The following is a 72,089-nucleotide window of genomic DNA, read 5'->3' on the forward strand; positions in this document are numbered from 1 at the left end:
CACCTTTGTGACCTTCGTTGACCTTCAAAGACCTTACCGTTACACATCATTGGATTCATCTTGATAGCCGCTATCAGGAGATAAGTACCAAACTGTAGCATCCCATTGAAAAAAACAAAGCTGACCTTCATATCTCTGTAGCGACCCCACCTAGCAACAAAAAGCCAATGTTGTATTATGCCCCCCATTGTCCCATGCAACTTTTGTCCCACAAACTTTTCAGCTCCAATCATATTTTCAGAGTTATTCTTGGTGGCTATAGTTAGTGACTCGCTCTGCATAATCGGTCACCCAGTGATGTTAAGAATCCAACAGATAATAATATTGGCCATAACAGTACATGAATTTGTGTCTGCTTGACATATCTTCCACTCCATAGAAAAATTTTGCAATGTGCAGTAGTTTTGTATAATGTGTGATGAATAGGGGAAAGGGGGGGGGGTGGATATAAGAGAGACAGAGAGAGAGAGAGAGAGATAGTGGGGGGGGGGGAGGAGGGAGAGATATTGAATGCAGTTAAATGTAACCATGATGTAAAGAAAAGGTAGCCTAAGACAACCATTTGTTACCATATTTTTCACCGAAAAGTGAAATTATACTGTAATTGTGAAACTGACACTTTCTATATCATAGCAAGAGATCACAATTATGACCAATGGAACATCATGCAGAGAGTTGAATGGACTCTTTTAGAAAACTCTCAGTATTAGCTAGGTAGTTATTGCAATATCAACAGCTTCACTATTGTCATCTCTCCTATTTTGCAAACTAATTTTGAGCAATGATGTTGATGTCCTGGACACATTACTGCACCTCTGCTCTCAGGTGAAATGATGATTGTAGTTTTACCTCAACAGATTTTTACATTGGACCAACACATCAGTGCCATGGTCACTACTATTTGTACAATATATGGAAATGACCTACCCAGTAATGTGCGTTGTAATTTTGTACTTTATAAAAATGACACAACTTTCACAAACTGTGGAAAATATGTGAATAAACTGAAGCTACAAAATACAGAGTCCCTTAAGTTATTGAATTCTTGGTTTGAAATCAACATTTATCTGTTAGTTACGAAAAGATTGTGAACAGTATTTTCAGTTTATCCACTGTTGAAATCCAGCGTAATCTCTTAATAGTGTAAATATGGTGTGGAAACTTCTGAATGTAAATAATTTAGGAAAGGTAACACCTTACCTAATAGTGGAAGTGATGAATAGTTGACTGGTACACAAAAAAGAATGAGAACTGTGTTAACTTTTGTATGAATACATTTTTGAGCTAGAGTATTCATGCACATTGTATATTCAGTTCACACAGTATAACAGTACAAGTGTGCATGTGTGTATGTGTATCTATGTGTGCATGTGTGCTGTAGCTTGAAGGAAGATTGATTTGAAACCTAATGAAGCTTTGATTCTTTTTTGTGTGCCTGTGTACAACTCAGTGGTTCTGTTAGTTTGTGGGTTGTTTTTTCAGGCCTAAATTATTTAGGTAGTAATGTCTAGTATCTATGTTTTTAAATATCTCAAGTCTACTAGGTGAAATCTATTTTAAATTGAATTATGACAATGTTGATTCTATGCAAGTACTTGAATGTGGATGAATAAATGAATAAATAAACCTAATTATTGGAGGTCCAAAAGAAACAGAAACAGTTAAAAATCAAATATTATCTGTAACATGTTTGAGCTTCCGTGTAAATGCAGTGGAAGATGTGGGGCTTTGCAGTCAAAGAATTTGCATGAGATGAGGGGCACAAAACATGTTTCTGCACATGGGGAAGGTATAAGAGGTGATGAAAAAGGTTCCATTTGAAGGCTACATAATCCAGAATCAGTATGGCAATAAGGCAAAATCACTGTTAGCAATGAGGCAATCATCCCATTTATGCATCAGGTTGAAGATACTGTGTCATGCTGTGTGAAGAAGTTTGTAAGTGCATGCTGCACATCCTTGTCCGACAGGAATCATTGACCCTTCAAGGCCTTTTTTAAGGGACTGAAAACATGATAATCACATGGGGGGAGATCAAGACTATAGGTTGGATGCTTGAGTTCCTCTCACTTGAGTTGGCATAACTTCTGCTTTATGACATTTGCAATATGGAGACATGCCTTATCATGGAGCAGCAGCACCCCTTGTCTCAGTTTTCACTCCACAGTGGTGGTTTTCAGCAGACATTTTGCCCCATTCACATTAGTCATTCTCTGGTGACAGCCAAAAAAATAACAACAGCATGTTGATCATGTTTGGATGAATTTTGTAATGTAGTAGCCATAGGTGACATTTTTGTGTTTACCGCACACACGTCGTAAAGACACAAATATTACACTAATTTCTTGTCTGCATGTTGGTGCTTATATACCCACATTGGAGTCCTGCAATTGGCATGTATGTTGTAGCAACACTCTCAAACAGAAACCTTTTCATCGCCTCTTAATAGTACATATGAAAATCCAACATGAAATGACGTTTCCTTGGGGACTGTGTGACACTCACATAAGATTATTCTTAAGAGCTATCAGTATGTATGGGGACTGAATACAACCATTTCAATGTGAGATCAAGAATTTACAATTTTTTAAATAATGGAAAATGTTACAACATTTACTAAAATTTATTTTGCATGCAATATCAATTACATGAACACATCGCTGCTACATGCAAATGACAGAAAATCAACAGTTATTGGTTCTTACTTCTTTGAGGAAGTCCACAGCTGTGAGATTTCTGTGAGAGACAACATTATCCACTGTTTTCAAAAGAGTTGCATGCTTCATAGTACATCATTCATGCAATGTAGAGAAACTTAGCATATTTTCAGTCTTGTTGCAACTGTGAATAAAATGTGGTGTTAACAGCAATCTCAAATGTTCTTTTTCTCATGGGTGATCTCTAAATTCTCCAGGTATTACACTTGCAGTCTTTTTGTTGCAGGGATACAAAATTCACAGGTGCATAGAAAACTTCTGGCATGGCTTATGTTCCAAAAGCATTTCACAATCATGTCTCATAAATAACAATCAGAATCCTCTTTGGTATTCTGTTACACGCTAAACCCCATCCGATGAACATGACCATTATTGATGGCTGTCATATAGAATAGTTATAATCATTGTAAACTTTATCACAGTGTTGCACAAACTACTGGTTCCATTGGAACAAAAAATAATAATGAACAATGCTTGGAATAATTTTTTTATTCATTTTTAAACAGAGGAACAAAGAACAAAATATTTCTTTCTGTGAATTTCTGTTACACTGCATTTTTCTACTGAGAATACTTTTCAAATGATGAATTTTCACTTGTTCTGTTACTTCTTTAAGAAATGTAACTCTCTGGTTTTGATATTATGATTACACATCTGAATGGATTAATTGTAAATTAAGATGTACTTAAACACACCAGTGAGTTTCAGTGACTGTATTTTCATTTGGGTTGTGACGTTACTGGTGTACCTTGCATACCAACTGTATGACCTTCTCGAGTACTATTATGATAAAAAGTAACTCGATGTATTTATACATTTTTAGGTTACTCCTGGTGAAGTGACACGAATAATTACTGGACAGCAGCTCTTGCCAATGGATGAGTCATACACTAGAAGACTTCAAGAACTTGAAAATGTAGTTCGTGGTATCAAAGATTCAGAAGAGTTGGCAAGTGTAGGTCCAAAACCATCTGGAAGTCTGACACCTGATGATATTGAAAATATGAAAAAATTGCAAGAAATTGCCACAAATGAAATGCAACTAAAAAGGAGGATACAGTCAATGGAACGGAAGGAACTTATGTATTTAGCTGCACTTCAAAAAGCGGATGAGCTACGGATGAGAGCTGAAGGTATTACTAGTGGACAGGAATTTACTTCACCAACCATAGTAGAAGCTGGAAGTTCAGCTGAGGGTTTGCAGAGGCGTGTTGTGGAGCTTGAAGCGGAAGTTAATCGTCTGAAGAAGAAAGCTGAAGTGCTAGAGGCTGAGAATGAGAAACTTCTTCACATGATTTCTGATGGAACTCAGGTAAGATAAATTTTAAATGCAGAAACACCCCATAATTTTTAATGACTCTTAGACTATATTGCATCTTTTACTGATTTCCCATAGACACAAATCATTACAAGTTACTGAACAAAACTACTGTGTGATATTCACATACATAATCTACAACTAATATGCTTCAGTTGTATGTATTTTGAAGCATTTTCAGTTAAATGACCTTTGTACAACAAGTGAACTACAATTTATCCAAGAATGTTATGTGATTTTCTGAAAATGGGCTGTCATTGGACTTCAATAAAACAAAATACATAAATTCAGTACTGCAAAAAGCCTGACCACAGTGCTACAAATAATACATGAAACATACAGTCAAAACTCTAGGATTTTTATACTGATAAGAAGCTGAACTGGGAGCTACATGTTATAGATCTTTAAATGTTAATGCTTTTATCATTTAACTGTCATAAGTGTGGCATTAGCATAACACTCCCTGTATGGTCAAACAATATTCTTGACATGTACTGCAACACACACTAGAACTGATCTCAAAAAGACATTAATAAATCACTAGATAATGGCAAAAAAGTCAAAACTGCAATAGTGTATCCAGGAGGAAATAAATAACAGTCAGTGACAGGAGCATTATCATTTAAACAATTCTACGTTAATGTCACTTGGAATAAAAGAAAATCATGGCATATTACAGATCATAAACCTCTGAGTTCTGTAACTTTTACAATATCAATAATAGTACCTACCATCATGAAGGAATCACCTACAAACAAATCTGTTGTGCAACAATTGGCACCTGCATGGCACCATCTGATACCAAACTGTTCATGGGCTATCTAGAGGAATCCTTCATAACCACCAAGAAGCCCAAGCCCCTCATCTGGGGCCCACCCAGGTAGCCATATGGGTTAATGTGACCTCTTCTGGGACGGGGAGGTATGCCAGCATATCAAATCAGCCCAGCTTACTAATGATGAGGGGTCGGTGTTCTGGCCAGTCTAGATATGGTTTTCATGTCACTTCTGACATCCCAGTTGGTAAAAAATGTGCTATACTAAAATGTAGACTTTCACGACCGGAAATATCATTTCCATTATAATTATTCGGTCTGTTATGCCGTGGTCGGTTGATGAATTTTGTCTCAATTCCCAACGTTTCGTCTCCGACTGCGGGAGACATCTTCTAGGGGGTCCGTAGGTCGATGGAAGGTCCAACACACCCACTGGCTCGCTACTGCCTGCCGCTAAAGTCTGTGTCCGCACGCTCCCGTGCCGCGGTGTGACGTCACGTGTTTTGAAAACGTCAGTGCAATTGGCCGCTGTCCGTCACCATCGATCGCCATTGCCATCACCCAGTAGTGGACGGGTGGTACACATCTTCTTTAACACCGGCATCCATATACCGTTTAATTTCACACCCTCCTCCTTTCGGTTGAAATTATTTGGGTGTTTAGCGATTTTGATTGCCTCCCTGTATAGCCTTTCGTAGTATCCGCTTGTGGCCGCTAGTACTTGCGTCTCCTTGAAACGAATATTGTGGTTCCCTGGTTGGAAAGCATACTCCGCAACAGCTGATCGTTCCATTTCTCCTCTTCTACAATAGTGCTGGAGTGTATAGGATCCCATGCAGTTGTGGTGATGTTTATGTGGGTACAACTAAAAGAACTGTTTCTAGCTGGAGTGTATAGGATCCCATGCAGTTGTGGTGATGTTTATGTGGGTACAACTAAAAGAACTGTTTCTAAACATTTGGAAGAGCACAAGGGAAATTGTAGAAGAGGAGAAACGGAACGATCAGCTGTTGCGGAGCATGCTTTCCAGCCAGGGAACCACAATATTCGTTTCGAGGAGACGCAAGTACTAGCGGCCACAAGCGGATACTACAAAAGGCTCTACAGGGAGGCAATCGAAATCGCTAAACACCAAAATAATTTCAACCAAAAGGAGGAGGGCGTGAAATTAAACGGTATATGGATGCCGGCGTTAAAGAAGATGTGTACCACCCGTCCACTACTGGGTGATGGCAATTGCGATCGACGGCAACGGACAGCGGCCAATTGCACTGACGTTTTCAAAACACGTGACGTCACACCGCGGCGCGGGAGCGCGCAGACACGGAATTTAGCAGCAGTCAGTAGTGAGCCAGTGGGTGTGTTGGACCTTCCATCGACCTACGGATTCCCTTGAAGATGTCTCCCGCAGTTGGAGACGAAACGCTGGGAATTGAGACAAAATTCATCAACCGACCACACCATAACAGCCCGGATAATTATAATGGATAAAAATGTGCTAGTTCCCATGTTCCATCTTCGATACATACTGTGTGTAAATGTTTAGTACACTTTCTCATTCCTGCATGCAGAATTTACTCTATATGAAGACAAATTGGGTACACTGCTTCTTTCTTGGGGTGAATAGGAGATGATGATGTTAGCTCTTTGGTCTCCTTAAACACTTACTCAGTATCAGCAGCCCCTCACCTGCTACAGATGCAGTGATGACATCTTTGTCCAACAAGCCATCTTCCTTGATATCATCATCCACCTCAGAAATGGCTACATCAGTACCTTACATCCACATCAAACCTACCAGTCACCAACTATACCTCCACTTTGACAGCTGTAATCCATTCTGCATCAAGTGTTCCCATCCGTACAGTCTAGCCATGGTGATTTCTGCTACCCCTCTGCCCCTCCGTCCCACATGCCTGCTGTCTGGCTACCAAGGAGCACCATGTTGGTAGCCCTGTTCCAGGCAAAATGCATGAATTTTGTGCTCCTGTACAGATAAGTGATTTAAACTGAAATGAAACTTTGTTTAATACTGATAACTAGTAAAGATTTGTATTAGTGTGTTTCCAAGCTTACCATTAAAGGTTTCACTTTTCTTTGGGTATTATTCCCAAAAACAAGAAAATGTCATAAAGTAGAGTTAAAGTCATATTTTTGTTTACATTTTAGTGCAGTAGACTTAAACAATCTCGTTTAATTGTTGTTTTTTCTTTTCAGCTAGTAAAGTTATTTGTTAAACATAGCGTGAAATTAACTTTCTGGATCAAAAAAGTGTGCATGTAGTAGTTTTGTTTGCATACAGCTGCGAGTAGGCCTAGTTTTTGTAAACGTGTTTTCTTGTTTTGCAGTAATTGAATCGCTTTACTATCATTAAAGTGTTAATTTTGTCATGAATGAAAAGTGCCTGACTTACCATAGAATTGTTTGCTCTGGGGTTTGGCGTGATGGACGCAGTAGTTTTTCCCATTGGGGTGACTGTAGTCGTGTGGGAATTGGAGACTCATCAGTCATTCTAACAGTATTATGGAAAGGGTAGTTGCCATGCATCATATAACTGAGATGCTGAGTTGCAGGTAGGCACAACAAATAGACCATCAAAAAGTGAGCTTTTGCCCAACAAGGCATTCGTTGGAAACAGAAGGAACAGACCTAGAACTTCATCAGACAGCTTTGTGGTGAATGTGAAAAATAAGTAGGACTTGTTGCTTCAGTTAGAAACTGATAACCCTCAGGCAGAGGGAGGTGTAGATAGAGTGTAAGAAATGTTCTGTAGAAAATTGAGTAAGAATGTAGGAAACTCAGCAAAGAAAAAGAAAGTTTTGTTGTTACGTAGTTCTCATGGCAGAGGTGTAGGCAACTTCTGCAGGATGAATTAGGGTCAGAATGCCAGGTCATCAATTTTTTTAAAGCCAGTGCTGGTCTGGTTTGTAAAAACTTTGCTAGTGAAGACACTATGGTTATTGTGGATGGGTCAGGCAACTGTATTGACAGAGATCCTGGGTACAATAATAGTGTGTGACGTGATAAAGATTGCATCAGCATCTAGACGTACCAGTGTGGACTTTGTATCTGTACTGAGATGCCGTGACCCATGACCAACCTCATTTGAACTCTTCTGTGAGGAGAGTTAATATGGAAATGGAACTGGTGCTTGAGTCAGGTGTGGGGTCACATATTGGTGTGGCTCCTTCTTGATTCTCTCAGTAGGTGGGATTGTACAAGGCATGGTCTACACTTCAACAGGAAAGGGAAGGTTTAACTGGCTGGGCTAACAGGAGGAAATTTCTTGTGGTGGTGGTGGAGGGTCACCGCCATTAGCGGAAAAATAGCAGTAGTGGTTACAGATGTGGTAGCAGCTTCTTTTTTAAGCTATGTAGGACAGAAGAAGTTAAGTTCTAAGAGAAATAGAGAAATCAGGATTGAAATGAACCTTCAGCTTGAGAAAGAAACTAAACAGCATAATTCTGAAACATTAGATCAGCAAACACAGTTGCTGGCTAAATATTTTCACCAATCAGCAACAAATTTACTTCAACCCAGTTTCTATCTCAGTTAATGTAAAATGCCAACTATCTTTTGTGTGCATGTACAACAGAAGGAGAATTTCATAATAAATCATTCACAACAGTAAGTTTCTACCAGGTAACTACAAGTAATTTTAATCTAGTCATAAATAAATTTGAAGCACTGTTGGCCTATTTAACAACAAGAAATAATAAATTGTGGTTGCTGGTGATTTTAATGTTGATTCTCTTGAAACCTCTCCCAGTAATAACTTATTACAGTTAGCAGCATTGTCATTTAACATACATACTATTAACTCCCCAACTAGAGTAGATGAGGTCTCAAAGATGGGCATTGATAATATCATTATAGAAATATCTAATGAACAAAATTATATTATAAAACCAATAATTAGCATCCTCTCAGACCATCACATTTAGTTATTTTTGCTAAATGTTAATGCTGATCAGGATATAAAATCTACTAAACCTGGTTCCAATGGGTAGTCAGCAAGCCAAAAAATGTGTCTTTCAGGAAACTCCTCAAAGATATGAATTGGAGTGGTGTGTGCAATGCTCATAACATGAATGAGAAATTCAACACTTCTATTAATAATGTCCATAACTTACTTGAAAACTATTTTCCTCATAACTAACCCAGATTAGACAAACATCTATAAAAAAGGGCATGGATTACTACTCAAGGAATAAAGGTATCTTGTAAGAAAAAAAAGGAAACTCTTATCAGTCAGCTCTGATGTAAATTTTATAGATTATTAAAAAACATATTGCAAAATATGGAAGACAGTAATACAGACATCAAAGCAAATGCATTACCAGAAAGGGATGGTCACATCAGATAACAAAATAAAGACAATATGGGACATAGTGAAGAAAGAGACTGTAGAATCAGAGACATAGAGGAATATATAGCCTCAAGAGTAAATGATACATGGGTAACTGGTGTGTGCAGTGTTGCTGAACTTTTCAATAAGCATTTCATAACTGTTACTGAAAAGATGGGGTTGTCAGGTTCAGCAGATGCCACGAAAGAATGTCTCTGACCAGTCACTACAAATCACTACAATAATATGAGTATGACTCTCACATCATCAGTAGAAGTAATTTCCAACATAAAATCCTTAAAATTCTAGTTGCTATGGTAATATATCAACAAATTTGATTAAATAGTATTCCTTTGAGTTTGGTTACATTTTAAATTATTTGTGTAGCCAGTCTTTTATCAGTGGAACATTTCTTGAATGATTGAAATATGCTAAGTAAAGCTTTATATAAGGAGATGAAGAAATACTGTCAAATTCCATCTGATTTCACACATTCTCAAAAATTTTAGAAAAGATAATATACAGTCCTCTTTTTAACCATCTGACCACAAATAAAATATAATACAAGTCACAATTCATTTTTTTTAGGATTTCAGTATTGAGAAGGCTATGTACACATGCAGTGAGAATGAACTTAATTCATTACACAATAAATTACAGACTACAAGTATACTTTGTGATCTGTGAAAGGCATTTGACTGTGTAAATCGCAGTATCTTTTCCAGAAAATTAGAAAACAGGGTGTATCAAAAAGAATATCTGATTTTAAAAAATCATAACTATTATGTTATTTGAGATATGTGCGTTAACAGTGTACTGTTGGAAAGAGCAAGTGCTCAAGTTTTACATGGTTCCTGCTAGGTAGAAGCAGCGTGCACCAACTTCAGTTCTAGTCAAAACAGGTGACTGGATAACAGAAAGCATTTGTGTTCTGCATTTTGCACAGTTTGTGTCAGTAATAACTGTTCAGCGTGTCTTTCGTACTAGGTATGGTGTGGCTCCTCTTACAGCACAGAGCATTAGACGATGACATGAACAATTCCAAGAAACAGGTTGTTTGAAAGGCAAGTCACCAGGCTGTCCCTGAGTACCTGGCACAGATGTTGACTGCATCTGCCATAGTTTCACAAGGAGTCCACAGAAATTCACATGTCATACAGCTCAGCATGCCCCCGATGTCCATCTGGGGTGTGTTGCATAATGTTTACACATGAAACCATACAAAATTCAGCTACTAGTCTCTGCATGAAGGTAACAAACAAAAATGTGTGCAATTCTGTAATTTTGTTCTTGGCAAGATGTAGGATGACAGTTTCCTTCCACACTTAGTGTTTAAAGATAAGGCAACACTTTATTTAAATGGAAAGGTGAACCATCATAATATGAGAATATGGGATATGGAACAACCACATGAAATTTTACAACATGAGAAGGATTCTCCAAATTTTAATGTGTTTTGTGCAGTCTCATGGGAGAGGGTGTATGGTCCATTTTTCTTTGCTGAAAACACTGTTACTGGAAACACGTCTCGATCTGTAACAAATTGATGCATGGTGCAGGGAATGGCAATTGAATCTCAATGTAGACAAATGTAAGGTGCTGCAAATACATAGAAAGAAAGATCCTTTATCATTTAGCTACAATATAGCTGGTCAACAACTGGAAGACATTATTCCATAAATTATCTGGGAGTAGGCATTAGGTGATACGCAATTACAAGAACTCAGCAAGAGAGTTCTCACAGCCTCTGTCACCTCAATTCTCCAACTTCCTACCTACACGTGGTGCCCCTGTTAAGCCGAGCAACTCAGCAGAAGGTTGGGTAACCAACCCCAGCGGGAAACAGAGTCGGTGAGCAGATAGGAGTTGGAGGACAGTGGAAGGCAACGGGAAACCACCACTGAACTATCCCAAGAAAACCCCATGGCTTCACTCAGCTCAAAATGTTCCGGAGTTTCAAGTTCCCTGATCGGATCTCTGGGGGGAACCAGGTTGAGAGGAGCTTCATGAAGAGCAAGATGGTGCAAAGAGAAGCACTGCATAGGAACATGGAATGTAAGATCCATGTATCAAGGAGAACTAGATATAGTGAAAAGAGAAATGGAGAAAATTAACATCGACATATTGGGAATAAGTGAAATGAGGTGGACTGGCATGGGAGAATTTGCTTCGGATGGCCATATGGTGTATTGTTCTGGGCACGATAACAACAGAAGTAATGGAGTAGCCTTCATAGTTAGTGATAAAGTGAGAAAAGCTGTAATGGAATGCAAATATAAAAATTATAGAATGATGTCCATCAGACTTCAAGGTCAGCCCCTCATCATCACAGTAATTCAAGTTTATGCGCCAACAACCGATGCTGAAAAGGAAATTATTGACCAGTTCTATGGAGATTTACAAGAATTACTACTGTCAACACCAAAAAAGGATATCGTCTTCATAGTTGGAGATTGGAATGCAAAAGTGGGAAATCAAGCTGTAGAAGGTATAACAGGGAAATAAATATGGTCTTGGTACAACAAATGAAGCCGGACAGAGACTCCTAGAATTCCGCCAAGAAAATTCATTGATAATTACTAATACACTGTTTCAACTACCAAAACAACGCCTGTATACCTGGACTTCGCCAGATGGCCAACACCGGAACCAAATTGATTACATACTTTGTAATCAGAGGTGGAAGAGCGCAGTTCAGTCAGCTACAACAAGACCTGGGGCTGACTGCAGATCAGATCATGAGTTCCTGATTGCAAAATTTCGGCTGAAACTTCAGAATGTAGCAAAACAGTATTCTAACTTGCAGATTCAAGCGTAACTCTATACCCTCCGACTACACTGTAGAGGTGCAAAACAGATTTAATGTATTAAAGCTGGAGGACAAAAGCTCACAAAAGATGTGGACAAAGTAGCTAATACTGTCAAGGAGGTCGCAGAGAAATATATTCCCAAAAAAAGGAACAGCAAGAAGACTAGATGGCTATCAGTTGCACTGCAAGTTGCAGAAGAATGAAGGAAAGCAAAAATCAAGGGAGATAGATCAGCTATGTTTGAATTAAATAAAGGTTTTCAGGAATTAGCTAGAAGAGATAAAAATATATTCTTTAATGAACAGTGCAAGGAAGTTGAAGATAGTAACAGAATGGGGAAGACAAGAGATCTTTATAAGAAAATTAGAGAAATTAAAGGAAAATTCCAGGCAAAAATTGGTATCCAGAATGAGATTTTCACTCTGCAGCCGAGTGTGCACTGATGTGAAACTTCCTGGCAGATTAAAACTGTGTGCCCGACCGAGACTCGAACTCGGGACCTTTGCCTTTCGCGGGCAAGCGCACTACCATCTGAGCTCAGATGGTAGAGCGCTTGCCCGCGAAAGGCAAAGGTCCCGAGTTCGAGTCTCGGTCAGACACACAGTTTTAATCTGCCAGGAAGTTTCATATCAGCGCACACTCCGCTGCAGAGTGAAAATCTCATTCTGGAAACATCCCCCAGGCTGTGGCTAAGCCATGTCTCCGCTATATCCTTTCTTTCAGGAGTGCTAGTTCTGCAAGGTTTGCAGGAGAGCTTCTGTAAAGTTTCGAAGGTAGGAGACGAGATACTGGCAGAAGTAAAGCTATGAGTACCGGGCGTGAGTTGTGCTTCGGTAGCTCAGATGGTAGAGCGCTTGCCTGCGAAAGGCAAAGGTCCCGAATTCGAGTCTCGGTCGGGCATACAGTTTTAATCTGCCAGGAAGTTTCAAAAATTGGTATGATAAAAGATAGAAATGGGAAAGATCTGAGTGAAGCAGAGGATATTAAGGAAAGATGGGCAGAATATGTAGAAGACCTATACAAAAAAGAACTGCGTAACGACAGGGCTCCTACTGCTGATGTTAATGTTAATTTAGAACTAGAGCCAGATATTTTGGAGAGCGAAATCCAGTGGGCCCTTGAAAATATGGATAATAACAAAACTAGTGGGGACATGCTGAAATACCAGCAGAATTGTTTAAAGTCATTGGAAAGGATGCAGTGAAAGTGCTGCACTCAGTATGTCAAAAAATATGGATCATGCAGCAGTGGCCAGAAGACTGGAAAAGATCAGTATTCATCCCCATTCCAAAGAAGAGGAGTTCTAAAGAATGCTCAGATTACCGAACAATCGCACTTATCTCACATGCTAGCAAAGTCATGTTAAAAATCTTACAAAATAGACTTTGCCAATATCTAAATAGAGAGCTACCAGAAGAACAAGCTGGATATAGGAAAGGAAGAGGAACTAGAGATAAAATTGCTAATATTCAGTGGATTATGGAAAAAGCAAGAGAATTCCAGAGAGATGTGTACCTCCGCTTTATTGACTACGCCAAAGCCTTTGACTGCGTCGCTCACAACAAATTATGGAATGTACTGAAAAACATGGGTGTACCAGATCACCTCATTCATCTGATACGGAGTTTATACCTTGACCAAGAAGCCACGGTGAGAACTATGTATGGAACAATGAAATGGATAAAGATTCAGAAAGGGGTCCGGCAAGGCTGCATAGTGTCACCGTACTTATTCAATCTATATCCAGAACATGTTATGAGGAATGCGAGGCTAGATGAAGGAGAAACAGGAATTAAAATAGCTGGAATAAATGTAAACAACCTCAGGTACGTGGATGATACGATACTGTTGGCAGAAAGTGAAGAAGAATTGAGAACACTCTTGCTGAAGGTGAAAGATGAAAGTGAAAAGGCCGGTCTTAGGCTGAATGTGAAGAAAACGAAAATTATGGCAACTACTCCTACCAATTCGTGGGATATAGCAGGAGAAACCATGGAGGTAGTGACCACATTCAGTTATCTCGGTTCCCAGATCTCTGCTGATGGCGACTGCAGCCATGAAATCCGGAGACGCCTGTTGCTCGGTAGACAGGCGATGTCAAACCTTGACAAGGTTATAAGGTCCAGAGATATAACACTAGCAATACAGATCCGTATTGTGAGGGCTATGGTCTTTACAGTTGTAATGTATGGATGTGAGACCTGGACCATTAGAAAGGCTGAACGTCGAAGAATTGACTCCTTCGAATTGTGGTGTTGGAGGAAACTTCTTAGAGTTCCATGGACTGCAAAGAGAACCAACAGATCAATATTGGAGCAAATAAAACCAGATTTCTCCCTGGAAGGTCTAATGTTAAAACAAAAGCTGACCTACTTTGGACGCACAATGCGAAGGCATGCCTCGCTGGAGAAAACATAAATGCTGGGGAAGATTGAAGGAACTCGAAGAAGAGGACGTCAGAGAATGAGATGGATCGATGGCATCACAGAAGCAATGTGTTCCAACCTCAAGGTCTACGGGAGAAATTACAAGACAGGAAAAAGTGGCATGATTTGTTTCATGGGGTCACGAAGAGTAGGAAATAACTAAACGAATAGAGAGAGAGAGAGAGAGAGAGAGAGAGAGAGAGAGAGAGAGAGGGGGGGGGGGGGGGCATTAGGAGTGATTTAAAATGGAATGACCATATAAAATTAATCATCGGTAAAGCAGTTGCCAGACTGAGATTCATTGGACGAATCCTAAGGAAATGCAGTCCGAAAACAAAGGAATTAGGTTACAGTACACTTGTTCGCTCACTGGTTGAATACTGCTCGCCATTGTGGGATCCGTACCAGATAGGGTTGATAGAGGAGGTGGAGAAGATCCAAAGGAGAGCAGCATGCTTCATCACAGAATCATTTAGTAATTGTGAAAGCATTACGGAGATGATAGATAAACTCCAGTGGAAGACTCTGCAAGAGAGACGCTCAGTAGCTTTTGTTGAAGTTTTGAGAACATACCTTCACCAAGGAGTCAAGCAGTATATTGCTCTCTCCTACGTATATCTCGCAAAGAGACCGTGAGAATAAAATCAGAGAGATTAGAGCCCACACAGAGGCATACCAACAATCTTTCTTTCCACGAACAGTACGAGACTGGAATAGAAGGGAGAACCGATAGAAATACTCAAGGTACCCTCCGCCATACACCGTCAGGTGGCTTGCAGAGTATGGATGTAGATGTAGATGTAGATATGCTTGAGAACTTTCTTTTCCCACAGTTGGACATTGATTTGAATGACTTTATTTACCAACAGGATGGTGCACCACCACACTGGCATCAGGAAGTGGGTGGGGGGGGGGGGGGGGACCATGCTGTATATAATACAGAACTTGTAAAAGGTTTCCTTCCAGTATATGCACAAAATATGATGACAAGCAGATAGAACAAGGTGACAGTGTCAAATTCCTGGGATTCCAGCTTGACAATAAATTTGACTAGGAGGATCATACCACAGGATTACTGAAACTTCTAAACAAATCTCTATTTGTTATGTGAAATTGTCAGACAGAGGTGATATAAAAATAAAAGAGCTAGAATACTGGTAACATGCTTACTTTCATTCCATAATGTTATACAGGATATTTTCTGGGGTAACTCATCAAGCCAAGCTAAAGTATTCTGAGCCCAGAAAGTGTTCAGAAATTTTCAATAATATGCCAGTAGCCATAAAAAGTTTGACTAATAATAAGGCACAGTTTGAGAAGAGACTGAAGGAAGTATTGATGGCCAATTCCTTCTACTTTATTGATGAACTTCATATCAGAACACATTGATACATTTATGCTATCAATACTATCACATAATGTGAAATTGTGTACAATCTGACTTCTGTACAAATTTTGTGCACTAATGTGAGCAGTGTAAATAAGTGCTGTAAAACGTTTATTTTTTTTATTTGATGTGTGGCTACAATAGCCTATGAATTATCATATGCACCTAAGTGTAGTGAACATTTGATATTTGGTTACAAATTTTATGTTATTTTAAATGTATGTATGCTAAGTCTCTCTCTCTCTTTTTGACTGATTCTACATCTTCAAGGGCAATTTCATTTGGGAACTGTGGAAGGTACATTAGCATATCTGTTCTTATTTTGTAAATATTTATTGTGTATTCTTGATTTCTGAGATGTTCCACATACCAGTTTATCTCCTCACTATGGATCAGTTGGAACGAAAAGTACATCTATTATCTAATTTAATGTTATGCCTCTCATAATGCAGTACCACCAAGGAATGAAAATGCTGTATCACATTCTCTGCCAGTGTTTAGACTACTTCTTATTAGGTTCTGAAGTGAGAAGTGTCCTCCCTCTGTACTCCCCCCCCCCCCCCCCCCCCGCTCCCAAATGGTATTCCACCACCCACCCAACCTACCCAGTATTCTTGTCTGTCCTTACTGCAACCCTGCTCCCAACCCCTTGTCTCATGGCTCATATTCTATGGTAGAAGTAGGTGCAAGACCAGTCCCATACATCCTTGCACTACCAATTACCCCAGACCCCAGTACTTCCTTGGGCATCTCCTACTCCATCAAAGGCAAGTACACCTGAAAGCAGCCATGTGATATACTAGTTAAGCTGCATCCAATGTGCCACATTCTATGTGGGAATGACAACAAACAAGCTGTCTGTCCACATGAATGTCCATCTCCAAACTGTGGCCAAACCCTCCCCACCAACACCAAATTTTCTGAACTGAACAGATGAGCACACCCCCTATACCATATCCTTCATTCTCATAATCCCCTACTCCTCAACCTTTGCCATTCTATGTGTTCCACCCACCTATCTCCTTCTGTGCTCCCACTCAATGACTACAAATGCCTTCTATCCTGCCAATGCACCCATTTAGTCTTTCCCTTCCCTACTTCTCTCCTTCCCTTTCTTCAACCCTTTTCCCAATACAGAAATCCCTGCTGCACCTAATAGCCCTATCCTGTCCCTGCATACTCCCACTGGCAGCAATAGCATCTTACCGCACCCCTACACTGCTGTCCCATACCCCTCCCCATGCTATATCTCTTCCTCCACCCTGCTACTCACCCCAGATAGAGTGCTGTTCATGTCAGATGCAAACTCCTCTATGTTGTGGGTAACAATCTATTCATTCCATAATGTTGTTGGTCTTATAATCGATTTTCCAGTCACTGTAAATTGTATTCAACTGCTCTTCCAAGGCTTTTGCCATCTGTGACAGAATTAAAATGTCCTTGGTGATTACAGATTTTCTTCTCCCTGAACTTTACTTCTTATTCCAAACTCCTCCTTGATTTTTCTTTACTGCTTGCTTAGTGTGCAGTTGACTAACATTGGGAATATGCTGAAATCCTTTCTCACTTCTTTTTCAGCTAAGCTTCTCTTTCCTGTTCTTCAACTTTCACAGTTGCAGTCTCATTTCTGTACAGGTTATAAATAACCTTTTACACCCTGTATTTTATTCCTGCTTTCTTCATAATTTCAAAATGTGAAATCAAGACAACTTTGTCAAAAGTTTTCTCTAAATTTATGGGGTGGTACACAAAATGTGTCACCATTTGTTTCATATATAATTTGTGAGTCCCACCAGATATGCCATTGAGCATCTCAACAGCAGTAGCAATAGAGCTTGGAGAAATGAATGAATTATGAAATGACATGTAATTCATGACACAATCACTAGGATACTAGTGTTCATAACATGGCTGATAATAGATGACTAAAACGCAGCAGTGATCAGCAGTTGTGTTACATTTTCATGAAATTCAGAGTCAGTTTTCACACTGTTTAACATATGATGGGCCCCTTGCAAGAGGACCATTCCCAGGCTGTATGATCAGTTTATATGGGAAACATCAATATTGGAAGCAAGCTTGTGTGTTTGCTGGTGAAAGTAGAAGTGGTACAAGTTGCTCTACAGAGAAGTGCTGGCAAATCATGCAGAAAGGCAGCATTGCAACTGGGCATATCTAGAAGCTCTAGTTGACAGATTCTTGAAGTGATTTCTGGATGTACCAGTACATGATGACGTCTTCTGAGAAGCTCAATGCAGAACACAAGCAGCAGAGACTACTGTTGGTCCACGGGGCAGAGGAGAGGGAACAAACTCTCAACATAGTTTGGTTTTCAGATAAGGCATATTTCATTTGGATGTTTGGACAGTGTGGTTAATAAACAATATGTATGCTTTTGGGCTACTGAAAATCTGCAAGTGCTTTGTGAATGACATCAAGCTCCGAGGATTACAGTGTGGGTTGCTATTTGAAGTCACAGACTTATTGGACCTCCTTTCTTTGAACAAACTGTGAAAGAGCACAGTAACTTCATTCCACAGCTTTTTGCTGCTATGTTGCTCTTCAACACAAGTGTTTCCTACAAGATGGAGCAAGGCCACATCTAACAAACACTGTGTTGGATTTCTTACACAAGCGTGTTGACATATAGGTCATTTCACTCAAATTTCCAGGTTTTCTCAATGACAGACAATTTTGGTCCCCAGTAGTCCTTAGCTTCATTTTGTGACTTCATTTTTTCTTTGGGGGTCCCTAAAGGAAACAATTTTAATGGAGCTCAGACACCACATTTTTAAAAATTAGATGACTCTTCATTCAATCCAGATAATGATAGCTGTAAGAAACCCAGAAGTATCAATCTAAGATAGAAAAAATGACTCCCCCAGGTGACAGTATTAAAATTCTAGTGGTTAACTGCCAAAGCATTCACAACATAGTGCCATAGTTTGAAGTGCTCTTGAAAAGCAGTGAGGCTTACATAATACTAGGTACAGAAAGCTGGTTGAGACCACAAATTGATAGCAGTGAGATTTCTGGGAAAATTTAAGTGTATATCGAAATGACAGGCTAAAGGTGTGTTTGTTACAGTAGAAAATACACTCAAATCCACGAAGATAGAAATTGAAGCTGCATTTGGGCAAGATTCAATATCAGGGATGGGCATAAAATGGTAATAGGATACATGTATTGCCCACTGGACTCATCTTCTGTTGTAACCAAAAACTTCAGAGAAAACCTAAGTTAACTTGTACATAAGTTCCTCTGTCATACTGTAATCATCGGTGGAGACATTAATCATTCAACAATCAATATGGAATATTATAGTTTTGTTGGTGGTGGGCTTGATAAGATATCCTGTGAAATATTACTAAACACCTTCTCTGAAAACTACCTGTAACAGATAGGTCAAAACCCCACTCATGATAGAAATATGTTGGATCTAAGGACAACAAATAGACCTGACTCCTTTGAGGATGCCACATCAAAAATGGTATCAGCGACTATGTCACAGTTGTGGCAACAATCATTACCAATGTACAAAGGACAGTTAAAACCAGCAGAAAGATGTATGTGTGAGACACACTGCTAAACTCACAGGACAGGAAAGGTAGTTTAAGTTGTGGAAAGGGGCCAAAACAAGTGGCTGTTAGTTACACTTGAACATAGAACCTTTTATTTGATCAAACATTACAAGAGCCAAGAAAAATTTCTTTTAAAAGAAAAACACAGCTTTAGTTTTGGAACTTAATTAGCAGCTGAATGCGCTGTACAATCTCATGCCTTAAGGGCAAGACCACTTTAATTTAAAAACGGCTGAAAGCCAATGACTTAAAGCTCAATCAAAATCAGTAGTTTAAAAGGCAAAGCCTTATCTTAAAACAGATCCTTAATTAGGCTTAAGGCTCAAAGAACCTGACACTTTAAGAGCAAACAACTTAAATTCAAATCGCCTGAAGGCCCAACACTTACCACTCAATAACATTAATTTTTAAAAATGCCAAAGTCTTTAAAAGTAAAACAGTTCTTAAATTAGGCTGAAGACCCAAACCATCTGACGTCTTAAGGGCAAAACAACCTTAATCTAAAAATTGGCTAGAAGCCATCCAAGTACAAACAAAAAGAACAAACAAGAAAAGGCAGTACATCCAAGAGCATTCTGAAGTTCCAAGAGTCGGCCTGGAATTCAAATACTAATGGTCGTTAGGTGAGGCAGGCAGGCGGCCCAACCATTCTCAATCTGATGACAACATAAATGACAGACAGTCGCCAGACCCACCAACAAGATAAACTCCACTTCACCCAAGATAAACTCCACTTCACCCAACCAGCACACAACAGGGAGTTCAATGGAACAACGTAGAAGGTATTGGTGCCCACAAACAATTATACATTGAGCTGTCAAACTACACACAGTGCTGGACAGCGACAGCACATTGAGGAAAATACACTGCCTGAATTTTCGTTAACGGCTAGGGCAGGTAACCGGAACATTAATGGCCACAAGGCAGAAGATTCCTCTGGTGTTCTTCAGTTCAAATAACCAAGTACATTTAAACTCCACTGGAGGGTGGCTAAAATTTGCCATCTTGAAAACACATGTTGTTGCTCACGGGAATATCCCAACAGCCAACAACGAACCCCAAATGACACAATGTCAACAGTTGTGACTTGCTGGTAGGTTAAGTCAAAACTCAACTTCAACTATTGCGTATTGTAATGGTCGCCTGGTCGTAGATATTGCTGATTGCTATAATCACACTATTTCACTCCCATTTACGGAGCTTGTTAGCACTTGATGTTAGGTTGGCGCCATTAAAATGCATTGTGTTGTGGTAATCGCTGCTACTTGCTGGATTGCTGCTGTTTCTCGATGCTGATGCTGGCTCTAAATCTGGTTGTCTAGGGTTAAAAACATGAGGTCCCGTGTTTTTTATGTGCTTTTGATGATAAAGAACGAGCGAAACCAACAAAAATGTAAACTTCAAATATTTATTACTCTGGTGGCCATCTTAATTCCACTGTCCACCAAAGACCAAGACTCAACACAAAGTAGTACTTCTGTTACATGTTCTTTGCATTGTTTATCCACCTCAAACAAACACACAAACACACTTTACCAAAGTGACATTCCGACTGCCTCTCGACCCTTCTTGCTGCTTGTATTTATAACATTGTCAAAGAACTACTAAAAAGAGATATACACTCCTGGAAATGGAAAAAAGAACACATTGACACCGGTGTGTCAGACCCACCATACTTGCTCCGGACACTGCGAGAGGGCTGTAAAAGCAATGATCACACGCACGGCACAGCGGACACACCAGGAACCGCGGTGTTGGCCGTCGAATGGCGCTAGCTGCGCAGCATTTGTGCACCGCCGCCGTCAGTGTCAGCCAGTTTGCCGTGGCATACGGAGCTCCATCGCAGTCTTTAACACTGGTAGCATGCCGCGACAGCGTGGACATGAACCGTATGTGCAGTTGACGGACTTTGAGCGAGGGCGTATAGTGGGCATGCGGCAGGCCGGGTGGACGTACCGCCGAATTGCTCAACACGTGGGGCGTGAGGTCTCCACAGTACATCGATGTTGTCACCAGTGGTCGGCGGAAGGTGCACGTGCCCGTCGACCTGGGACCGGACCGCAGTGACGCACGGATGCACGCCAAGACCGTAGGATCCTACGCAGTGCCGTAGGGGACCGCACCGCCACTTCCCAGCAAATTAGGGACACTGTTGCTCCTGGGGTATCGGTGAGGACCATTCGCAACCGTCTCCATGAAGCTGGGCTACGGTCCCGCACACCGTTAGGCTGTCTTCCGCTCACGCCCCAACATCGTGCAGCCCGCCTCCAGTGGTGTCACGACAGGCGTGAATGGAGGGACGAATGGAGACGTGTCGTCTTCAGCGATGAGAGTCGTTTCTGCCTTGGTGCCACTGATGGTCGTATGCGTGTTTGGCGCCGTGCAGGTGAGCGCCACAATCAGGATTGCATACGACCGAGGCACACAGGGCCAACACCCGGCGTCGTGGTGTGGGGAGCGATCTCCTACACTGGCCGTACACCACTGGTGATCGTCGAGGGGACACTGAGTAGTGCACGGTACATCCAAACCGTCATCGAACCCATCGTTCTACCATTCCTAGACCGGCAAAGGAACTTGCTGTTCCAACAGGACAATGCACGTCCGCATGTATCCCATGCCACCCAACGTGCTCTAGAAGGTGTAAGTCAACTATCCTGGCCAGCAAGATCTCCAGATCTGTCCCCCATTGAGCATGTTTGGGACTGGATGAAGCGTCGTCTCACACGGTCTGCAAGTCTAGCACGAACGCTGGTCCAACTGAGGCGCCAGGTGGAAATGGCATGGCAAGCCGTTCCACAGGACTACATCCAGCATCTCTACGATCGTCTCCTTGGGAGAATAGCAGCCTGCATTGCTGCGAAAGGTGGATATACACTGTACTAGTGCCGACATTGTGCATGCTCTGTTGCCTGTGTCTATGTGCCTGTGGTTCTGTCAGTGTGATCATGTGATGTATCTGACCCCAGGAATGTGTCAATAAAGTTTCCCCTTCCTAGGACAATGAATTCATGGTGTTCTTATTTCAATTTCCAGGAGTGTAGTTTATAAGTCACATGTACACCTGTTATCATAATTTGTGCAGAAAAGTTATTAATATGCATCGAGTGACATAATTTAACATGTTATTAAAATGACAGACAGAGTTGTTGACTTGACAGAATAATTCTTTGTAACAAAAAGGCCGTTTTTTAGAAGTTTGTCAATTGACTTCTCTAATTTGCATAAATAAGTAAATAACATGAATTATTAAGAATTACATTGGTTTTCATCTAAAATAGGATTGCTTACATGAATACTGAGTGAAAACGCTCCTAGTGAACAAATAGGTTTCACTGGGTGATTTTTATTTAAGGAGATCCAAAATACCTAAGTTGTCCACTATTTTTCGTACTTCATATTAATTATTTAAGATGAACTCAGTGTTTTTACATGATGACATTTGCTTTATCAGTGATCAAGTGATATTAAGTTTTGTGTGGGTCAGTTATTCAGTATAATTTAATGGGTTGTCAGTTTATGGAGACATGTTATGCAATCATTGTTAACATACACAATAACTTTTCTATAATCATAAATACTCGTTAAACTGGTTGAATTTGGAGGGTATCGCATACTTCGGTAAAGTAAAGCCTTTAATATGTTCCGTTACAATACCCCCCTCGGGTAATATCATTTACAGAACGTTAATGATATTAGCTGACTAGGACAAATGTGTCAAATGGTTAAAATTTGGGAAAGTACTACTTAAATAATTTTTTTTTTGTTTTTCTATGCATAATGTATATGTATACAAGGACCGTTACACTGTTTCAAAATGACTTTTTCCTGCAAATATTTTAGTTGTGTTGTTTCAAATGCACTTTGTGTTATGGCTCTCAGTATGACAGCATAATAACAATATTTAGTAATATATGAAAATAAAAAAAATGTTAATCTTTGCTCCCAGTGAGCCACATGGAAAATGATCAAAAACAGACACAAATATATCACATGCGATTTTAAGATATATAAAAAATATATGTAAATTATTTCAAAGTCAGTTCTCATTGAGTCACAGATTAATCAAGATAATAGAAGGAACATAAATATATTACATAGATGGACAGGTCATATGTCCATAGGAAAATATTGCAACTGTCTGCTCTTTTTGAGCCACATAAAAGAAATGAAAACAAAGAACATAATTATAAGTATGGACATGATATATAAACACAAACACTAGAGAAGTCACATGTATGCATATAATATGCATTTGAAAAAAAAGGAAATATTTAAAAAACATGTCTCCCATTGAGACACATAGTCAAGACAGTACAAGAACATATTAATACTAAAATTGGACACTTAAATTGGTCACAACATAACACAAACATCAAACTTGGTGAACATCTGATTAGCTGTAGAAAATTGTACACAAATCTTATGCCTAAGAAAAGAATAGTAACCAAATGATGGGTCTTGCACAACAATTTTTTTACATTGTCTTTTATTTGGTGCAAGTATGTCCCATATTCAACAATACAAAAAGAAAGTAATAAATGTTTGTCACCTTCTTGCCCGTTGCAAGTAAAGAAGATGTCTCAAAATTTAATATTCAATAGTGACAATAAAAATATAAAAACATTCTCTCAGAGATCTGGAACTTTTCCAGGGTCTGTAGGATGAGTGGTAGTTGCTATTTGACACACTCAGTAAAAATCTTTGCTGATAACATGCTTTATGGAAAATGGGTAAGTAACTGTATTCATACAGGGAAATGTGCTTAATCATGTTTATATGGTTTCAATTCAGTGATGTTTCTTAATTCAAATAACCTTCTTGATCTGGGAAAGATAAGTCTATACGCATTAGGATGTGGGCTTTCTTTTATTTCAAATGGACCAATGTAAATATAAAAAAACGTTTTAAGTTCGGCTGACAATAATTTTGATTTCTCTTGTGTCTTGACGAGTACAAGGTCCCCTGGTTTGATCTGTGTAGCTTTTCCTTTCCCTTTTAATCCAACAACTGGCATTTCAGGAAAATGTTGACAATTTCTGAGCTTATCTCTAAGTCTAAAAGTGATGGCAGAAACAGGACTTCCTGACACTAACATTCTACCTTCCCACTTGTCAATGTTTACTTTAACATATGGACAACCTAACTCAACATCTTTGTCAATTTCTGTATTTTCAAACAATAGATCATTTTCAATTTCTTTAGTTCCTAAGTCTAATGTCTCTTTGCTACACTAAGACACATCCCTCTCTGTTTGCAAAGCATTGACATTTAAACATAAACCTTTGTTTTCATCTGTTCCTTTTAACACTGTGTTGTCACTTAACAACCTACTGTATTCACCCCATTTTTTATAAAGTCCACTACGGATTCTTGTCCACCATGTAGGATACAAGGTTGCACTTACCTTTGCTAATTCTTTCCAAAAGGCATCTTTGTTTATACTGTTTCCATAGTTGTTCCACAAAACTTCTAAAAACTTTTTCCCTTTTTCTTGAAAACACACATTTACATTCCATCCCTTTATATTTTCTTTAATATTATTATTATTACCATTCTCATAGATTAGTGTTTCATAGTTCCCAATAGGCAATAGCTTGTCCTCAGATACACATTCCCTAGTATGCATTTCACTTAAATTAACCTCATTATTACCCATGTTTGTCACATCACTTACCTTTACCACATAATCACTTTTCAATTCTACAAATACTTTTATTTCTTCCTTCACACTCTCATCAATAACATCACTTGATTTAGGATCATTATTTAAATGTCCCTCTATTACTTCTTCCTCCTCCTCCACAACAACCCCATCTTCAGTTTCCTCCTATGTATCTGAATCTCAGCAATTGAGTCTTTGGCTCCATTAAACACTTCGTCATCCCCCTTCTTATCAAATAAACCCCCCAAAATAGATTCTATTTGTGGTATTTCTGACTTTTTATTAACACCAGTATCTTTTTCAGCCCAACTATGGAACTCTGCAATACCGTCAACTTCTGCACTTTCACTAACTACCTGTGCTTGAACACTGTTTTTATTAACTGTATCACTTTTAAAACCTTTTATTAAATTCTAATTTATTCATTCTAACAACATCAGTATTTTCATGGTACTTACTCTTTACATTGTATCCTCTCCTTTTCCAGTTTCGGTTATGCGTTGTCCTGTCATAATATTGTCTAGCCCCAAAACTACGGACATCTAGTGAGACTGCCCACCGTTTCCCGGCTGGTTCCCTCGGTCTGTCCGCTTGTAGTTGTCGTTTTGTTCACTAGTTTCAACAAACCCCCTTCTATCTTGTTCTCTTCCCCAATACCTATTTCTATCATTCCTGTTATCTCTCCTCCATCCTCCCTCCTGTGTATTGTTTCTGAAATCATTTCCATATCTCCTATCTCCCCTATTTGGAGCATTATTTCCAGAATTTTCAAAGTCTCTCCTCCCATAATAATCTCTATTTACATTCCTGTTCCACCCCCCATACTGGTTGTTGCCAGAGCCAAAACTTTGGTTATTTTCTCTTTCCAAGGCCCTATCTAATCTATCTACAAATTTCAGGAACTCTTCCATTGAATCGTCTGGTCCATGGACCAATTCCCACTGCAGTCTCTCTGGTAACCTTCTTTTTAAAACATCAATTTGTGTCATAATATCAAAAGAGTTATTCAAGTGAGCAAGCTTTTCCAATTGATCTCTGCAAAATTTTTGCATTCCCCCTACTTTCCCTCTATACACTGGTCCATTTAGAAATTCTGACTTTAATCTGGCTTGTATGGATTGTGACCAAAATTTGCAAATAAACTTAGCTTCAAACTCTTCAAAAGTATTCCAAGAATCATTATGCTCATTTGCCCAGGATAGGGCCTCCCCTTCTAGAAACCGTTTTACTAACTTAATTTTTATGTTATCTGACATTCCTACAACAAACATATCCTTACATTGGTGAATAAAGTCAATAGGGTGCAGATTTTCACCAGGAAAGCATTTCACTTGTATGTGCCCATACATTGTATTTTGATTGTAAATCGTTTGTTTGGACATCAATGCGTCCTCCAATTGTGTATATTTAGTGTGTATATTTTCTACTTTTGTATCTACATTAGTGGTATACAGGTTGTATTCTTGTTTAAGGTTTTCTGACGTTTTGTCTATTTTCTGATCTAATCTTTCAACTTCAGTATCTACTCTGTTGTAGATGACAGCAATGCTGTCTGTGTTAGCTTGTATGTTTTCATTTAAACTTTCAACTTTAACTTGAAATTCTTTTCTGAAGTGTATCAACTGTAGAAGTGTTCTTACTGAGGGTAGTTTTAATTTCCTCACACTTCTCATTGAGATGAGTACTTAATAGATCAAAATCCAAACTTAACTTATCCAGTCTATCTGTGTTTTCTTTAAGTTTCAAACTTACTTGTTCACTTGATTGTTTAAAATCCAAACGTACTTGTTCACTTGATTGTTTAAAATCCAAACTTACTTGTTCACTTGATTGTTTAAGTTGCGAGCTTATTTGAGTTGCAAACCCTGCTAGCCACTCTGTTAAGTTTAATTGTTCACCATCCCCTGGTTCAATTTTTACATTTCCTACGATCTCATCACTCTCAGGTAGAGACATGTTAACTATTAATTATTTTAAATGACAACAACAAAATACCTTGCCTTATGTAGCTATGCTATGATGTCGTGATCGGTGTTCTTGTTGGCTTTCTTCACTTATATTCGGTTTTATCGAAGCTGAAGTCTTGATTGATGAATTCCATTGACATAATCCAGACGTTAATCTTCCGAGCGGTGTGATGATAGTTTTTCGTAGTCGCACAAACACACTTTATTTATTTATTTATTTTTGACATATTTTCACTGTTGCCACACTGCACAAATAAACTTTTTTGGAATGCTAAGCACCTATGAAATTTATCGCTGCACTATTATCATCGATGCACTTAAAGATACCAGACGAGCCCCCACTTTTGTAATGGTCGCCTGGTCGTAGATATTGCTGACTGCTATAATCACACTATTTCACTCCCATTTACGGAGCTTGTTAGCACTTGATGTTAGGTTGGCGCCATTAAAATGCATTGTGTTGTGGTAATCGCTGCTATTTGCTGGATTGCTGCTGTTTCTCGATGCTGATGCTGGCTCTAAATCTGGTTGTCTAGGGTTAAAAACATGAGGTCCCGTGTTTTTTATGTGCTTTTGATGATAAAGAACGAGCGAAACCAACAAAAATGTAAACTTCAAATATTTATTACTCTGGTGGCCATCTTAATTCCACTGTCCACCAAAGATCATGACTCAACACAAAGTAGTACTTCCGTTACATGTTCTTTGCATTGTTTATCCACCTCAAACAATAACACACAAACACACTTTACCAAAGTGACATTCCGACTGCCTCTTGACCCTTCTTGCTGCTTGTATTTATAACATTGTCAAAGAACTACTAAAAAGAGATATAGTTTATAAGTCACATGTACATCTGTTATCATAATTTGTGCAGAAAAGTTATTAATTTGCATCGAGTGACATAATTTAACATGTTATTAAAATGACAGACAGAGTTGTTGACTTGACAGAATAATTCTTTGTTACAAAAAGGCCGTTTTTTAGAAGTTTGTCAATTGACTTCTCTAATTTGCATAAATAAGTAAATAACATGAATTATTAAGAATTACATTGGTTTTCGTCTAAAATAGGATTGCTTACGTGAATACTGAGTGAAAATGCTCCTAGTGAACAAACAGGTTTCACTGGGTGATTTTTATTTAAGGAGATCCAAAATACCTAAGTTGTCCACTATTTTTCGTACTTCATATTAATTATTTAAGATGAACTCAGTGTTTTTACATGATGACATTTGCTGTATCAGTGATCAAGTGATATTAAGTTTTGTGTGGGTCAGTTATTCAGTATAATTTAATGGATTGACAGTTTATGGAGACATGTTATGCAATCATTGTTAACATACACAATAACTTTTCTATAATCATAAATACTCGTTAAACTGGTTGAATTTGGAGGGTATCGCATACTTTGGTACAGTAAAGCCTTTAATATGTTCCGTTACAGCATGGACATTTTCTCGCTGCTCCATGCCAACCAACCATCTGCCCATGCCTGGAAACAGTGAAAGGACCAAATATACCGGTGAGACGACCAACCAACGGTGATCCTGCTCCAGACTCCCTCCATCAGACAGTTCATGTGTGTCGCCAGTGGTCAGCAAGCACTTATCGATATGTGACACTGCTGCTGCTCACGGGCAATTAAGGCAGGAAGTTAGTGATGCCAGTAAATGGAATAAGAAAACAAGGCAGCAGTAACGTAATAGAAGAAGACAAAAATTAAATGGGATAAACGCGAGCTGTGCACGGCTCAACCTCCCCCCCTCAAACATCAACCTGAGGGTGAAATAGCAAAATGAAATTGACGGCAACTCCTTAACAAAAGCAAGACAATGGCCATGAGAAAGCCACAAGCGAGATGTTGGCACAGACACGTCGAGATGTTGGCACAGACACGTCCATGCAGAGGGAAGATGCCCACTGGCTAACGAAATTCCTGCACTAGGAATGGACCAACCTAAGTCCCGCAAGATGACTAATTCAAGTCTCATTGCTAGGTCAAAAGTGAAAGCGAGACACCCGCTCGAAACCAACGAGACAGAGGAAACACTGACAAAGGTACTGAGCTGCAATGTCCTCAAGGCCTCTAACAGCATTAAACAAAATTCAATGGCCCCTCCTGTCTCACCCACCACCTCCGACATGACATCAACCAGATGTAGAATGGCAGTGCACCTATGGGCTACTGAATTCAAATAAGCAAGTACATTTAAACTCCACTGGAGGGTGGCTAAAATTTGCCAACTTGAAAACATACGTTGTTGCTCGTGGGAATATCCCAACAGCTGACAATGAACCCCAAGCAACACAATGTGAACAGCCATGACATGCTGGTAGATTGAATCAAAACTCAACTTTCGTGTCTAGGATTGGTGATCCACAGACCTTGTAGCAGTGGGAACAGCATCACACACTCCGACAGTGGACCTGGCCAAACAACGCCCTGCAGAGATTTCCTCGCTGCTCCACGCCAACCGACCAACTGCTCAGGCCCGGAAATGGTGAAAGGACCAAATATACATCAGCCAGTGAGATGACCAACCGAACAACCAACCAACGGTCATCCCACTCCAATCTCCCTCTGTTGGACAGTTTACGTGTGTCGCCAGTGGTCAGCGAGCACTGGCTGTGGGCACCTCAGCAGCACTCTGGCCCCGACTTCATTGCTGGTGCGTCCCGAACTGTCTGCCAGACAAACGACAACCCAGAAATACTATCGGTCGCCCAGAGAAAGTACAACAGTGCAATTATCAGTACATGCTGCTGCTGCCACTCACGGGCAAGTAAGGCAGGAAGTTAGTGATGCCAGTAAATGGAATAAGAAAATGAGGTGGCAGCACCGTAATAGAAGATGGCAAACAATAAATGGGATAAATGCGAGCCGTGCATGGCTCAGTGTGTTCAGTGAACAAGAAAAAAATCAATAGTGTTATATCTCAATGAAGAACTTGAAACTTCCATCACAGGGCAGGAGGATTTAGAGGAACTGTAGCTAAAGTGTAAAAGAATAGTTGATCATGCATTGGATAGATATTTACCCAGTAGAACAATTCATAATGGAAGGGACCATCCATATTATAAAGTCACTGTAAAGACACTTCTAAAGAAACAGGGACTACTGCATAATAGGTGTGAAACAAAAAATAGGAGTATAGATAGAGAGATACTGAATGAAATGCATTTGGGTGCCACGAGAGCAATGCTTTGAAGCCTCCAATGACTACCATAGCAGAAATTGTGGTTGCATGCAAAGGCTGTTAGCGACGATAATGTTAGTGTCCAGTCCCCAGTCAGCAAAAGCTGAAATGCGTAACTCTGTTTTTAAATGTTCCATTACAAAGGAAAACCCAGAGAATTGCCCCAGTTCAATCTGTGTACACTGAAAAGATGAGTGAAATCAGTATTAGAGTCAGCGGTGTTTGGAAACAGCTGAAATCGTTAAAACTGAACAAAGCTTCAAAGCTTGATGGTATCCATGTCAGATTCTATACTGAATTTGAGGATGAATTAGGCCTCCTTCTAACTATAATATGATGTGTCTCCCTTTAGCAAAAAACCATGCCCAGTACTTGGAAGAAAGGGTAGTAAAAGTGATACATAAAACTACCATCCAATATCGTTGACATCAATTTGTTGTAGAATCTTAGGACATATTCTGAACTCAAACATAATGAGGTACCTCAGACAATGTGACCTCCTCCATGCCAACAAGCATGGATTCCAAAAACATCTATCGTATGAACGTCATCTCACAGTTTTCTCACATGACATACTGAAAGATTTGGATTAAGGCAGTCAGGTAGATGCAGTATTTCTTGATTTCTGAGAATCAAAAGTTTGTTCATATATGGTATTAAGTGAAATTTGTGACTGAATTGATGACTTTTTGGTAGGGAGGATGCAGCATGTTAACTTGGACAGAGGTTATCAAATGTAGAAGTAACTACAGGTGTGCCCCTGGGAAGTGTGTTGGGACCCTTGCTGTTCATGTTGTATATTAATGTCCTTGCGGACAATATTAATAGTAACCTCAGACTTTTTGCAGGTGATGCAGATATCTGTAATGAAGTACTGGCTTCAAGAAGCTGTATACATATTCAGTTAGATCCTGATAAAATTTCAAAGTGGTGCAAAGATTGCCAACTTGCTTATAATGTTCGGAAGTGTAAAACTGTGCACTTTACAAAACGAAACAATGTAGTATCCTATGGCTATAATATCAATGAATCACACCGGGTTTCAACCAACTCTTACAAGTATCAGAGTGTAACACTTTGTAGGGATATGAAATGAAATGATCACATAGGCTCAGTTGTGGGTAAAGCAGGTGGTAGAGTTCAGTTTATTAGTAAAATACTGGAGAACTAAAATCAGCCTACAAAAAAGGTTGCTTACAAATCACGTGCCTGACAAGTTCTAGAATATTGCTGAAGTTGTGGGAACCATACCAAATAGGACTAACAGGGAAAATTGAATGTACACAGAGAAGGGCAGCACAATAGTCAGAGGGTTGCTTTACCCATGAGAGAATGTTATCAAAATACTGAAGAAACTGAATTGGTAGACTCTTGAAGACAGGTGTAAACTAACCCAAGATAGTCTGCTAACAAAGTTTCAAGGACTGGTTTTAAATTACAACTCTAGGAATTTATTGCAACCACCTACGTATAATTCACATAGGGATTGTGAAAACAAGATTAGAATAATTACAGAATGCACAGAGGGATTCAAATAATTATGCTTCCTGCACCCCAATTATGAATGGAACAGGAATAACTGGTACAATGGATTGTACCCATGGTCTTCGTCGAAAATACACAACTTACACACACACACACACACACACACACACACACACACACACACACACACACACACATGTAAACACAACTCACACACACATGATCACAGTCCCTGGCTACTGAGGCCAGACTTATGTTGGTTTGTCTTTCCTCAATCTATCTCTTAAAATATTTCTGGGATGAGTAGTGCATAACATGTTCTCCAGAACCCAAACAATCTTTCCTGAGGATGGCTTCTATCAGTTTTTCTATTTTTGTATAAATAATTTTTGTCAGTATTTTAAAACCATGACTTAGGAATCAGTAATACTCACACCTGTATGCACAGCCTTCTCTGGAATCATAATTTTTACAGTCTTCCTGAAATCTTAGGGTACTTTGCCTGTTTAATAAAGGGTGTCCCAAGAGTAATGGTCAATACTGTGTGATATGAGAGGAACAGTCCCTTGAAGCAGAAAGTCTAGCAAACATGGGCTCTAAAATGCATACTTTAAGAACTGTGACCACTTTTTTCAGTAGAAGAGATGTGTTCTACAGCGGCAAAGATGAACAAGTGCTAATGGCTCTTAAGGTATGCACTTTAGAGCCCATGTTTACCAGACATTTTATTCTTATTTTGGTCCATACTACCACCTCTAGGAAAATCAAAGAACTTACAGTAGAAGAGATGTGTCCCATAGCATCAAAGATGAAGAAGTGCTCATAGCTCTTAAGATACGCATTTTGGAGCCAATATTTACTAGACCTTTTTGCTTCAAATGATTGTTCTTATCATAACACCTAAGACTGACAATTCCTCCCGGATCACCCTATATATTTTGCATATCAAGTGGGAAAGTTTCATGATAGCTGGCTCTCCCAAGGATCTCAGTAATTCTGAGGAAATGCCGTCTACTGCATGGCACTTATTTGAGCTTAAGTCATTCAGTACCCTGTAAAACTCTCCTATCAATATTATAACTTCCATCTCATCTTTATCTATTTCATCTTCTCTTTCTGTATTATTATATTTGAGTACACTTTCCCTGTTTAGACACTTTACATATTCCTTCCTCATTTCAATCTTCCCTTCTTTGCATTGTACTGGCTTGTCAACTGAGTTCTTAATACTCACACATATAATTCTCTTATCTCCTAAGGTTTCTTTAATTTCCCTGGTGGCAGAATCTATCTTTCCCATTGTCATGTGTGCTTCTTCAGCCTTACATTTGTCCTGTAGCCATTCCTGCTGTGATGTGATGTACCACTTAAACACTTTATCCATTCAACCTGTAAGTCTTTGGAGAGTAGAGTATGAAAAACTTCTGGCTTTTTATTGTTGGTTTAATTTGATGTGCTCCATTTTAAACAAGCACACTTGCTTGTAGACATTATCTAATAATGATAATTAAAAATATTTAACATACATTTATTTCCTATAATTTTGGTTTCTTTATCATTTTTGACATCTCCATCATTTCAGGAAGGTGAATGCCAGTGTGCTGTGGAAGGTTTGCCAGAAGTCCCATCAGTGCCACAGCCAACAGCTGCTGCAGAAGCAGCAAAAGAACCTGAAGCTCCAGCAGCTGAAGAGCCAGCAGCAGCAGAGGAGGCTGTAGCTGTACAAGAGCTTCAACCAGCAGAGGGGCCGGAAGCAGCAGAGGAGCCTCTAGTGGTAGAAGCAGCTGAGCCTGTCGTAACTGAAGCAGCTGAGCCTGAAGTAACTGAGGCAGCTGAGCCTGAAGTAACCGAGGCTGCTGAGCCTGAAGTAACGGAAGCAGCTGAGCCTGAAGTAACTGAAGCAGCGGAGCCTGTAGTAACTGAGGCAGCAGAAGGGGCTGCTGAAGAGGCTGCTGAAGCACCAGCAGAAGCAGCTCAAGTATCTGAAGAAGCACCAGCGCCAGAGGAAGGAGGAGCACCAGGTGTCTGCATATGTCCAGAAGAAGTACCAGAACCAAAAGAGGAACCAGTTTGCAAGTGTGCTTCTGCAGTAGGAGTAGCTGCACCATCACCACCACCACCAGGTGAAGCTGCACCACCTCCAGCAGGCGAAGCTGCACCTCCAGCAGCCGAAGCTGCACCACCAAAAGCTGAACCAACAGCAAAAGTTGACACAGTGGATTATGGTCCACGAGTTGATCATATAACAGATTGTGATACAGAATTTGATGAATTCCAAGACGTTCCTGAAGCTGTAAAGAAAGCTATAGCAGAAGAAGAAGCAGCATTGTACGCTAAGGCATTCCCGCCAGTTATGCCAGTGATCACCCGTCCTCCTCCAGCTGCTCCTACAGAGGCTCCAGCAGAAGCACCTGCAGCTGAAGCACCCACAGCGGCAGCAGAACCAGCTGCAGCTGCTGAGCCTGGTGCAGCTGAGGCAGCTGCACCTGAAGCACCAACAGCACCACCTGAAGAAGGTGCACCTGAAGCAGCTGCACCTGAAGCAGCTGCACCTGAAGCAGCTGCACCTGAAGCAGCTGCAGTGGCAGCAGCACCAGCTGCAGCTGCTGGTGATCAGTCTGCACTGGATCAGTTAATCGAAATGACTAAAGCTCTTCAAGCAGCATTTGAGCACATAAGGGTAAGTAGTGTGTGTAATAAAGTTATACTTGAATATTTAGTAGATATATTAGTGTCTTTTTTATCTGCACGATGTTCTGGAATTTATGAATGTCTCATAGCTCCAGCAGTGTTATCCTCATTCACCTTACCAATCTGTGTGAGATTTCAGGAGTAACGATAAATGTCTTATGAAGTGGTCACATGGACAGTTTCAAATTAAAAATTTTAGACACACATTTGACAGGCTTACAGCTCATTTTTTCTTGGTGTTCTAGTTGAACAGCCAGAAGTGAAGTATTAATACATATATGGCTGCAAAACATGACTAGCCCTTGTGACCCTGACATCTGTTTCAAACAAGACTCCAATTTTATGACAGCTTTCTGTAGGAATATGAGTAATAGTGATAGTAAAGTCACAAATTCTCATATATGCTAAATATGTCAAAGTGTTATTTACTTAGGCTTTCTTATAAAATTTTGTGCCTTTTGGAGAATAAGATATATGTTTTGATAACTGCAGATTACCAGATTTGAGACATCTATTCATGTTTCTTACAAATTTAGAAGTTAAGAGAATGGTGAAGCTCTCAATATTCACATTTGTCCTGAATGTGCAACTGAAAAAAATGCGTACAAAGTAAAAGCAATTCTCCAATTTATAGAACATAACTTCATGAAGAATTTCAGGTTACATTAGTCTTCTACTCCTAAGTCATGCTGTATGTTACCTTTTGCGGCTTATAGTTATTTTATCTTCAGTGTCGGTTTATAGTCTTTTTATCTTCAGTGTGGACAGCACTTCACACATATTATATTCCCAGAAGTTGCACATTTGATAGGTAATTACTAATTGCCAGTTAATTTTATTGAAATTGCCCATTGATGGGGATACTTTAACGACTGTTGATATCAGCAGTGCTTATAATTTATGTCATAAATGTATTGAAATTGCACATACTATTGTGTAGAGACTATTCGAACATTACTTTTTCAGTTGGATCAGCTGTCTCTATGATTCCTCTTGGAAAATTCACTTATGGTGACTTCCTACAGAATGAGCTATTGTTGTCTTTGGAAGCATTTGCATTAACCACAACAGTAAACATGTTTTATAAGCATGATGGAGTTTTTATACGATCTTCTTGTTTACTCGTGTCAACTAAATGTAATGTCCCAGACCAATTGGAGAATTTGCATGAATTTCTGAAAATTATTGTTCATTTTTCTACTGGATTGATTGTTATCCTATTCTGACATTATATTGGCTGGGCATGAGTAAGATAGTGAAGTTTTATGACTTGTTACATGACATTGCTTTTGTTGGTTGTAATGCTGTACACAGAAAATTATTCACTTTTCTTTCATGAAGTCATACAATAATAATGGATGCAAGACTTTGCAGAACAGTCTCTGAATGTTTTATTATGAAACCTCACACATACCTTTGTTGCAGCAAGTTTGTTTGATGGAAATTGTAATAGTGTGAACTATCAGACATTTGAAGATATACACAAACTATTGCTTGAAATCCTTTTTAAATGTTCAAGAACCAGAATTAAGTGAAGAATTTAGGAATATACTATAGGCCCCTAGATATTGTTCCCATAGAGATTGCAAAGACAAGATGTCAATGTTCATAAAGCTATTTAAACGATCATTCTTCCCAACCCTCACACCCAAATGGATTGGAACAAACCATAGTCCATTATACTATGGAAAGAGCCTTCTACCAGGCACACCACAGCTATTTGAAGAATATAGATGTAGAAAAAAAGAACTGTGCAGAAAAGACTGAGTTCAACATTCTGGTGGGCAAATTCAGTTTCGATTTCTATGGCACAAATCTGCTCCCTAACTAGTACAACATATTTATTTTTGAGCTTTGAGATTCAATTTTCCACGTTATTATTTTTTATTCTGTAGTAACTAATCACAAATTAATCACAAATTAGCATATGATGCCAGTTCACAACAGTGCCTTATGTATTACAAATTACACATTTGGACGATGGGTGTACAACAGATCTATGCATATGGTCATAAGGACAGTTACAATCTTGAATTGGTTGTAGTGTTGCCACTGTTTTGTTTCATCAATATTCAACTTGATTGTTGTGTAACAAGTCTTTCTACTTATTAATTTTGCTCTGCAGTGTAAGATATTTGATATGATCTGTCTGAAATTTTAAATTTATTAGTTAATAACCAGAGAAATGTAATGGTAATAGTAATTTTGTTTGTTGTATTGAAGTACCTTTTCTTTTACCTTTCCTTCTGCTACCTCATTACTGTGAATTCCCATGTGTGGTTAAGTTTGTTGTAAGATTTCTGTTCCTAAGAATGCTGAGGTCATCTTGGGTAACATTGCTAAACTACTAATGCAGTATTTTTATGTCTGTGGGGTGTGATTGTTAAAATTTAAATCTTATGCAAGTTTATTTTTTGTACAGAGAAAATCCATTCCTGTAGATGAACTGTGTGAGCACTGGATGACTATTGAATGTATTAATGTTATTGGAACTTTTAAATTGGTTATCATAACACTACATGCTCAAAGTACATGTATGTGCACTGTATCAGACTTTGAGAAAGCTCAAATCATTGTCATGAGGGACATGGGAGCATCATACTGATAGTTCACCACACATAAAATTGACTATAGTGTGATGAGTGCAAAATGAGTGGTGATGAGATGGATTCAGGACAGCAGTGGGGAAGGGTGAATAGGCATGGGTCCTTCCAGGACAGTTACACAACTTGAAAGTCACAGGATTGTTTGACTGTCTCTGGTAAATAGATGGGAGACATCATTTGAGATACAGGCAGAAGTTACAGCCAGAGTGTCAACACGGACCATCAGGAGAAGATTACTTGAAGCAGGGTTGAGATCTTGAAATCCTTTTTAAAAGTTCAAGAAGCAGAATTAACTGAAGAATTTAGGAATATACTATAGGCCCCTAGATATTGTTCCTATAGGGATTGCATAGACAGGATGAGGCTGATGTCAGTATACCGCAGGCAATAGAGACTTGCATGATATAGAAGCCATAGTCACCACTAACACAGGGGCATTCTTTGACCTTCAGTGATGAGTGTTGCTTCTATTTGTTGTAGTCAGCCAGCATGTCTATAGATGATCTGATGAAAGGTCACAGAAAGCAGTGATTCTTGAGATCCATCCTTCTCCAACTCCTGGAATATTCGTACGGAGAGCTATTGTATATGACAGTAATTGTAAAACATATTCTTATAACCTCCATGGCCAGGATATAAAATGTCTTGTTCCAGCTCGGTAAGATCAGACTACAGTTAACAGAAATGCCTTGTGGAATGTACAGTGGCCTAAGATTGGTGTAAGGGGTTGCCCCTGTTTTGCTAATGGCCTTGTCAAAGAGGGTGCAGAACTGAGCAGAGGTTCAAAGCATCCTCTTGCTCTTTGGGTGAGAAACTGCCAATAAAAGGCAGAAACATCATCATTGATTAGTGAAAGGAGGGTGCAGAAGCAATTGGAAACCAATGTATTAAGGCCACATAAAGTGTATCTACAAACATGCAGCATGAAATAGAAAAAGTACTGAAAAGAGATTCCAGACTAGTCCTCCATTCAGATCTGTGGAAGGGGACTAGGAAGGGGGAGGTAAGCTTGTGAATATGACTGTACAATGAATAAATGAGAAATGTCTGTGAGACAGAGCCTGGGATGTCAGAAGTCTAAATGTGCTAGGAAACTATTTAATCTGAAAAGGGAAATGCAAAGGCTCAATCAAGATAGAGCGTGTTTCAGTGAAGTGAAAACAAAAGAAGATAAAGATATTTGATCATATGAATATATGGTAATATCAGAAGAATAAGAAAATGATGTAGTGGGAAGTAGACCGAGTGAGGTGGCGCAGTGATTAGCCCACTGGATTTGCATTCAGGAGGACGACAGTTCAAACCCACGTCCAGCCATCCTGATTTAGGTTTTCTGTGCTTTCCCTAAATTGCTTCAGGCAAATGCCCAGATGATTCCTTTGAAAGGGTACAGTTGACCTCCTTCCCCATCCTTCCCTAATATGATGGGACCGATGACCTTGCTGTTTGGTCCCCTCTCCCAAAACCAACCAGCACCTGCCTCTCACAGTGGATAGACAAGGGATAGGACTAGGATTCATTATGAATAGAAAAGTAGTACAGAAAATGAGTTACTGTGAATAGTTCAATGACAGCATTATTCTCATCAGGAGTGACAACAAATCAATGCCAACAACAGTGGTTGGAATACACATGTCAATACAAAGAAATAGAGGAATTATGTGAAGACATTTAATAGTTATGTCAGTATGTAAAGTGAGATGAAAATATGATAGTCATGGAGGATTGGAATGTTAGAGGAGGGAATAGAAGAAAGAGTTGTGGGAAAAACGGGCCTCAGTAATAGGAGTTAGGGAAGACATAAGTTAATTGAGTTATTTAATGTTTTGTTTTGATGACATTTAACAGCCATTAAGTAATTGAAAAATTGATTTTAACCATCAGCTGTTTTTATTTGAAATTTAATATCTACCAGTTTCGGTCATGGATCATATTCACAGGGTATAAGGCACCTGATCTGTTTTTGCCTTATATCCAAACTGGTAGATATTAATGTTCAAATAAAAACAAGTGATAGTTAAAATCGATGTTTTCAATTTTTATGTTGCGTTCTGCAATAAAGTTTAGCTATTGAATTTCTCTGAAGCTGTAGATACTGTAATGATGAATAACACAGTGGGCAGTTCAGTGTAAGAGGAAAGAACATCTCAAAAAACTGGACATGTGCGAATAGGACTCACACTCTAGCATTCTGTACAAACTTGATTACATGTATAAATAATAATAAGAATTTCATGTGGTTCAGTGGCCTGGAGAAAGTCCTCCTGTTGTCACCACTTCAGCAACTTGCAAGTTCCTAATATAGCCCCTGTTATCCAGCCAGGGAAAGGGACCTACAGTTTAACAGGGAATCTGAACCATGTGTTATTTCTGGTGATGCCTCACATCATTGACAGCTGAAGGCTAAGTTAAAATGAAGACTGAAAAATTCTTGGTCCAAATGAGAATCTATCCTGAGACTCCTTGGTTTCCACGCACACACTTTACTGCTAAGACAACAATGCCCAACATGTGCAGGGTATGGCAAAAAAGACCTCCAATATTTCAAAAGATAAACAAATTAAAAAAGATACAGAGAAAGTGCTTTTATTTATGAATGACAAATACTACACCATTTTACATCAGTTGGTTTTGAAAATTGTGTCTGATAAATGGTGTCCTCCATTGTAGAAACATTGACAAAGCCTTTCCTGGAAATCGTCCATAGTTCTTTATGTCATTTCTGGCAGAATGACAGCCAATTCCTGGGTGATTGCCTCCTTAAGTGGTTACAAGGTTGTGGAATAATGTTAGTACACATGGGAATTTAAGTGTCCCCAAAGAAAAAAAATCACAAAGTGATAAATCAGGTGACTCTGGAGGACACATGATATCTCATTTCAAAGAGAGAAGATATGTAGGAAACAACTTCCACAAAATTTCTAGAGAATGCTGAGAAATGTGAGCTGTGGCTCTGTCTTGTTCTTGTTCAAACCAGATTTCTTCCTCTTCATGGTCTCCAACAAACAGGATTCACTTAGGACAGAGGAAGGTCTCTATCATGTGACAGTAACAGTCTGTATTAATAATTACCATTATACCACCTTCTTCATAACAATACTGATCCCTCAAACCAAATTGTGCAATGGTGCACCAAACTGTTACACAATGGCTATGAAGTGGTCACTGGTAATGTTCCTAAGGGTTTTCTGCAGCCCAGTAGTGGAAAATTCTTTTATTTATGACACTTGACAAGTGAAAGTTTGTCTGACCAGAAGAAATCGAAACAGTACTAGGGGAAATGTTATGAAGAACTTCTTCACACACAGCTCTGTGAGTTCCAGAATCACTCTCACTTAATTATTAAGTAGCCATGGTTTTATATGGATGCATGTGAAGATCTCCATGCAGGATTTGTATTACACTCATAACAGACAGCTGCATGTTTTAAGTGAGCAACACTATGGAGATTACTGGATGGACACTCTCACACATGCCACTTTTTCCGGCTTTTCTACAATCCATGGTTTGCAAGTAGTGTCTCTTTTCAGTGCAGAACCTGATGTTCTGAAGTTTGATATCCAAACTTGAATATTGTAACAGATCATGGCAGCCTAGTTCAAAATGAATTCCAAATACTCACTGAGTAGTAATCACTGAACCACTATTATGAATTTAAGCCTCCACAAGAAACTCATGGAGATGATCTAGCCAATCCATTGTGCTTACTGGAAATGGCACATACATGACTTTAATGACCATATCTTTTTATTGCATTGACTTAGAAGCTTAAATTTTTCACATTGGCAAGGGATCATAAACCTTAGTATCTGACATAAATTTCTCTCCAAGGCATTATTAACAAGGGCAGAAGATCAACTGGACAGTCAACTGGGAGAATATCAGGGAGGCTTCAGGAAAACTTGATTCTGTGCTGAACAGATCCTCAACCTTAGAACCATACTGGCATTCTGCAAGATGAGAAATCGCTAAGTGGTTGTCACCTTTGTTGATTTCAAGAAGGCCTATGACTCTGTTGATAGAGAAACGCTTAACAACATGCTGCAGGAATTAGGACTAGACATTAAAACCCTCAGACTCATTGTAGAAACCTTAATAAACACCCATTCGAAGGTCAAATTTAGAGGTGAGATCTCAAAAAGCTTCAAGATAAAAACTGTAAAAACTGGAGTGAGACCAGGGGATGGACTCTCCCCTCTTCTCTTCAACTGTGTCGTGGAAAGGTAGTGAGAGAATGGCGCAAAGAATAGACCAATTTGGGTGTCCAGAGTGGTGTCTACCTGGGCCATAAGAATGAAGGACTGATTGTAGATTTCCTGGCTTTTGCAGATGACATGGCACTGATTGCTGATTCTCTTGAAATGGCAACAATGCAGGTAAACTGCCTCAGAATACAGGCAGCCAAAGTGCGTTTTCAAGTGTCGCTGGAGAAACCAGAGTTCTTCAGCAACATCAAAGAAGCTAACAAAGTGATGTTACTAGATCAGGGAAAGATCAAAAGGACTGAGAAATTTAAGTATCTCGGTGATTGGAGTGAATCCAACTTATCAGGAAAAATGTCATTATTCATGAGAATCAGCAAGTTGGAGCCAGCCTATCGACTGACTATGAACTCCTACAACAAGAAATGCCTGTCATACAACCTGAAACATAAGCACTACACATCACTCATGACCAGAAGCCCTGTATGCCATGGAATGTCTTTCTGTGAACCAGAGAGGTCTGATGGAGAAATTGGAAATCAGAGAGAGGGGAATCCTCAGGAATATCCTAGGCCCAGTAGAAGAAGCTGCGAAATTCAGAAGGCGGATTAACTCGAAGCTCTACGAACATATCGAGAGACTCTCTAACTGTGCAAGAAAAAGAAGGGTAGCTTTGTATAGCCATGTTTCAAGATTGCCGCCAAACAGATTGACCAACCATCTGTTCACCGTCAGGCAAAACAAGAAGATTCACACCACTTGGCTGACAGAAACCGAGAAGGACATTAAAGAACTGGGAATAACTGATCTCCAGAACAGACAGTCTGTGAGACACACCCTGAAGGAAGTCCGAGGATTTCAGGAAAAGCCCCAAAGAAAAGGTACCCCCTGGACAGAAGAAAGAAAGGAGTTACACCAACAGAGGATGTGACAGTACTGGGCAAAGATCAAAGTCCAACAGTTCAACAAGCGTAGTCCAAAGTAGGCCCATTTGAAACAAGAAGAAGAAGAAGAAATAAATGAAAAAGCGTCTTAACTGTTGAACAGACTGACAGTTACACAGACAGAAAAACAAGTGATCCTGTAAAGATTTCATTTCTACTGATCATAGTAAGGAACCCTAGAAAGGACAATTACAGAGATAGAACAGACAAGTTTAGGCACAAGGAAGATAATTGCAAAGAAACTTTGAGTAAAAGAAAAAAATACTTCATTTTGTTGATGAAAGAAATAAGTACAGAAACGTTCAGGAAAAGACAGGAACATTGCAGTATAAGTTACTCAGGAATGAATGAATAAGAAGTGCCTGGAAGCCAAAGCAGAATGCCTGCAGGAAGAATGTGAATGAGTAGAAAAGGGAAGGGTCATCATAAGGAGAGCTTCAGCACATAGAAAGGTAAAAACAACCTTCAGTGAAATTAAACATGATGTCAACATTAAGAAAGATGGAAACTGTTTGATGGTGTAGTAGAACAAGAACTGAAAGAAGAAATGAGAGTCACAGTTAACATAGCTTTGTAAGTCTTATGATTAAATAGAGCAGAATGCATTATCAGCATTCCTTTGTAATTTTTAAGATCATTGGTGGAAGTGGCAACCAAATGATTATTCAAGCTGATGTGTAGAATCTGTCAGACAGGAGACATACCATCAGACTTACTTAAAAATATCATCAACGCAATTCCTTAGATAGCAATGTCATATAAGTCTGAGAATTATCATACAGTCAGCTTAACAGTTCATGCATCCTAATTTCTGACAAGAATAATATACAAAAGAAAGGAAAAGGAAGTTGAGAATAGAGGTAATTCTGATGTCGTATTTGATGTTTAAAGCAAGGCTTGAGGAAAATCAAGAATTTATTGACATGGGAGCGAAAGGCGGGGGGGGGGGGGGGGGGGGGGGGGGAGGAAGAAAGAAAGGAAGGAAGCTTGGTGTTTAATATTCTGTTGACATTTTGGACATTAGAGCCAGAGCAAGAGCTTGGAATGTTTCAAGGATGGAGAAGACAATCCCTTATGCTCTTTTGAAGGAACCGTCCTGTCATTTACCTGGAGCAATTTAGGAAAATTATGGAAAACCTAAATCTGGATTTGAACCATCATCATCCTGAATGTGAACCCAGGACCTAGAGAGTGTTTGACAATGTAGAAAGGTGCAAGACGTATGAAATTCTCAGAAAATATGTTTAAGCTGTAGGGATTGACAGGTAATATATAATACAAGTTGGTTATTACCATATGGTACCCAATTTTATAGAAATGATGTTCAGACTGCACACTGCAGGATTTGCAAAATTATAAATGTAGTGTCATGACTTGCTGTTAGGCACTGGTACTGGTATGGTGATGTAGGGCTGAAACACAAGTGCCAGTATGCATTATAGTTGCAGATAATCACCACAAGTGTGGATAAGATGAGCAGTGCTTTACTCATAAAGCTGTTTTATCAAAACAACAGCAGTAGTGCTGCTGCTCTTCACAAGTATCAATCCATTATAGGTATATGGAGAGGGCCTATTTTCTCACCAGGTTTGAAGAACATGATTCAGAAGTTTGAATTAACTCACAATTTGGGAATTGGTGCTGGGATAGAACAGGGGCCAGTTGCACCACAAATTGTTCAAGAAGTTACTGTTGCCACATTACAAGTTACTGTGGGACACATTATATGATCTTATTGCTGAGTAATTTGGACACATTATATGATCTTTAAACAGTGCATGAAGTGTGTCATGCATGACAACAGAACATTCTGTGGTCCACCATTGGAAAAGTTAATGAAACTGAAGTTCAGTAAAAAATTTTGTGTAAAGTTTAATTTTACATATTTCTCCACATTTGAGGGCTACTAGTCAGCAGTGCTTAATGACTCATCATTTTTATGATATTCATAATGGTTAACCAAGTTGTTTTGATCCTAATCCATTTCAGATTTTTTATATTTTCATTGTCAACATGGTCAATTATTGATTTATGAATGAAACTATTCTTTGAGATTTCTTTTTCATTTTATCATGTAAGGACATAAGTTCACACCATTAGAATAAAAAGGTGACATCAGTATCAAATTCATAAATAATGTCATGCTTCATATATACTAGGGGTATCATCTACACCTTTTAGGTACCATAGAAATTCCCCTGCAAAAAATGTTGAGTGAATGTCTACACTTTTGCATAGAATGTGTTTTGTTCTATCACTTGTAAATTTTATTTCTTGGGGTAAGTTACTCAGTTACTTAAAAATGAAAAGGACTCATGCTTGACAACAAAGGTCTTTGAACAATCCAAAATTTGGTCATTATTTTTTTAACATTGTTATATTGTTTCAATTTTTTCAACAGATGGCTGCAATTTGTGCTGCTTGTTTATACAGGTACAACAAAGAAACCAGGTACCAGTTTTAGTCTTCAGCAGTCTAAGTAAAATGTTATACTTTATTTTAGAACCTGCCACAAGGCATAGAAGGATTACAAACAAATTTTGTATGTAAATCATGTTGTTTGCATGTACTGGAAATAAATGAATCCAATAAAAATTAAAATTTTCCCCCTTGTTGTATAAATTTCTGTCGTGACTGTATACTCATATACAATTTAATGGCAATACTTCAGATAGTTGTTTTAAGTATGTTTGTATGAATGTTACACATGGATTGTTTTCAGTAATTTTAGGGGTTCTGTGCACACTAGAGTCTTCCATCATTGGCTCTAATAACATTAAGTAATGAAAGATGTAAACTGTAAGAACTTGTTGCCAGCAGAGAGCCACTGTTGCTTTAGAACAACTACATATCACAAGCAGGTTAAGACTATAATTACATATGTGGGATAGCTTAGGTAGAAAGTCTGTAATCAAGGAAAGTTTTAATTAAAAATCCCAGAAGATCATAAATTAGAAACTGTGTGCATTCTTAAATAAAAACTGATATGTGTAGCCCAGAGCTGACAGTGGCATCAAAGTCCCATACTGTTGGTACCATCAATCTGTACATCTGGAAACAGAGAATAACATAGGATGTTGCATAGTTCCACAAAGGAAAATATGCAGTAGGGTTAGTGTTTTCCGTGTTCAAAATTTGGGACTTGTATTAAAGAACTTCCCCCCAAGAACCATAGACCTTGCCGTTGGTGGGGAGGCTTGCGTGCATCAGCGATATAGATAACCGTACCGTAGGTGCAACCACAACGGAGGGGTATTTGTTGAGAGGCCAGACAAACGTATGGTTCCTGAAGAGGGGCAGCAGCCTTTTCAGTAGTTGCAGGGGCAACAGTCTGGATGATTGACTGATCTGGCCTTGTAACACTAACCAAAATGTCCTTGCAGTGCTGGTGCTGCGAACGGCTGAAAGCAAGGGGAAACTACGGCCGTAATTTTTCCTGAGGGCATGCAGCTTTACTGTATGGATAAATAATTATGGCGTCCTCTTGGGCAAAATATTCTGGAGGTAAAATAGTTCCCATTCGGATCTCTGGGCGGGAGCTACTCAGGACGACGTCTTTATCCGGAGAAAGAAAACTGACGTTCTATGGATCGGAGTGTGGAATGTGAGATCCCTTAATCAGGCAGGTAGGTTAGAAAATTTAAAAAGGGAAATGGATAGGTTAAAGTTAGATATAGTGGGAATTAGTGAAGTTTGGTGGCAGGAGGAACAAGACTTCTGGTCAGGTGAATACAGGGTTATAAATACAAAATCAAATAGGGGTAATGCAGGAGTAGGTTTAATAATGAATATGAAAATAGGAATGCTGGTAAGCTACTACAAACAGCATAGTTAATGCATTATTGTAGCCAAGATAGATACGAAGCCCACACCTACCACAGTAGTACAAGTTTATATACCAAATAACTCTGTAGATGACGAAGAAATTGAAGAAATGTATGATGAAATAAAAGAAATTATTCAGGTAGTGGAGGGAGACGAAAATTTAAAAGTCATGGGTGACTGGAGTTCGGTAGTAGGACAAAGAGAAGGAAACGTAGTAGGTGAATATGGATTGGGGGTAAGAAAGAAAGAAGAAGCTGCCTGGTAGAATTTTGCACAGAGCATAACTTAATCATAGCTAACACTTGTTTCAAGAATCATAAAAGAAGGTTGTATACATGGAAGACGCCTGGAGATACTGACAGGTTTCAGATAGATTATATAGTGGTAAGACAGAGATTTAGAAACCAGATCTTAAACTGTAAGACATGTCCAGGGGCAGATGTGGACTCTGACCACAATCCATTGGTTATGAACTGTAGATTAAAACTGAAGAAACTGCAAGAAGGTGGGAATTTAAGGAGATGGGACCTGGATAAACTGACTAAACCAGAGGTTGTACAGAGTTTCAGGGCGAGCATAAGGGAACAATTGACAAGAATGGGGGAAAGAAATACAGTAGAAGAAGAATGGGTAGCTTTGAGGGATGAAGTAGTGAAGGCAGCAGAGGATCAAGTAGGTAAAAAGACGAGGGCTAGTAGAAATCCTTGGGTGACAGAAGAAATATTGAATTTAATTGACGAAAGGAGAAAATATAAAAATGCAGTAAATGAAGCAGGCAAAAAGGAATACAAACGTCTCAAAAATGAGTTTGACAGGAAGTGCAAAATGGCTAAGCGGGGATGGCTAGAGGACAAATGTAACGATGTAGAGGCTTATGTCACTAGGGGTAAGATACATACTGCCTACAGGAAAATTAAAGAGACCTTTGGACAAAAGAGAACCACTTGCATGAATATCAAGAGCTCAGATGGAAACCCAGTTCTAAACAAAGAAGGGAAAGCAGAAAGGTGGAATGAGTATAAAGAGGGTCTATACAAGGGCAATGTACTTGAGGGCAATGTTATATGGAAGAGGATGTAGATGAAGATGAAATGGGAGATATGATACTGCGTGAAGAGTCTGATAGAGCACTGAAAGACCTAAGTCGAAACAAGGCCACAGGAGTAGACAACATTCCATTAGAACTACTGACAACCTTGGGAGAGTCAGTCCTGACAAAACTCTACCATCTGCCAACAAAATGAGTGAGACAGGTGAAATACCCTTAGACTTCAAGAAGAATATAATAATTCCAATCCCAAAGAAAGCAGGCATTGACAGATGTGAAAATTACCAAACTATCAGTTCAATAAGTCACGGCTGCAAAATACAAATGCAAATTCTTTACAGACGAATGGAAAAACTGGTAGAAGCCGACCTCGGGGAAGATCAATTTGGATTCCTTTAAATATGGGAACACGTGAGGCAATACTGACAGTACGACTTATTTTGGAAGCTAGATTAAGAAATGGCAAACCTACATTTCTAGCATTTGTAGACTTAGAGAAAGCTTTTGACAATGTTGAGTGGAATACTCTCTTTCAAATTCTGAAGGTGGCAGGGGTAATATACAGGGAGCGAAAGGGTATTTACAATTTGTACAGAAACCAGATGGCAGTTATAAGAGTCGAGGGACATGAAAGGGAAGCAGTGATTGGGAAGGGAGTGAGACAGGGTTGTAGCCTCTCCCGATGTTGTTCAATCTGTATATTGAGCAAGGAGTAAAGGAAACAAAAGAAAAATTCGGAGTAGGTGAGATTTGCCGATGACATTGTAATGCTGTCAGAGACAGCAAAGGACTTGGAAGAGCAGTTGAATGGAATGGACAGTGTCTTGAAAGGAGGATATAAGATGAACATCAACAAAAGCAAAACGAGGATAATGGAATGTAGTCGAATTAATTCGGATGATGCTGAGGGAATTAGATTAGGAAATGAGACACTTAAAGTAGTAAAGGAGTTTTGCTATTTGGGGAGCAAAATAACTGATGGTGGTCAAAGTAGAGAGGATATAAAATGTAGACTGGCAATGGCAAGGAAAGCATTTCTGAAGAACAGAAATTTGTGTCAGGAAGTCGTTTCTGAAAGTATTTGTATGGAGTGTAGCCATGTATGTGAAACAGGGACGATAAATAGTTTAGACAAGAAGAGAACAGAAGCTTTTAGATTAGATGGGTAGATCACATAACTAATGAGGAGGTACTGAATAGGGTTGGGGAGAAGAGGAGTTTGTGGCACAACTTGACTAGAAGAAGGGATCAGTTGGTAGGACATGTTCTGAGGCATCAAGGGATCACCAATTTAGTATTGGAGGGCAGCGTGGAGGGTAAAAATCGTAGAGGGAGACCAAGAGATGAATACACTAAGCAGAGTCAGAAGGATGTAGGCTGCAGTACGTACTGGGAGATGAAGAAGCTTGCACAGGTTAGAGTAGCATGGAGAGCTGCATCAAACCAGTCTCAGGACTGAAGACCACAACAACAACAACATTAAAGAACTTCTAGGAAATTGAATGAATGAATGAATTGAATGAAATTTCATTGTCGTTTATCTATTACAGCAATTGACAAAGTAAAGTTACATAAATACAAGTTATACAGTATATATACATGTGTTGAAGATCAATATGTTACTATTGGATTTCCATATAATACAATATTTGAAATCAAATAATATGAAAAACATTGCATCATAAATTAATCAGTTAAAGAAATTATGCTGTACTCTCCAAACTGGTACCCCTGTGATATTTTACAGTCATAAAATTCCTGAAGTGAGTAGCAAGAATTTGCAGCTAACCAAGTGAATAATTTGTCTTTAAATAAATCAAATGGAGCTTCTACCTTTTCTAGTGGCAGTTTGTTAAACATCTTCATACCCAACACTTCGTAGCTGTTCAGTGACTTGGATAATCTGTAGTATGGTATGTCAAGATGGCTACTATTTCTGATTCCATGAGAGTGTACATCTCTTCTACGCTGGTATTCTGGTGAGTTGCTCTTTATATGCAGTAGGGCAGTGTAAATATACATGTTTATAACAGTTAATATTTTAAAGTTGATAAACAGTGGTTTGCCGTGGGCAACTTTATCACTGTTTGTGATAATTCGAATTACTTTCTTCTGAAGTACCAAAATGTCATGTAGGTGTGAGCTATTGCAGCATATTAAAACCCCATAAGATATAATGCTTTGAAAAAGCAAAGTAGGCCGATCTTATATAGGCCGCAGGTACATGATTTTTAAATTCCTTAACAAATACATCACTCTCGAGAGCCTTGCACTAATGTATTTAATATGTGGCTCCCAAGTCAATTTACTATCTATAACAATACCTAAGAACTTAACACTATCTATGAAGTCTGCTACTGGCAGATCTCTTAAACTAAATACAATCTTTCGAGTTTTACTCTCATTAAGCAGGAACCCGTTATCTTGAAACCAGTTTGGAGCATATCCATGCCTGAGCTGATATTGAAAAAAGTGTTATCATCTGCATAGAGAATGGAGTGAGTACTTATGTAAGATGGTAGATCGTGGTCCTAATACTGACCCTTGTGGAGCAAATCACACCTATACAATGTCTCCAGCAGAATCTTTAGTATTTTGTTCATAGTCTAATAACAGAGGAACTCTTTGGACTCTCTCAATAACAAATAAATGCAGTGTACAGATTTGACATTCTTTCTTGTTTGAGTAATAGAAATCACAATGTATTGGAGAGTTAGAGCAGAGGTAAATCAGCTTGTTTTGTTTTGATGCTTAGACACATGTAACTTACTTGAGATAAAGAAGGTGCCATATATATGCAAATTATAATCAGTACTTGCTTCCAATCACTATTTTTAATTCAGGGCTACATATTGTGCTTAGAGTTTCAGCCATCTATGAGGTATTAGTCTCTGTTTATTTACAGTCAAAGTTGCACTTTTAATGTAAATTATGACTGTAGCAACTAGCTACAGATGTATACACGTATTAAAATAAAACTCTAAGAGAATAGGTATCCAATATAAATCTAACTTACTAGAGGGTGAAAAGTATTTAAAGCGACAAACTCTGGGAGGTTGTAGGGGGACACCAAAACAAATATTTTTCCATAATGTCATTTTTTCCTGTGTGGAATATTTAAACCGGTAGAGGAAGATTTCTCTGGCGGCAAATTAATTAAACCAACAAACACTTTTCCATTTTTTTATGACCAGGAGACAACAAATTAACACAAAACAATTTCAATTACAGTAGATTTTCAAAAATGCCTCCATTGACACGTAAACAAAGGTTACGCCGTCGGCTCATGTTCTGTCTGACACTGGCAAAAACCCCAGGAGTATCCTGAATTGTTCCTGCTGCTGCTACTATCCGGGCAACCAGATCCTCTTCTAATGCAACAGGAGTTGCGTAAACAAGGTTGTGCATCTCTCCTCACACAAAAAAGTCCAGAGGGGACATATCTGGGGATTGAGCAGGTCATGGTACAGGACCACCTCTGCCAATCCACGTTTCTGGGAACCGTTGGTCCAGGAATCGATGCACACGATGACTGAAATTTGCCGGCGCCACATCATGTTGGAACCACATGCGTTGTCTTGTAGGGAGCGGGATGTCTTCCAGCGATTCTGTCAATGCTCTGGCGAGAAAATTGTAATAGTGCCTGCCATTTAATGGCATACGGCCCAGTTAAACAGTCCCCAACAACACCAACCCACACATTAACGAAGAACCGCACTTGATGAGCACTAGTAATTGTGGCATGGACAGCCAGAGAGGCCGAGCCGTTCTAGGCGCTACAGTCTGGAACCGCACGACCGCTACGGTCGCAGCTTCGAATCCTGCCTCAGGCATGGATGTGTGTGATGTCCTTAGGTTGGTTACATTAAGTAGTTCTACGTTCTAGGGGCTGATGACCTCAGAAGTTAAGTCCCATAGTGCTCAGAGCCATTTGAACTGTGGCATGTGGGTTATCATCACTCCAAACATGCGAATTGTGCATGTTTAAGACTCCATCATGCCTGAATGTTGCTTCATCGGTAAACATCACAGAGGATGGAAATGTAAGATGCATTTCACACTGTTCCAGGTACCACTGCGAAATCTGTGGTCTGGGTGGATAATCAACTGGTTCCAGGTTGTGGAAACGCTGTAAGTGACTTGGACGCTACAATTGCTCTCGAAGGACTGTCCTTACATTCATCTGATTCGTCCCCATGTTACATGCAATTGCATGAGTGCTGATTGAAGGATTCCACTCCACATGCTGCAAGACAGCTTCCTCAAATTGTGTTCTTAACGTGTGACAGCGTCCCTGTCCAGGTAATCTGCTAAATGACCCGGTCTCACGCAGATGTTGGTACACAGCAGCAAAGGTCGTATGATGCAGGATACGGCGATTAGGATGTTGTTGTTGATATACCCGCAGTGCATCTCGTCCGTTGTGGTGTGCTACGTAGTGCGCACCAACCATATCAGTGTACTCACTCCAAGTGTATCGCTCCATTAGTAAACAGAGACAATGCACTACTACACTGGTGGACAGCAGTTGCCTACAACTGAAGAGAGTAATACGCCCTCTAACAACTGAAGATCATAATACGGCCTCTAACAACTGAAGAGCGTAATACGGCCTCCACCAGTTTAAATATCCTCATAGGAAAAAATGACATTAGGGAAAGATATTTGTTTTGATGTCCTCTACAACCTCCCAGAGTTTGTCGGTTTAAATACTTTTCACCCTGTATATTCATTATTAAATACCTTCATACATTACTAAGTTTTCCATCACAGCAGGAGTATGACACTTGTGTGTTGTTTTATATGAGTGTGATGTATCTTATATAAAAATGTGAAACGAGATTACAATAGTCTCCTTCATACATTACTAAGTTTTCCATCACAGCAGGAGTATGACACTTGTGTGTTGTTTTATATGAGTGTGATGTATCTTATATAAAAATGTGAAACGAGATTACAATAGTCTCCTCCTTAATTCCTACAATAGCATTCTTCCTATCTTTATAGTCCCTCCATTCCTTATTGCCACTGCCTCCTGTCTTCCTGAAGTGGTTTTGTTTTTGTTGGTTTAGGTTTTTATGTAACTGCTGGCTCGGTCCTTGTGGTCAAAGCTGACTCAGAACTCTTCATGAGATCTGTCACTCGATGTAAAATCTGATGTATTTACCTTTTTCTTTTAGTTTGGTCACCATAGTTCACTCTCTTGAAGTAGAGGTTCATCAAATCAGTGCCTCTGAAATCCCGTGTGTAACCAAGGGAAGGCTTGACTTCTTCATGTTTTGCAGCTGTTATTGGAGTAAAGAATGATAACATCTACTCATATCATGAGAAAGCATTTGTGAATTAGAGTATAACACAACTATTATATGATATACACCTCCAAGGCTCAACATGACAAATTAGATCACAATATATTTCATTTGTCACAAAACCATTTTATCTTTTGTTTTCATATGTGGAGAGTGTGGTTGCCCTTTGACAGTCAAGCCATTGCCAAGCCACAACACCAAAACTTAAAGGCACCAACCACTACAGGTGAAGCTGTTTATTTGTCATCAGATTTTTTCTCATATACCATGCTTCCTGTTTAATTTCTGGACGTGTGGAAACAAATGCCCGTGCACAGTATATCTTCTGCAACTTACTCCCTGCTTAATATTGTTCTGTCAAGATTGTCTTTCGTCTTTCTTTGGACTATACATGGAGTGTAATATGTTGGTTGCCTAAATGGCAACACCTCATATTCCAACACTTAAAGGAAAGATGTCTGGACCTCTCACATCTAAAAAAAATTGATTTCTCATTAAAATACAACTGTAAACTACCTAATTACTTAAAAACTCTGGATGTGATTTTCTTCTTTAAAAAGGAATAAAACTTCATTTGTAATAACAAGTCTTTTCAGTTTTGTTGTTTCATTTCGGGTAAATTATGTTAAACAGTATTTGTCTACTGTGTATCTTCCTCTTATTTACTTCACATCCTGTGTGATACAAGAAATTCTCCTCTAATGACCAGTTTTTCTATATAGCAAAACATCATTTGTGTGTGAGTGTGTGTGTGTACGTGTGTATCGTGTCAGCTTACTTATGTTTTTTATATTTATTCATGTATTTAACAATGCATTTCCTTCAAGACAGTATATTCAAGAGTTTCTTGTTTACATCTTGTATATACACATGGTTATTTACTCTTTCTCACATTACTATTACCTGAGGAGTTGCTTGTTAGGTATATGCCTACTGTTCAGTCTCTAGAATCAAATCTCAATACATGCATTAGTCAGCAAGCACGGAACATTCCAACTCCAACCATTTTTGTCTCTACTATCAGGTAAATCTATTTGTTTGTAGGACTAGTTTGAAGAAAACTTTCATATTGTGACCACCAGTCACTCTACACCTTCATACTTCTGTATCCACTGCACTTACACTCCTTCTAAGAGCAGTCATACCATTATAGATGTGGTTGTACCCTTAAAAAAACTGTAGTGTAGGTCATTCCCTCAATGGATTCATCTGACCAAGGTATAGACTATCCCGTGTATGAGTCTGTCTAACCTTACCTCTCCCTTACCTACACTAAATGGTATGGGTCATTCCTCCCATGGATTCATCTGACCAAAGTATAAGCCATTCTTCCTATGGATCTGCCTATCCATTTCCTGTCCTACGCCTCATCCACTACTTGGGTATGCCCCATCTTAACTTCATCAGTAAATTCAGTTACTAGCCCCCTTTTCCTATCTTTTCTCACTCTACACAATACGTTTTCCCACAACTGCTTTCTGCTGGCACTAAATGATTACTCTCTATTTACATATCTTAATTCCTCTCTTCTAACTTCTTTTTCTTTTAAACATGTACAAGGTCTTTTCAAAAAATTCCAGAATTTTTCTCTACTTACCTTTTACTTATTGTATATGGTCTCCTTCAAAACACTCTCCTCCACAATTGATACACTACTTCCAACACTGTTTCCACTTCCAGAAGCAGTCTTAGTACTCCTCTTGCTGGATCGTGCGAATCACTGTGAATTTTCTTTTATCTCATGTATCACTGCAAATCTTCATCCTTTCTATGGGATTTTCAACTTTGAAAATAATGAAAAGTCCATAGGGGCAAGGTCTGGAGAGTACAGAGGATGAGTCAGCACAGTGATTTTGTTTTTTGTGCAGTAGTCACGCACCAACATGGGTGAATGTGTGGGTGTGTTAACGTGATGCAAGAGCCATGAATTGTCTCACCTCATATCAGGCTGTTTCTTCTCACATTTTCTCACAGGTGTCCCAACACATCCTGATAGTACCATTGATTAACAGTTTGGCCCTATGGCTTGAATTCATGATGAATTCTTCAAAGTCAAAGAAAGCTATCAGCATGGCTTTGACATTTGACCTGCCCTGACACGATTTTTTGGTTCTTGAAGAACCTTTCCCAACCCATTGTGATGACTGAGATTTGGTCTCAACGTCATAACCATGGACCTATGTCTCATCACCAGTTATGATTCTCTTAAGGAACATCCCATTCTCATTTGTGTGATCCAAAAGCTTTTCATAGATTACAAGGTGAAGATCTTTTTGGTCCTGACTCATGGGCCAGGGGACGAATTTGGCAGCAACACGATGCATTCCAGGACTCTATGTCACAATTTCAAGACATGATCCAACTGAAATTTTAGTTCTTCTGCAATATCTCAGACAGTCAGTCTTCGATTGGCACACACAGTTTTGTTGACTTTCCTGACAGGAGTGTTGTCTGTAGACATCAAAGGGCATCCTGAACGAGGGTCATCTTTAACTTCCGTCCAACCATTTTTAAACAGTGAGCCATTCGTAACACTGAGTACAGCTTAAGCATTCGTTGCTGTATGCTTCCTGCACAATTTGGTGTGTCTCTGTAAATGTTTTCTTGAGTTTCAGGCAAAACTTAATGCAGACACGTTGCTCCTCTAACTCTGTCATCTTGAAATTTGCAAACTGTGTGACACAGTGCTCTACCCAGTACAGCACTGAACGAGAACTAACAGACACACAGCGATGAAACTTCCAGCAGTTACACATTAAACACAGGTGTATGCAGGGATGCCAACCGCATTTAATTCCAACACACCATTGGAGTGAAATTAATTAATGTTCGGAATTTTTTGAACAGACTTCGTGTAACATAACTGTGTACACATATTTCTCACACTTATGTATCAAGCTTCTACTTACTGATACGTGCAACTTATTCTTTACTTTCTTATAATTACTAGATTTAGATAATACAAAAGATTACTAATAATCAAATCTCTCATTCTCTTGTTAACTCTTTAGAAATTGCATCTTATTTGGCTATGCATATTAGCATGCCAACAGTTGGTCTGGCCTTTCATTTCCTACCTGGAATCTTCTCCCCTACAATGTGTGGCATGACAAACATGTGTCACTTCCTTGAAATTTTAATTTATAGCTTAGTATTTTAACTAACCTCGTGGTTACCTTCATAAACATTATGATGCAATTACTAATGAACAAACTCTAGAGTCTACATGTACAGGTGTAGGGATCATATTTTTAGTTCTGTTTCCAGAAGAAGTGCTAGTAGAAGGTATAATATTAATAAAAAATAATATAATAGTTGAAGAGGACAGAAATTGTCCCCGAGAAAACTAGGACAGAAATATGGAAACAATTTAACTTGAACAGCTGGTTGTCATCAATACACCGAATTTTCAAAGTGCACAAACCATCCTGGGGCCTTAAGAAATTAAATCATATCTATATTGTACAATATTTATCCTGTCCTGTTTTCAGGATCTATTAGGTACACCGCTTTTGAATGCAGTATGTTGTGAACTTGAAAAGGTCCACTGTAATGCTGAAAAAATTTGCTCATTTCCTTCTTGAAATTCAACCTATGATGAAAATCCCATACCAGTACCAAATCATTTATTTGAAAGTTTTTACAATAGCCTTATCATCAAAAGTTCTGACTCTTTTTTTGTGCCTCTGTAATCAGATTCTCTTGTGCCTTCTCTTGCAACTTTTCCAAAGAAACTGCTGGTGAATTTGGTCATGTAAACAAATTCATCAAGGGCTCTCCTATAAAAGTATTATTCATTAAGTTTACAGGAGCCAGTCCTGTTGACGTATGCAGTAATTCATTAAGGATTACTTGAAATTCTGGCACTAGTTGTGCCTAGGTAGTGTGCCTCATAGAACAGTATGTTTTACACAGTTGTCCTAATTCCTTCATAACATGTTCACTAGGATTAGTTTGTGGGCTATACTTGGATATAGTTATATGTCTCACCCATTCTCAAACCAAGAATTCCTTAAAATTGTGCCTTCTAAATTGTAGGCCTTTATCAGTTAATAGGCATCATGGTTTACTCACATATTGAAAATACTCTTGCAAATAATCCATTACTGTATTGGTATTTGTTTTTTTATTGAGATAAAGTTTAACATACTTCTACCACATAGAAAGGGTGTTAGTATTAAGTGATTCTACTTTGTCTGGTATGGTAGAATTTCCACTTTCCTGTAAATGTACCTCCAAATTAGATAGTGTTTCAGGTGTGGTAACTATTTTTCGAAATCCTTTGCATTATTCTGACAGTTGCATGCTTGTTCCTCTGAAAGATTTGTTCTTTTACTTGCTTGTGAACTAAACTGCATTGGTTATTTATCCCATCCTTCAACTCCTGGGGCAACTGGATAAAAGTACTTGTAGTATCAGTTAATTTAGCTTCTATTTCCTGTTTGATGTGTTCTACTGACTCTATTTTTAATTCTTCTTTTGTATTTTCTACCTTGACAGACATTTGTTTACTTTTAGACTCTACTTTGTTAGATAATTCCTTCCTAGTTTCAGATAATTCATTCCTAGTGTCAGATGGTATTTTATTTGTTGAATCTACTTTGTCAGATAATATCTTAAAATTAGAATCTACTTTGTCAGATTGTTCCTTAATATTAGAATCTGCTTTGTCAGATTCTTTTTCCAAAATTCCTTTAACCCATCCTGGAGCCTCTGCAGCCATTCATCTAGTAGTGACTGGCATATAACGCAAATATTCTACATTATGTACCCTCCATTAATGCAGTAAATTGTTATTGCACAGTTTTCTTAACCATGGTAACACTGAAACACTGTGTCTCTGCCTAGACGAAAAAAAGTTTCCAAAGTGCATTTCTGTATTTTCTGTACAGCTCACCCTTTCCAGTGAACTACTCACTTTCATTATGTAGCTGATGCAACAGCATGTACAATAGCGATGTACTGTATGTGATGATTTGCACTGCCCGGCACAGCCAATGTCTCAAACACAGTGATAGATGCACCACATGGTGTTGTACAGCAGCACCCCTGCAGAGTTGACCAGCTACTACTGCATCCCCACTGATGTCAGCATTTGAAATATTCTTCTATGAATTCAGCAAAAAATTCTTTGCCTCCAAACCTGATGAGAAATTACTACTGGATTACAATAGTCTCCTTCCTAACTCTTATAATAGTCTTCTTCCTAACTCCATGGCCCCTCCATTCCTTACTCCCCTGTGTACCCTCCTTCCCTCACCTCCACCCACTTTCTAAAACCATGCATACTAAGAGCCTAAAGTTATGATCAAGTAGTATCAGGCCTTAGAGTACATAAGAGTACAGCCAATTGCTAACAGGCAATAGGTACTAATGGGGTGGCTGTACTCTTTTGTTTTTATGTAATAGATCTGAGCATTCATAATAAACTTCTTATAAACAATATTTGCAACAGTGATTTGTAATTATGTTTTCAAAGCACATAAGCAGATATGGCAGAAGAAGTATTGAATGAAATGCATGAGATAACAGAAGATGAAGACAAGCTACCACTCCCATTCAGGTGATTGGTTGATGGTGCAGAGACAGTTTGTGTGTGTGTGTGTGTGTGTGTGTGTGTGTGTGTGTGTGTGTGTAATGGTTTTTATAATACATTTGTATAAACAAAGGCCAAACTGCAGTTACTAGTTTAGTTGTCACTGCTGCAATGCACATCACAGTAGTGTTTATAACTGATAGTACAGATATGTTGGTGCCAGTTAGTCATTGTATACAGTCATTAAGGATGTTCATCACTTCAGTAGTTTAGATTAGATCGGATTTGATTAGGTACAGTTTCATCTCCAGTAGACCCATAGAGAGGAGATCCTCCAGGATGTAGAAAAATGGTAGCCACATAAATTTTTAGTGGTGTGCCTGGCAGATCAAGTAAATTCTAGAATTCAGATGGATAAGTGACAACTTTTTCTTGATTCATTATAGTGTCGATGGACTGATAGATTATCTCTTTGCTTGGTATTTCATTTTGAATGCTCATGGCATTGATAATATTGTTATAGCCACTAATACAGCACATGAGTGGCTCAGTGGTAAAGTGCCAGACTACAAATCTAAAGGTCTTGGTGTCAGTCTCTGGTCAGTCCTACAACTGTTATCTGTCACCTATCACTTTTTTCAACTATGACCTGACACAAAAAATAGCAAATTGCATCATGGTTTGGAATTTGAGTTAAACTGTAGGTGCCCCTATAAAAGGCTGGATATATCAGTTCAAAAGTTAGAGAAAGGTAACAGCATACCACCTCCAACAGAAGCATGTGTAGTAAAGTGCTGTGGTGTACAAAGAAATCTCTTAAAGAACCATGTTTAGTAAAGCACTGTGGTGTACAAAGCAATCTTGGTATTGATGCTTGCTTTTTCTTTTCAGCATATGCACTGAGCCGCTGATGATTTTTGTAATTCTATGTGATATTTGAGAAAACTTTGTGAAATGGGTCATCTGTAGTTGCTATGATTTTACAGAAGTTTATTGGCAATGTGATACATTGTGTTGATTCATTTACTGGCATTTTCCCATTTCCAATATCCAACAATTGTTTTATGGAATTTTCTGTGGATGCACCATATTGTAATTTTATGAGTACCTGCATAACTGGTTCTTTAAAGTCCATTTCTGAACATGTCACCATAAAACTGACAATTTGAGACATACATTAAGTTCACTAGTGGCTATTGAATGTGATGTAACAGATAGAGTTTGTTGAAAGTCACCTGATAGTAAAATAAGTGCGCCACCTAATAGTATTTTAATAAGCACACATATCCCCCCCCCCCCCTCCCCCAGAGTAGTTTCAATTATGTTAAATCCAAATCTTCCTTCTTCTTCTTTCCTTCTTTTTGTCAGTGTGGAAGTCAGGGTTTGCTCCTCAACAAAACATCCATCCATCACATGAATTCATCTCAATGGAGATCAATAACTGATTCCAACACTGCGGTAGAACACATGTGACTGAACTAAGATTCATAGTGTAGATGAGGCATATGTGTTTATGTCTCCAACGGTCTCAATTTAAGACACCAATATCCCCTTGTTCAGGGGTTATAACCTCCATGGAAAGTATTACCTCAGTGAGAAGAGAACTAATAGTTGTTTCACCATACAAGGGGAATTCATAAAGTTGGTATCTTTGACCAGAGAAATGTACATATTTCATTGCATGACTATGTGTGAGGAAGCACAATTTGACTGTTGTTTGTGCAGTTCTTCCTGAGTTGTGTGTCTGGGCAGCGTTGCTGCAGTGAATTGAAGCAAGATGATGTCTGGGGTGAGTATCATGGTCAAACTGTTATAACGTCACGTTTAGCACATATATTTCAGAACGACACAACTCATATAAGTCACAGAGTAGGTTGACAAGCAAGACGTGTACATGTTAGCGTTCAAATGAGCACTGAGTCCCAGTCTAGCGGCCGCTGCTCGGCTGGCCGCTTAGGTGGTGCAGCTGCTGCATGGCTGGCAGACAGCGCCACACGTAGAGGACGTGCGTAATTGTGCGACGGCGCTTTGAATGATCGGCGAGTCACAACACTTTTCCCCCCTTTGAAATTGTTGCACTGGTCTTGATGGAGGTGTCCTGAAGATGGCTAACGTCCATAGGTGTTGTTTGACTCGCCGTAAAGTCTCGAGGAGGAGGCTTCCCGTACGGACGGAAGTGTCCCCGATGATAACAGGTCGAGATGACAGGAGACGTAGGGGTCAAATCTGCTGGGGCCCCATGCACCAATCTGCCCGTTGCTGCAAGTCCAGTTTATATGACAGGAGACATGGGCGATATGTCGGAGTCCGTTGGAGGAGGAGGCGAGTAGATTTGCTCCGACAGAGGATGGTCATCCAATTCCTGCATGGGCATGTCTCCTGGTGGTGTCCGTTCTTGTCCTGGCATCGCGATGACGGTGAGAGGGCTGTGTTGTGAGTATTGAGAGATGCCAAGATCCCAAGCGTCAGGTAGAGCCAAAGGTGGTGTAGCGGCATTCAGAACAGGCATTGCTGGCACACGAGGTCGAAGCTGGTCCGAATGACGCACTGCAACACCTGTGTCAGTCTGGATTTCATACAGGCGTCTGCCATGGTGTCTTAAGATGCGGCCCGGGCTCCATTTTGGCCGCCTGCCATATCCCCGTACCCAGACGAGGTCGTCGGCGGTGAACCGGCCAAGTGAAGGCACCTGCAGCCATGAGGTGGAAGGCCGCAGAAGATGAAGTAGCGTGCGGGGCTGTCGGCCATGTAAGAGCTCAACCGGGTTGTGGTCGCCCATGGGGATGAAACGGTAAGATTCCAGAAACTGGAGAAGCGCATCATCAGCAGCAGAAGAAGTCAGAAGTTTCCGCATCTGAGCCTTAAATGTCCGGACCAGTCATTCAGCCTCACTGTTGGATTGTGGATGGAATGGCAGGGCTGTGACATGCATAATGCCATGACGAGCACAAAAATCCGCAAATTCTGAAGAGGCAAATTGCGGACCATTATCAGTAACAAGAGTAGAGGGGAGGCCTTCCAAAGAAAAAATGCGGCCGAGAGCACTGGTGGTTGCCGCGGTGGTAGGCGACGTGCAACGGGTAATGAAAGGAAAGTTAGAGTAGGTGTCAATTACGAGGATCCAATAAGTACCTAAAAAGGGTCCCGCAAAGTCAGCATGAATGCGCTCCCAGGGCTTCTCAGGCGAAGGCCACATTGACAAAGATGACTTCAGGGCAGCGGCCTGTGACGCACAAGGGCTGCAGGCAGCGACCATGTGTGCTATTTCAGAGTCGATGCCAGACCAGTACACATGACGGCGCACCAGAGATTTTGTGCGAGACACACCCCAGTGCCCTTGGTGAAGGAGGCGCAAGACCGAAGCACGCAAAGACGCAGGTACCACAACACGTGGCGAAGCATTGTCAATGGAGAGGAGGATAACACCATCCCTAGCTGTGAGGCGGTAGCGCAAAGCGTAGTAGTTCCACAACGGATCAGAAGTCTTAGCGGATGGGCGATCTGGCGAACCCTTCTGAATACAGCGTAAAACCCGGGAGAGGGTAAGGTCAGAACCCATAGCAGCCGCCAGCCTGTCCCCAGTGATGGGGAACCCGTCCACAACCCGCTGCTCGGCAACATCCAGGTGGAAACACAAAAGTTCATCCCTATCGAATGCCTGATCAGGACCCATGGGAAGGCGAGGCAGAGCATCAGCATTTGCATGTTGTGCCATTGGCCGGAAATGAATCTCATAATTGAAACGAGACAAGTAAAGAGCCCAACGCTGGAGGCGGTGTGCAGCCTTGTCGGGAAGTGACGTTGATGGATGAAACAAGGAAACAAGTGGTTTGTGATCCGTAACAAGATGAAATTTTGAGCCATAGAGAAAAACACCAAACTTATGAAGAGCATAAATAATGGCCAAAGCTTCTTTCTCAATTTGAGAATACTTTTGTTGGGCATCTGTGAGCGTTTTGGAGGCATAAGCAATGGGTTGTTCCGAACCGTCAGAAAAACGGTGCGCAAGGACTGCACTGACCCCGTATTGAGAGGCGTCTGTGGCAAGAACAAGATGTTGACCAGGTCGATAAGTAGCTAGGCATGGGGCATGTTTCAGCATAGTCTTCAATTTCTGGAAAGCCGCTTCGCATGACGCGGACCAGTGAAAAGGCACGTTTTTATGCAACAGGCGATGCAACGGCTGAGCCACCGAAGCCGCAGACGGTAAAAACTTGTGATAGTATGCTATTTTCCCCAAGAAGGCCTGCAGTTCCTTAACAGATGTAGAGCAAGGGAGGGCATCGATCGCAGTGACAGTTTGCTGAAGCGGACGAATACCATTCCGAGAGAGTTGAAACCCCAAGTACATGATAGATGCTTGAAAAAATTGTGATTTCTGAAGATTACACTTAAGACCGGCAGTCTGTAAGACATGAAAATGTGTGCGGAGATTTTGAAGATGTTCTTCAGTGGTGGAGCCAGTGACAACAATGTCGTCCATGTAATTGATACACCCAGGGACAGGGAGCAATAATTGTTCCAAGAATTGCTGAACAAGAGCAGGGGTGCTAGCAACCCCGAATGGCAAGCGTTGGTATTGATAGAGGCTGAAAGGCGTGTTAAGGACCAGAAACTGCTGGGAAGCAGCGTCGAGAGGAAGTTGATGATAAGCTTCTGACAGGTCAATTTTAGAAAAATACTGGCCTCCAGCAAGTTTAGTGAACAGTTCTTCAGGATGGGGCATAGGGTAAGTGTCGATGAGGCATTGAGCATTTACAGTAGCTTTGAAATCGCCACAGAGACGAATATCACCATTTGGCTTAGCAACGACAACGACAGGAGAGGACCACTCATTGGAAGTGACAGGAAGCAAGACCCCTGAAGTAGTGAGACGATCCAACTCCCGTTTTACCCGATCACGAAGGGCCACAGGAATGGGCCGAGCCCGAAAAAACTTAGGCCGAGCAGTGGGTTTGAGCGTGATATGAGCTTCAAATTCGTTTGCACAGCCTAACCCAGGAGAAAAAAGGGATGAAAATGTCGTCGACAAGGAATCCAGTTGAGCGTAAGGAATAGCATCAGAGACAATATTGATGGAGTCATCTATGGAGAAACCAAAAACGCGAAAGGCATCGAAACCAAAAAGATTTTCTGCGTTGCTCTGGTCAACCACAAATATGGGAACAGTGTGAACAACGGATTTGTAAGATACCTCAGCATTAAACTGTCCCAAGAGAGAAATCTTCTGTTTATTGTACGTCCGTAATTGCTGAGTGACAGGTGACAGGAGTGGAGAACCCAACTGAAGATACGTCTGAGAATTAATTATAGTGGCAGCAGAACCGGTATCCACTTGCATGCGAACATCTCGACCAAGGATTTGGACAGTGAGGAATAACTTCCCTGAAAGGGAAGAAGTGCAACTGACAGACAACACAGAATCAGAGTCAGCGACATGCTCATGAACATCATGTATGCAGTTGGATTTGCAAAGGGAAGGCACATGACCTTTCTTTTTGCAATTGTGACACACAGTCCAACGTTGGGGACAATCCTTGCGTGAATGTTTCGTAAAACACCGCGGACATGAAGGAAGTTGCCGGGGGTTTTGCTGCAGTTTCTTAGCGGGTTGTTTACGGCTAGGCCGAGGCTGCGCGTGGGAGCGCACTGCGGCCACGTCGCCTGGCGGGGACGCGCCGCACGCGTCGTCAACAGCGCACAGAGGTTGTATTTCACCGACATCACCCCACGCCTCTATTTGCGCCCCAGCGGCGCGAGAAATTTCAAAAGACTGCACAATGGAGAGAACTTCATCTAGAGTCGGATTCGCCAACTGAAGGGCACAATGCCGAACTTCTTTGTTGGGCGCCGACCGGATAATAGCATCCCGTACCATGGAATCGGCATAGGCTTCTTTGTGAACATCAGTAACAAATTGACACTTTCGACTGAGGCTGTGAAGTTCAGCAGCTCAAGCGCGATGGGATTGATGTGGCTGTTTTTGACAACGATAAAAGGCAACACGAGAGGCTACCACATGCATTTGCTTTTGAAAATAGACAGACAGAAGTGAGCACATTTCAGCAAAGGACAAAGACACAGGATCCTTCAAAGGAGCCAATTGTGACAACAACCGATACATTTGAGGTGAAATCCAGGAAAGGAACAGAGACTTACATGGTTGTTCGTTCGTGACATGAAATGCCAAGAAGTGCTGTCGAAGACGTTTTTCATAATCATACCAGTCTTCCGCCATTTCGTCGTAAGGAGGAAAAGGAGGTATAGCCAACGACGAGAAACGCCCCGCATTTGATGCCGCGACGAAATCGCGAATTGCCGCTGTTAGAAGCGTTTGCTGTTCAAGGAGATTTTGCAATAGTTGCTCGACAGTAGCCATGGAACCCTGTGGGTCAACAGTGAAAAGGAAAAATCCACTACCTCGTCGCCAATTGTTATAACGTCACGTTTAACACATATATTTCAGAACGACACAACACATATAAGTCACAGAGAGCAAGAAATGTGTACACATTAGCATTCAAATGAGCACCGAGTCCCAGTCTAGTGGCCGCTGCTCGGCTGGCCGCTTAGGTGACACAGCTGCTGCATGGCTGGCAGACAGTGCCGCACGTAGAGGACGCGCGTAATTGCGCGGCGGTGCTTTGAATGATCGGTGAGTCACAACACAAACATACCTTGACTTTTGTCATTTGTATTTGCAAGGATATTTGTGAAGGAAATTCATGATGAAATGATGGATATGCATGGGGAAATGTGGCAGCACATGAAGAAATGGAAAGGTTCTTTCAGCATGCTTGTAAGATGTACCATGAAGTGGCCAGATGTCTCTGATGGGTCGCTGAAAAGGTAGAAGCTTTGATATTGTTTGATAGGTGCACTGCCACTCAAATAATGATTTTGATGTTAGTATTAGTGTGGGATCAATGCATAATGTACTTCAGAAGGCAAAAGTCAGTTTGCTGAGTTTCTCATTTGTTCACATCCATTCAGAGACATCTGTGGCGTAACATTGAGAATGTGGAAAACAGGCAGACTGTTTTTTCATCCATCTGATCAGAATGTTAGTTTCACCACAATGACCCAGAAATGAAGGAAGCAATAATAGGTAAAGGCAGATCTGTGTCCACAAAAGAGGGCTAAGACACAGTCCTTTTTTATGATCATTGAGCAATCATTTTCACTGATGATTCAAGAAAGGGAGAATTCATCATGGTGCAATATCTTCTAAATAATCTGTGACTTGATAAGAATCAGAAGAGAGGAGGTGTGTGACTCTTGCATGATGATGTGCTTTCTCCAACTACTTAAGAAACTCTGGGTCTTTGTTTATGCCTGGTGCATATTGGCCTGTGACATTTCTTCTGGCCTCAGGAAGTTTTGTTATCTTTGGTGTTGGTTGCAGGAAGGGCATTTGTGAGGGGTGTCTGGATTTCAGTTGGCTGTGGAATGTGACGCCGGCAGAAATTTAACATTCCTCAAAATCTCCATAGCTCCTTGTAGATAGTGGCCCCGGGAGTGAATTGTGCAAGTTGGTTCCTTTCTTTTGTTGGCCTGATCGCTGCTGATGTAACAGAATATCCTAGGAATGTTAGCAGGGTTGCCACAAGTACTGGAAATCAGGGAATATCAGAGAATTTCAAATGCATTGGGGCAATCAGGCAAATATCAGGGAAATATGAAAAAAAAACCTGGAAAAATCTCACTTTTGTCTCAGTAGATGAAATGGTTTGTTTAGTGAAATGTCACGCATCATCACTGGCTGGGCACATCTGAGTACGTGCACTGCTTCCCCTCTCCCTCATTCCTACTGCTTATCCCCTTCCTACCACTCCTCAGTGCTGCCACCACTTCTTGCTGCTGGCCTGGCAGCTGCTGACGAGAGACAGGGAGTTGTGAGGAGTGGTTTGTTTGAATCTATCACAGACTGTAAATGCAGTGGCCAGAGATGGTGGTCACCTGTGCTTGAGTTGGGTCTGAGTGATTGTGTGAATGTGTGTATGCTCTTGTTTTCTGACAAAGGCTATAGCTGAAAATTTAATTGTGAGAGTGTGATTGTCTTTCCTGTGTGCCTGTCTACAGCTTACCATTCATCTTCATGGTGAGTTGCTACCTATCCCCTTTATTATTGATTCTCAGATTATTTGCACAAATTATCTGTTGGATGGAACGATCACCATGGTCTCATTTCATGAACATGCTGTCTGTGGCTGATGAATAGCTGGCTTCACAAGTGGGTTTTCATGACAGGCCAAAACTGCAATTCATTTCTGTGAGTATCTCTAATGGATCAGGCCTGCCAATCTAAAGCCCATTGTTTCCCACTAATGTGCAGACCCTGCTCATCAGATCTAGTTTCCCAAATCTGTGTGGCATAATGGGATGGATTTTCATGGTTTATACTTGGATCCAGGACTGAAGTGCTCCTTGGCAGGCCAGAGACCATAGGCGATGGAGTTTAGGAATTGTGACTATCTCACTGCAAGAATATTGTACAGTGTGGCATTTTATAGAAATTTTATTTATTGTAGTACATTTTGGCCCTTCAAAAGTAGTTTGTTTATTAGAAAGTATGGACAGTAAGAAGAATAAAATTGTGGCAGTCACTGGTGGTTTGTATGCTATGTACTCATGTATTTCTCAAAAGAAAAATCACACAATACCTGTAAAGTATTAGACATAACACAATGCATAATAACCAACAATAACGAACATAGTAGGGCCAACATTTTACTGGCAGTCACCTATAGTGTTGGTTTACACAACTCTTCCCCACCTTATACACTTCTTTCAAGTGGCCTACTTTTTTCTGAGGTTACTCCTGAAGTCAATGAAGATATTTTAAATCTATCCTGTGACTCCAAGGAAATGCCTATTTTTGTCACCAAATATGTTTTGTTTTATTGAAAAATAATAACATCAGTGGTCTTAAGCGCATAAACCATTTGGCTTGCTTTCTCCATCTAAAAAATGTTCATTACAGAAGATGTTGATGTTAGTGCTTAAGATTTGTTCTCTCATGAGGAAATGCTGTCTGCTTGCAAGCTTTTTAGATATTTCCTCATCTGGCACTATTATTTCTTGTATCATAGCTGTAAAGATGGATTTAAAATACCTTCAGTTATTATAAAGCAGCTACAGAAAATATGGTCCACAGACAAAGAAGAGAGACAAGGTACTGGCAGAAGTAAAGCTGTGAGGACTGAGTGTGATATGTGCTTGGGTAGCTCGGATGGTATAGCACTTGCCCACGAAAGGCAAAGGTCCTGAGTTTGGGTCTTGGTCTGACCACAGTTTTAATCTACCAGGAGGTTTCAATGAACTTCTTTGGAAATTACTTTTTAAATTTTGTGGCTTAGCTTTTATAACAACACTGTGGTCCACAGCTGGAATACTGTCTAAAAATTCTTCCACCATCTCTTTGCATGCCCTATTTTTTACATTCTTGTTTGTGTAATGTTCATGTATCAGTTTTCACAAAGGAGGTGTTTCACAGTACAATAGTATGTTTTTCAATGTAATCTTTGGTCCACCTCCTTCATTATATTTGTAGCAACTAAAACTTGCTGTCTCTTGAAAACCACTCAGACAGAAGTTACAAATTTTGAGTAATAGCTACATTTCTCTTGTTTCCTTGTTAAAATTTACTCTCTTTGGCAAAATGGAGTTTGCGTGATGGCACCTTGCTATCATCCTAATGCAATTGCAGTTGTGACAGAATCCTGAAACAGTCATTTACTAAATGAGAGAATGTGGTAAGTTCAGGTCAAAAGTTGATGAAAAATCACATTTTTTGTATAAAAACAAATGTATAATTTCTTAACTTATCTTGTTGCAAAGCCACTCTAATTCTCACTTCAGCAGATATCAAAATCTTTAAAAAAATTACATCATTCCGTTACATAAGTCTACTGTTACTTGTATAATGCACTACATAAGAAAATTCCACGTGACTATATTGTAGAAAAATAATCAAATATTTCCATGCTATTATTTTTCAAAATCTTGTTTCTATAACTGAGACAGTTTATGAGGCATGAGGGATGCCGCGAATATTTTATTCTCGGATTCTGTGGGTACAATCTCAAGGTCAGGCCTCCACAAACACAGAGGCTGGTATCAAAGAATCTGCCGGAAATACCTGTGGCTCATCAGGAAAATCCGTTTTTTGTGTGGCTTCTAGCCTTTGGAGGCACACCAGCTTTTGATTGTTACAGGAGAGTTGTCAACAAACAACTTTCCTTTCAACTCTCACAGTATTCTTGTAGTATATCATGGTGGAACCAAGCAATGTGGAATTCAGTGCTGAATGGCTGAATAACTGGAGGTTTGAGGGCATCAAGGACCACAAGAAGTCAGAATTCCAAGCATATTGCACAGTATGCAGCAACTCTTTCACTCTCAGCAACATGGGGAAGATGGCCATGATCAGCCATGTGAAGGAGCTAAGCGCACCAAGGCAATCGCGGTGGTCAAGAAGACATCAGACATTCATCTTCTTCATCAGTCCTTGGTAAGTGAAGTGCTACAACTGTTATGTGATGCATAGACTCTTAAAAGCTACACAACATCTCACTAATCTTAATGGAATTTTATTTTCATTGACACATTGTTTTTTTAGCCTCCCATTTTGCTGATGCATTAGGCCATTAAAAGGGTGTTCCAGTAATGCTTTAAAATGCAAGCGAGGAGAACGAGAATGTTCGGTGAGCTGGGAAACTGTGCCAAAAGAGTGGCATTTTCACCACACCCTTGTGTAGCTTAGTGTAACTTATTCTTTTCTAATGTCAAGTTTTGGTGTTCATTATGGAAACTTGCTACTGTTTTTTCAGTGAAGAGGGCGGATTGGCAAGGTATGGCTCGCTGATATTTCTGTTCTTCTTGTTTCCTCTTTAGATGAAGGGGTTGATTTCATTAATCCCTTCTTCATCGTGTGAGCATTCTAAAACCAGACATTCCCATCTTTTGACAAGCAGTGTTCTTTCCCTGATGGTAAATACCTACCAACTCTTCTTATTTAGGTGGGAGACTTCCGATTTTCAGCTTTTTCTCCTGCCTTCCGATTATTTCAGTATTTATCCTGATTTTTAGCTAATGATTGTCAAACCTAAGATGATTGTTTTGAAAATCCATCATTTTGGTTTTTGGCCAATTGTGGAAAGTCCTTTGCTTACTAGGCTTTTTAATCGATGTACTCCTTGGAGTTTGTAAAAATCAGAGAGTTGGGTGCGACATGTTATACATTGTACTTTTTCCTGGACATTTTGCAGAATGTATACTCATATTGTCCAGTATTGTGCTCTGTTTAGACTTGTGTTTGTGTGTTGTCATTGCTCCAGTGCTGTCAAGTTAGTGCTTTTCCCACAAATTCTGGTGGTTTTGAATACCTGTATAGTGGCTGGTGTGAATTATGGTAGATATTAAACATATTAGGGTGGTGTGGGGAGTGGAATATCTGTAGAAAGGAGAGGTGTGACCTGGCAGCAAGTGGAGGAAGAAAAGTGGTGGGAGGACCGAGCCAGATGGAGAGGACTCATCAGCACCCAGACCCGGCAGTAGCTGGAGCAGGATTCGGATATAGATAGATAGATAGAGAGGGTGGTTTTATGGTAAAATACTTATAAAAATAACTTGCTCCATTCAATAAACAGAAAACAGCACTAGCTCTTGAATTTATACCACCAAAAGATTTACAATGAACAGTATTCTGTCTCTGTTCTTATATTGTTATGCGTTCAAGCATTAATAAATCTACATGTGCATGCATTTTGCCTACCTATAGTGCTGGTGTTAATGTGGTGTTTTTTACATTACTGGATATTGTTCTAGTGCTAAATATGAGTAAAGTAATGGCACAGTATGCCCAGAAATGTTGAGCCGGATGGCTATATGATAGTAAATTTGCTAAATTGTTAGAAAGAATTTTTGGCAATGACACAAGAACATCTTGCAAATTTTGTCATAGTATTTTGTTAGCATGTTATGCCAATATATAAACCATAGTGGCACAAAGAAAAACACAAGACAGTATCAGCACACTAAAGAAAAATACCTTTCAAAACCATAAAAGAATCCTTAGAAGGGAAGCAAGCCGCAGGTTCCCTTGCATTTTTTTCCGTTGTGCGATTGTGTCTTGTAGTCACTTAAGTGAGTTGCATGAGTAAATTCAGGCAATGATGTTCCAGAAAACTTCAAAATACACTATACAAAGCATAGTGCAGTTATAAAACCTGTACTAAGGCCCTAGTTTGTGAAAATTTGTGGCAGGATATCAGTGACAGCATGTGTAATGTTGTAATTGATGGATCAACAAACATTAGCATGACCAAATTTGTAGGAATAACAACAATATATTACAACACTGCAACCAATGCAGTCATTTCAATATTTTCATCTTGTTTTCTTGGAGCAATATTGCAGCAATTTCTGTGCATTATTATTTCAAGCAAAGATCCATTGTTTACATTTTGTAATCTTTATCTACATGACTAGCCTGCAGTTTACTGGCAAACCAGTCGTTGTATCTTTTTCAGATTATTTCTTTACCATTCTGCCTTGAATAGTGCAAGAAAAACAAACACCTGAATCTTTCAGTTCATGCTCCTATTTATTTTCTGATGATGATACTTTCGCCCTATGTAGGTGGTGGTAAACAAAATGTTTCCACATTCTGAGGAGAAAGCTGGTGATTAAAATTTCATAAATAGCTCTCATCACAACAAAAAATGCCTTTGTTTTAATGACTGCCACCCCAACTCGTGTATAATTTCTGTGATGCTTTCTCTGCTATATAATGATAGTGCAAAACAAGCTGCCCTTCTTTGTACTTTTTCGATGTTCTTTGTCAATCACATTTAGTAAGGATCCCATACCATGCCACAGTACTCTAGCAGAGAGAGGACAAATCTAGTGAAGGCAGTCTCTTCAGTGGATTTGCTGCAACTTCTAAGTGTTCTGCCAACAAAATGCAGTCTTCTGTTTGCCTTCCTCACGCATTATCTGCATGGTTTTTCCAATTGAAGTTCTTTGTAATTGTGATTCCTAGGTAGTAACTGACAGCCTTGAGATTCATGTGATTTATCTTTTAATCAAAATTTGACGGATTTCTTTTAGTACTCATGTGGATGGCATCACACTTTCCTTTTTTTGTGGTTAACTGCCCCTTTTCACACCATACAGAAATTGTGTCTTTGCTGACATGACATTTGTATATCACATGGTGGAAAAAGCAATGTTTCAAATCACTGAAAAAATGTTATGTTTGTGACTAATTAAAAAAACTGGAATTCAGTGTTAGAATTATTTACATCATTTACAGTTTGACAGTTAATTGCACTGACATATGAGAGATATGTTCAGGAAAATGTTACCGGAATTGACACTTTGGTTAATTCCATGTTTTTATTTGTGTTTTTGTAACCATTATATAGCTTTTTGATATCATAGTGAAAGACTCACATCAGTTATCTCAGGACTGTACTGAAAATGAGCCATGATTTTTGATCATGTGTACCTCTTGATTTTTTTAAACTGCATCTTCTGACGTTTGGTTTTTAAATGTTTGTAGGTATATAGTATCACAAGGGTCACATCATCATCTTATTTGAATATTTGATTGTTTTCAGTGTGCTGTTGCTATGGATCATTGTCCCTGTCATCTGGCAAGGTAACTGGGTGTAATGAAGATGCTTCCTTGACGTTGATGAGATCACAGTGATTGGTGAATACGGAAGCTCACAGCTGATGGTCGGTTTGCCAACTGCACAGCCATTGCAGCCTGGCATCACCTCTAATGCCTCTAATGCTGTGTTAATTTTTGCAGTGACTTAGTGGATAGTGATACCACCTGTCAGCATGTATGTAGCTTTTTTCAAAAGATTCTTATTCCGAGCCATGGTCAAGGCTCAGTAGAGCAAGATTTTTTCCATGTATAAAGGGTCTGTGATAGTCAACCAAGAAACCAAGTCATTGGTAGCCATACATCAAGTATATGATGGTCGGAAATCAGCTGGTGGTGTCTTCAAGATTGACATTAAAAAGAGAATGATTCTGGCCTATTGCAGTGCTTGAGATCAGTATGGTAAGGCTTTAAAGCAGAAGCAATGTGAAGAAGATGAAGAAGCCAAGAGAGCTGGAAGGGAGAGGTCCATCATCCAGCAAGTTAAAAAAATGGAGGGCAAAAATCACGGATGCTAGCTGAAAGGGCCACTGTACCGTGAAATTGATGAAGAGATTGTTTCTCTCACAAAG

General features: G+C 39.6%; 2 protein-coding genes across 2 annotated transcripts; both read left to right on the forward strand.

The window, feature by feature from the left end:
• Positions 1–3,359: 3,359 nt before the first annotated feature.
• LOC126188493 (craniofacial development protein 2-like) lies at positions 3,360–12,287 on the forward strand. The gene is given in 7 exon segments (XM_049930097.1): positions 3,360–3,386; positions 3,541–4,029; positions 4,477–4,526; positions 11,171–11,657; positions 11,659–11,972; positions 12,085–12,206; positions 12,274–12,287. Coding segments are annotated over 7 exon segments (1,503 nt in total).
• Positions 12,288–28,967: 16,680 nt separating this feature from the next.
• Positions 28,968–35,595, forward strand: LOC126188494 (skin secretory protein xP2-like). The gene is made up of 4 exons (XM_049930098.1): positions 28,968–29,054; positions 33,261–34,358; positions 35,129–35,180; positions 35,336–35,595. Exons 1-4 carry the CDS (start codon positions 28,968–28,970, stop codon positions 35,593–35,595), a joined length of 1,497 nt encoding a protein of 498 aa, XP_049786055.1.
• Positions 35,596–72,089: the final 36,494 nt, after the last annotated feature.

Source organism: Schistocerca cancellata, chromosome 5 (genome assembly GCF_023864275.1).
Source record: "Schistocerca cancellata isolate TAMUIC-IGC-003103 chromosome 5, iqSchCanc2.1, whole genome shotgun sequence".
Classification (NCBI taxonomy): Eukaryota; Metazoa; Arthropoda; class Insecta; order Orthoptera; family Acrididae; genus Schistocerca; species Schistocerca cancellata.

Coding starts and splice junctions, on each gene's coding strand:
- LOC126188494 (XM_049930098.1), top strand. CDS start 28,968: ATGACTAATTCAAGTCTCATTGCTAGGTCAAAAGTGAAAGCGAGACAC. Junction 29,055..33,260: donor CAGAGGAAACACTGACAAAG/GTACTGAGCTGC, acceptor CCATCATTTCAG/GAAGGTGAATGCCAGTGTGC. Junction 34,359..35,128: donor CAGCATTTGAGCACATAAGG/GTAAGTAGTGTG, acceptor TTTTATCTTCAG/TGTGGACAGCACTTCACACA.